This window comes from Phaseolus vulgaris, chromosome 3, assembly GCF_051622355.1.
Source record: "Phaseolus vulgaris cultivar YP4 chromosome 3, ASM5162235v1, whole genome shotgun sequence".
In the NCBI taxonomy this organism is placed as follows: domain Eukaryota; kingdom Viridiplantae; phylum Streptophyta; class Magnoliopsida; order Fabales; family Fabaceae; genus Phaseolus; species Phaseolus vulgaris.
Window position 1 is genome coordinate 17,391,740 of NC_143500.1, and position 60,948 is coordinate 17,452,687.

Here is a 60,948-nt window from a genome sequence, read left to right on the forward strand (position 1 = left end):
TCCTATAAATTTATTTCTATACAAATTGTTACTCAAACTTTACAATTTAATGTTGTTTTGTAATTCGTGTTTATGATTTTTAATAATCAATATTTAAAAGTTAACAATGTCTCATTTATAGTCTTCTAACAATTTTTAATAGAAATTTTAATAACTAGTGGTCATTAAGTGAATAAAATCAATAATATAATTTTAAATTCATAGATACAACGAAGTTAAAATTTCATTATCAAAAACTATAAACCATTACAGTGCTATAAACATTCATAAAATTAACAACCTGCATAAAAAAAAATCATTGATGTACTTAAAATGACAAAGTAAATACTGCATACTTTATATATAAAATTAACAACCTGCATAAAAAAATCTTTATTGATGTACTTAAAATGACAAACATAATAAATGCTATTCTTTTCTGACAAAAGAACACAATCCACGAGCATAAATAATTATTTTTTTCTTTGTGCTGTTTATCTTTCTTTTAAAAAATTAAGTTTATTGAAGTTTATGTAAAAATATGAAAGTTTATTTAAAAGTACAATTTAATATAACCTTTTTTTTTGTAAGTACAAGATTTTGAAATGGTGTTGGTTCAAGATTTCAATGATCAAAATATCAAATGAATTTAATTATTCAAAACAAAACATATGCTACACGGTTTTGTCTAACATTAATAGCATTTGAATTAATTGCTCATTTACTCACACAAAACTTCTAAACAGGTCACTATTGGAAAGCAATAAATTGAAACAGTTCACCCTTCGAAAATGCATTGAATTTTCGTTGCAACAAACAAATTAATTGTTTAAATTCCTAATATCACATTTATCACCACAAATTAATTCTCAATTAAGAATTAGCCTTTTATAGTCAGATAATAACATTTTACATTCCCATCTGAATCCTCTCCTGATCTAACTCCTTACTATCCTTTCCTCAAAATTTGTTTTGCTGATATTTAAAAATTTCTTTATATATGTGTACTATCTATATTTATGAATTGTTTATGCTAATTTTACAGTGTTTAGTTTTTTTAATTTAACCGTATATGCAAATTTTATATTCATTTTCTATTTACATTTATTTTTATTTATATATTCTTTTTATATTTAATTATATAAATTATTTGTTTATTTCTTTATAATTCATATTCTACATGCTAATTAAATTCTTAAACATCTTCGTAGTTCAATTAATTAATTTAAGTATTTATGCCTTTTTTATACAAATTATTAATTAATAATTCATATATAAATATTTTATTTTAAATCAAAAATTAAAACTTAATAAATAATTAATATTCTGTATTCATTTTTAGTGCATTACACAGGTTAAAAACTAGTTTGTTACATAAGAGCGAATAGATATACATTGTTTATACGTATTACTGTACAATGTAAAAAAATAAATAAAAGTATTCTATACACAAACCACCTGATAAATTTAAGAAAGGAGTTGTAATAATATTTTAAAAAGAATAATTACCCAAAATGTTTGTGATTTTTTATATTATTTTATATTTATGGAAAATCCTAACACGATAATAACCATAGAAGAGCACATGTAAGTATTTTAATGTGGCTATTTTATAGTATTTTAACTTGGATTAAATATATTTTTGATAGTTTTATTAAATAAACAAATTTTACTTTTGGTTTCCACAGAAAAAAATTGTTTTATTCCTTCAAAATATTAATGAATACTTTTGATCTTAGAGCATCACAACGCATGACATTTATTGATTAGTGTGTAATAAGATGTCATTATATGACTCTCAATACGCGTAATTAACTGTCAACTGTTATCAATTTTAAAATTAATATTTTTCCTTGAAATTAATTATTTTAATTTGTGGAGAGATAAACATATATACAACTATACTAAACTAGCAAAAAAAAAAAAATAGTGTAATTCAATGTAAATATAATTACAATTTTAATTTTTCTTGTTTTCCAATGCTTAGCGGTGATACTTGTAACATTCTCAATTTTTATCCATATATAATAAAATAAAAGTAAAACAAAAAATATCTAATTTACATATAAATATATAAATTACACAATTACATTATACCAAAGCGTAAAATTTCAAACCATTCAAAATTTCATCCGATAATCACATAAATATCTAATTAAGGGATTTTTTAATTAAATATACATAAAATAAAATTTTACATAATTTATAAGTAGAAACTATACGGAAAGAAATAAACAACCTTTTAAAAGCAAATATGAAAAAAAAATCAGTATTTTTTTTTTACAGAGAGTCGTCTAGCTTGAGTGAGAATTTGCTCGCTTGCGAGACCCATTCTCGCTCAAGTAAAAATTCTCCTGCTTGAATAAGAATCAATCCAAGAGCACCCAAAATTTCATCCTAGGCTTCGCTTAAGCGAGATTTCTTCTCGCTTTAGTGAACACTCTTTTTCAGTCAATCAACTACTATCCAGATTGCATCATGACCCCTTACTGATCTTGGTAAATGAGTAACAAAATTCATAGCAATGCTATCCCATTTCCACTCAGGAATATCCAACTTCTACAAAAAACCACCAGGTTTTTTATGCTCTACCTTTGCTTTCTGACATGTTAAGCATGTAACAACATACTGAGTTATTTCTTTCTTCATGCCTGACCACCAAAAGAACTCCTTCAAATCTTGGTACATCTTATTTATACTGAGATGTAGACTAAGATGACTCTTATGACCCTCTTCTAGGATCATTCTCTTCAACTCTTCATTTGCATGTATGAAAATTCTGCCATTAAATCTCATGATCCCATCTTCTACCATCATAAGGTCTTTAGCTTGATTTGTACCTAGTAACTCCACAATGTGCTTCAGACTAGGATCCTCTAACTGATTTTCTTTTACCATTCCAAGAAAATCATTAGTTATAGTTAACTTACTAAAACTAATATGATTAATATGGAATTTCACTCCCAAATGTAGATCCCTGAACTGCTCAATCAACTTTTGTTCTTCAATCATCATGGCTGACATCTGTACTGACTTTCTACTCAAAGCATCTGCAACTACATTAGCCTTCCCTGGATGACACATCAATTAGAAATCATAATCCTTCAAAAACTCCATCCATCTTCTTTGTCTCATATTCAATTCTTTGTGATCAAACAAGTATTTCAGACTTTTATGGTCACTGAATACCTGAAATTGAGCTCCATACAAATAATGCCTCCAAATCTTCAAAGCAAACACCATAACTGCTAACTCTAAGTCATGAGTAGGATAATTTCTCTCATGAACTTAGAGTTGCCTTGAAGCATATGCAACTGCTCTTTTTCCGGCATCAAGACACAACTCAATCCCTGATGTGAAGCATCACAGTAAAGCTCCAAAGGTTTTTCTATATAAGGAATCACTAACACCAGAGCACTAGTTAACCTTTTCTTCAGCTTTATGATATATTTGTCAGTCCAAGCAAAAGGTTGATCTTTGCGAGTTAACTATGTCAAAGGAGCTACTATCCTGGAAAAATCTTCAATGAACCTCCAATAGTAGCCAGCTAGACCCACAAAATTGCTTATCTTCGTGATTGTCTTAGGGCGTTCCCACTGAAACACTGCCTCCACCTTGGCTGGAACCGCTAAGATCCTCTGAGTTGATATTACATGCCTTAAGAAGTTGACTTCCTTCAGCCAAAACTCACACTTAGAGAACTTAGCATATAATTGTTTCTCCCTAAGAATCTCCAACACTGTCTTCTGATGTTCTTCATGTTCTTCCTCGGCCCTTGAATAAATAAGTATGTCGTCTATAAAGACTACAACAAACTTATCCAAGAAATGACAGAAAATTCTATTCATGCAATCCATGAACAAAGCTGGAGCATTTGTTACTCCAAACGGCATCACCACATACTCATAGTATCCCTAACGAGACCTAAATGTTGTCTTCTAAACATCTTCAGCCTTTACCAAAATTTGGTGGTATCCAGATCTCAGATCAATCTTTAAGAACACTAAGGCTTCATGTAACTGATCCATCAAATCATCAATTCTGGGCAGAGGATACTTGTTCTTGATGGCCAACTTATTCAACTGCCTGTAATCTACACGCAACCGAGACCCTCCATCTTTCTTTTTAACTAGAAGCACTGAAGCGCCCCATGGAGATACACTGAGCCTGATGAACTGTTTCTCCAATAAATCTTCAACTTGCTTCTTTAGTTCAATCAACTTAGCTGGAGCCATTCTGTAAGGTCCCATTGACATTGGTCCAGCTCCAGGTACCAAATCAATAGAGAATTCCACTTCTCTCTTAGGAGGTAATCTAGGTATTTCTTCTGGAAATACATCCATGAAATCCTTCACCACATGTATACTGCTCATTTCTTTTTCATTCTTAACTTCCATTTGAGTTAAGATTACAAAGCATCTTGATCCTTCTTTCAATTCCGACCACACATGGTGAGCAGACATCACATTTAACTCCCTGGAATGTGAAAACACTATTTTCTGTTGACCACAATCTATGAAAATATGATTGGAAGGTAGTCAATCCATTCCTAGGATAACATCCAGGTCCTGAATAGGTAGATAAATCAAATTTATTTTGAACCTGTGTCCCTCTACTATTACTGGACATTTAGAGCGAACTATAGAGGTCAATACTTTTCTTGATGTAGGTGTAGAGACCAGCAGTTCAAACAACAATTCCTTAATTGGAAGACCCAACTCAGCTACACACATACTTGACACAAAGGAGTGTGTCGCTCCAGAATCAAAATCATTTAAAATCAAACAATCAATTATTATCAAACATTTCATTTAACTTGATTCAACAAACTATTCTAATACATTTATTAACTCATTCAATTCCAAACTCATATACTTTCTACAACATCTACTATATCTAAAATTTCACATTTCAAGTTTAATCAATTTCCAATATACTCAAAACAAGAAATCCTGCAAACAAAAATTTGGAACTCGTGACCACGTCACCCCCACATCCAGATCTTCTAGCCTAGCGTTCTATTGAAAATTTTAAACTAGGTTCCCTTACCTTTACTTGAGCAGATGCTCACTCAGAACTCCAAATGTACCAAAAGCTTCAAGAGTAGCTTAACCTGCATCATAGAGTCCTGATAAAAAATCTAACTATGTCACTAGGACTCTGAGCTAACAAAGACTAATCCTAAAGCTAAAAGGGTCACTTACGTAAACTTAGATCGAGACAAACCTACAAGTTCAAAATTTAACTAAAAGAAAATAGTAAAATTGAACTTACTCTATTAAAGATTTTGATCAGGCAATCTTGTAGTTTTCGTTGCTAGGAGTCTAATGGGGGATTCTGATTGTCAAAGTGATGAGCAAGAATGTTAGAATCTTAGAGAGAAGGGAAATGAAAATAAAATGTTTAAAGAGATGGTAGTTCTTTTAAAATGAAACATGAATTAACTGAATTTTCTATTTATATGTTCTTTTCATTTTAATAATAAAATATTACATTTAAAATGTATCACTTCTCCTCTAAAGTAATTTTTTTAATCCTTACAACCCTCGTTCTAAAGTAATTTTTTTAATCCTTACAACCCTCGTTAAAAATGATGTCACTAATTGAGTTATTAACTCACTTTCTCAATTTAATTATAATTTATATACTAAGTGAAGTAAAAATTGAATCTTTGAAAAGTAAAGATGATGCAATCATCAACCATAATCTCACTGTCAAAGTGCAATAATCAATAAGTAATCACTTTAGTTAGATTTGCTTGCTTGCGCGAATCACAGGCCTTTTAACCCACGTCGCAATGACGTGTTTAATATGATGCCACGTCCCGTTTAAAGCCCAGGTGGAGCCATAAATGGCGAAACGCCGTTAGGGCTCCGTTGGTTTGATCCTACGTGTAGCACTATACTACCCTAGGTTTCCTCCGTAACGTGTCACAAGCATTCAAGCGTGTGAAACACACGCTTCATGGTCGTTCAAATTACCTTTTTCATCAATTTTAAATTAAAAACGTACTTAAAATTCAACAAAAAGAAACTTCATATGAATGTTTTCAAATCATCTTCGTGTTTTGTTAATTAATTTACTGATAATATTATTTTATATTCAGATAAAATCAATTTATATTACATATATTTTTTATTTCTTGGCTCTTATATATTTTCCCGAAATTAAAACACTAAGAGGTATTATATATATAAATTCTTCTCCATCGATCACTCTCATTGGAAATCACTGTTGCCATAATTAACATCAACTTGTTCTCTCCCGATCAATTACACACCAATCTATTCTGCCACAACCTATAATATCATTTTGAAAGTTATCCAAGAAAGTGATACAATTTTTAATTATTTAAAATAATGTTTCAATAGTTCTTATGTTAATAATATAATGAATATTTTTCATTAATTTAAATAATATGAATAAAACAAGTTTGTAGGTAACTATAACTCTTACAATCCACCACTCTTGAAATATTAATACAGCCTTTCTAAGTGTGAATGATATAATGCACACTTCATTTCTTATCTATTTAAGTGGAATGTGAATGATATAATCTACACATCATTTCTTATCTCATCGGAGTGGAAATAAAATATTGAAAAATATTTATTTTCAATATAACTCTAAATATTTTTAACATAAAAATAAATATTTATAATATACTGATAACTAAAAAAAATAGAAATTATAAATACTTTATTAATAAAATTTTACCAATTGAATTGATGAAATGCATTGATAATTAATGGTAGACATGTATTATTTGATAATTGTGATGTATGGGTATGTGTATATATAACTTAAATAAGAAATTATTTTAGAAGGAATAGCATGCGCAAATCAAATTAAAAATTATACAAATCCATACAAAATGAATTCCACTGGACTAAGACAAGTTCTATTATCCTTATGCTGGCTCAATTGAGTTAGAAGGGATGCTTCATAAATCATATTGCAAAGTTCTTAATATAAGAATAATATAATACATCGATAGGCATGTCTTTGCAAACTAGCATAAAGTCATAATATATGTAGACATCAATTAAAAAAAAAGCATATTAAATGAAATTTTGCATCAATATCTTTCACCAAAAATGTGATTTTTGAATTCTTTGTCTTGCTAATAAATGGCTAAAGGTACATTTCATCACAGATCAAAAATCGATAAATTAGAAAAGTAAAACAAAAATAGCATAGATAACATAAAATTATTATTATCAAGTGAACTTTAAGCCTAACTCAACCCCATAAAACCAACTCATGAGGTTGAGGTTTGCACCCATATATACAATGAATTGTCCTCATCTCTAGTCGATGTGGGATCTCCAACACATAAAATATTAAGTTATAAGTTATAATGCAGGAGTAAGGAGATTGATGTACACCATGGATTAATAAATATAAAGTTTGAAGCTTTAAATATTTTAGCCTATCACATGAAATTAATAATTTTATGTAATTTATACACTAAAAAAATCATTAAATAAAAATTAGTTTAAAGATAAAAAATAATTAAGAATTATATTAATTAATTTAAATATTATTTTATAAACTAAAAATTAATAATATTTAAAATAATTTTTATTATTAATAAAAATAAATAAATTAATTTTTAAATTAATATATAATATTAGTTAATTTTAAATTAATATTTAATTAAATTAGTGACTAATTTATAATTTAAAATAGTTATTAATAGATAAAATATTAGTAATTAATGTTAAATATTAATTTATAAATTACTTTATAAAATTTTATTATTAATAAAAAATATTTTAGATATTCATATTTTTTATTTTATAAAATAATATTTAACTTAATTAATATAATAATTAATTATATTTTTATCTTTGAATTAGTTGGTATTTAATAATTTTGATAGAAATTTTAATTTAGGTTTTGTAGTTTCATTTATTCAATCTATTTTTATATAATAAAAACAAAATCATCGTTATGTTCTCTTTAAAACACGGGTTTTCGTAATTATTCATGCTAGTTCATATTTTTAAGTCGTACCTAAATTTAAATAATATTCACATAATATAAATAATTTTTCGTCTTTTCGTAAATATTTGTCTATTAAAATTTAATTATTCTTTTACTTCCGTGTATGACATCATAAGTTAATAAATGGAGAAAAAGATGAAGATTATATGGCCACTTGCGGTGAAAAGAAAAACATTATAGTAGTGGAATTAATGCATCATTCAACCGAAAGTTATGATAATATTATTTACTTATATAATAATTACTTCTTTAAAAGGCTATCATTGAAACAATAATTCTTTTATCAAATTTTAATCTTATTCATATAATTTTTGTCCATAATTTTGTTCTCCTTTTTGGATGATTTTTAATTAGATTTCATAAAATTAGTCTTCAATTTATACTATGTGTATATTTAATATATAATAGTTTTAGTCTTTAAGTTATGTATATATAATATTTTTTTTACTAATTGAACACTATATTTATCGTGTTCATTTAAGATTTCATTAAGATATTAGTTAAGTATAAAAAATAACACACACAAACATATATATATATATATATATATATATATATATATATATATAAAGATGCATACAAAGATTAATCAAAATTATAAATATTTAAAATATAAAAACTAAAACCGCAAGAAAAACAGAACCTTATATAAAAATTAAAAGAAGATCAAAATTATAGTTTAATATTTTTTTATTTAGCTTCAAATAAATCATAATGCTGTTCTTTTATATTGCATATATTCACTTTTCCAAAATTAGCATTATTCATTTCAATAAATGGTTTAAGTTTTTTAAAATGTTAAAAGTCATTCGCTTTATGGATTTGTAAATGAGATTAATTTTTATAAATAACTTTTCTTTTGCATCTTTGTTTCTATATTTATTAATGAAAACAAAAGTATCTACACTATGTGTATTACATTTTTTAATAATAATGAAAATTAAAAAATATAATTAAACATTTAATTATTAATAATTATTAAAATACGAAATATTGTTTCATTAAAACCTTAATTTCAGTCACACAATACAAAAAAATGGTAAAACGCAAAAATGTTACAAAAAGACTCCCTTGTTAGTGGACATTATAGGCATATTAGATTTTTAAAAAAAATTCTACTACTCCAAATGTTATATCTTCCACTTTTCCTTTTTTAATTATAATTTTGTTTCCGCAGTACTAAATGCAAGAGGACATTTACTCATAAAATTGAAAAGAGTGGGACACTAAAGACCAATGACATATGCAGACACTAAATAATTGGCTATTCATAGAGATAAAAAAAAACTTTTTTTTCTTTATATATTTAAATAAATGAATTATTTATCAAAAATATTATATTAAAACTAAGAATGAAGAATTTTTGAAAATTAATATTAGAAGTCTTTTACTATAGAAAATTTTAGTTAGAAAAAAGAGGAATATAAGTGTTTTTGTCTTTGATTTATTTTTTTAAAAAAAATCCAATAAACCATGTTTCTTGAAATATTTTTTAACCGTTCGTCTCCTGAAATTAGTTTAATGGAACATGAAAATTTATCTTTCCTGAGTTAAATTATTTTATTTGAGTAGAAACAAAATTATAAATAGTTTCTTTACTAACTAATAATTTTTTTACTGTGCAAGTTCAAAGAATAAAATTAAGAAAAACAAAAAATGATCAGGGCATCGAATCTAAACAAATGAGAATTATTTTAACCATTTTATTTTTAACCTAGATATATGAATAGAATAAATACAAGTTAAATGGTATGATTTACTAAAATTGATTTATTAAATGTTAAAGTCTGATTCTCCTAATAAACAACAATTGTAGCAATCTCACAAAAAATTATAATTTTAAGTAAATTTAAATTAAGATATATAAAAAATTAAAATAAAAAAAGTTGAACAACCGTATAAAAATTTATTTATCATTATTTTTGTGTTGATATATCCTAAAATTAGTATTACATATTTTTTTTTCCAAAATTGAATTTATGATCATATCTAGAACCTTTTTGACTAAACGAAGACGTTGGAGAGTAGCGCATATATAGAGCATATCATTGGAACATGATAAACTTTATGTTTCATCACCATACACTTGTAACTGTTACAATCAAATTCAAGCAAAAAAAAAACAAACATTTTGAAAACTTTCCTCACAAATAATTTTAAATACTAAAAAGGAAGAACTAAGCAATAGTTATCACTTTAATTCCCAAATAAAGCTAAAAGTAATTTGATAAATGTGATATAAACTTTGAAAAAATAGTAGTGTGTTAAGAGAAACGTGGATTCCACTAAAGTTTAACGTAGTCTTTCATGTGTAGAACATGAGTCCAGCACGAGGTTTCCTCCGTTTTGCTGATGTGGCATTCCAACTGTCATCTGATTTGGTGCTTGGAATGCCACGTGGACCTTCTCGCCCCACCTTGTAGTTTTCCTTGGGCCGGAGATTAGAAGGTAAGCGTGTGACACTCTTCTCAGCACGTGTCTTTCACACGCAGGAGCAGGCAAGAAAGATAGAAGTTCAAATACGTTACTGCATTAATTTCATTTCTAACCATGCAATTAATAAAGTCATTGTGTTGGTGAAGAAATATATATATATATATATTAAAGTGAGATAAATATATTTTTAATTTAATATTAAATTTAAGTAAAATGTATCTTTTGAAAAGTTTAAACATATTTTTGAAGTGTAATAAATATAAAATCTATTTTTTTTAAGTTGATATCAAACTAAATTAAGTGTATCTTTTGAATTAAAACATATTTATGCAGTGTCACATGCATTAAAAATACTTATTTTTTTATAATATCTTAACATTATCTCAGAAATTTTTTTAATTAATTGATAATGTAATTTTTTAATTGATAATGCAACTCACAAATGAAATTTACGTTAGTGTTTTTTTTTTTTTACAGGTTTGACTAAAATAAATAAGAATAGAAGTGATCGTTAGTCTGCGGAGGTCAAACAGTGTTCTCGGGAAATGCATAGATATATAGAAACGGTGGAAATTCAGGAGCTGATGAAGTCATAAATGAAAGAGACCAGTTTTGTAAGATACTTTATTAAATTTTTCTGACATGTCTACTAAAATTTAAAAAAAAATATGAGTTAAATTATATAATCTTATTATAAAATTCTTTTATTGAAATAAAAAGGGTAATAAAATCTTAAGGGTAAGTAAAGGCTCGAAATTTTGTAATCAAGTCTTCAAAATATTCACTTATTTGCTTTATTTAAAATCTATTTTTTTATTATTTTTTTATCTGTCATTTTTAAATTTTATATAATAAAATATACTTCGCAATGATATGTTTATATCCAACAAATCATTTACAATTAAAAAATACCTTTTTAATTATCATATTACTTTTCAAACGAGATTGTGACGTTGAAAGATGATTTTGCTGTATGATAAAAATTAATTATGATGGTTTAAGAAAACATAATTACCAATACAGAAAACAGTAGTTACCAGTGATTTAAAAGATATAGATTTCCTTAATTATAAAATATTTTGTTCTGAATGAAAAATAACATAAATGACTGTCATAGGGACACTCTGGGAATATCACATAAAATCTCACATTCCTTTATAAGGAGGAGCAGCGAGGGACATTTTGTCCATGTGTTAAGGACAAACAAAAAGAAAAACAGAGCTACTCTCACTCTCAGAGAAACAGAGCACTCTGTTTTTCCTCACAGCTTATCTATCCATCTACCATTTCCTTCCCACCCTTCACTCAATGGCGGCGGCCAAGACCACCACGAAGGATTCTGAGAAGGCGGAGAACGGAGAGTCTCCTCCGGACCGGTGTCCGGTGGAGGAGGTGGCTCTGGTGGTGCCGGAGACCGACGACCCATCACTTCCGGTGATGACTTTCCGGGCATGGTTTCTGGGATTGGCATCATGCGTGGTCCTAATCTTCCTGAACACGTTCTTCACGTTCAGGACTCAGCCACTCACCATCTCGGCCATTCTCATGCAAATCGCGGTTCTTCCCATAGGAAGGTTCATGGCCGCGACGCTTCCCACCAAAGAGTACAGCTTTCTCGGGTGGCGCTTCACCTTGAACCCTGGACCCTTCAACATGAAGGAGCATGTCATCATCACAATCTTCGCAAACTGTGGTGTGTCCTTTGGAGGGGGTGATGCTTACTCCATTGGTGCCATTACTGTCATGAAGGCTTATTATAAACAGAGTTTGAGCTTTCTCTGTGCCCTGTTCATCGTCTTAACTACTCAGGTTTGCTTACCCTCCTTCAAATTTTGCGTCTTTTCCTTCTACTCATTTCTTTTAAACAGGTGGAACTTTTAGAAAGTGTTTGGTTTGGTAATATTTATTTATTTATTTCCTAATGGAACTTTTAAAGATAATAATTATTTTTTCTTGTGTTGGAAAGAGATTTGCGGGTGATGGGGTTGATAGGAAATAAATAATTCCTTCTCTGCATGCATATCTATTAAAGATTAAAATTAAGTCTGGCTTTGAGATCTGTAAAGATTGAAGCTTTCTCGCATGCTATGTTGTCTTTTCAATATTAAAACCTGTTTCTTCTGATATGTTTTGTTTTTGTTTTCTTTGGAGCATATATTCTGTTCAATCTGTTTCTTAAAATTTTCTTTTAAAACTTATTATTGTTGCGAATGTTGAGTTGCAGATGTTGGGGTATGGGTGGGCTGGGATTCTGAGGAGGTATCTGGTTGATCCCGTTGAAATGTGGTGGCCTGCAAACCTTGCTCAAGTCTCGCTCTTTAGGTTCATTCTTCCTCTTTCCTTCAATATTACGTTTTAACAAATTGGAACTGGTTGCTTATATTTCTATTCATTAAGCTCTCACCATTTCCAAAACCACGGAAAACAATTAATAGAAGAAAACCTCTACAATAATTGTACATCAGGAACAGTTAGAAAACAATTATTACTTTAAACTATCAATTAGTTAAATTAAATATCATGGTAAATAGGATAACTTTTACAAAAAAAACTATTAAACTTAATATACATGACAAGTTAAAGTTGATGACTGTTTAATTATGTGGGATATCTCTTCTTGCCTAGTGCTAAGTACTATGCTAACTGCAGAATTGGAACTTTCCAAAGAACTATTTAACCGTGTGCGTTTACACGTAATATGTGAGTAAAAAGTTCAGTCCAACCAATGAAGGCAAAATAGATGAAGATTTTTACTTATATTCTTATTCTATGAACATATGGGAGGTGGTGTGGCTGCAAAAGAATTTATACCAAGTTGAAATCAATAAAGATAAATGGAATCAAGTCCGTCGTTGACTAAATTGACTGAATTGTAATTTGATTGAATAAACGAATGGTAATTCCTAGCCCAGTGCGCACAACCAATATGTCAAAATTGTTGTAATATTCCCTTTGCAAGTGAGCATTGAAAAGGTAAAGTAGAAGATATATGAACACTACGTTGTTGTCAATGTTGCATCGGCTACTGTAGAATTGACCTATAGCCAATTATTTAGTATCTTCTCCAAAAGAGCTTACGCAACAGCAGAACCATTATTTTTATTAAAGGTTCTTCTATTTAGTCGTTTATTTTATCCTCTAATGTTACTTTGATTACATCAGTAACCTTATGCTACAGGGCTCTCCATGAAAAGGAGCAGAAATCAAAAGGTTTTACGAGGATGCAGTTTTTCCTCATTGCCATGGGTGCAAGCTTCTTGTATTATGCACTCCCTGGCTATCTGTTCACGGTCTTAACATTCTTCTCGTGGGTTTGCTGGGCATGGCCACATAACATCACTGCACAACAAGTTGGATCAGGTTATCATGGACTTGGAATTGGTGCCTTCACAATTGATTGGGCAGGGATTTCAGCTTACCATGGGAGCCCCCTTGTTTCACCATGGTCTTCCATTGTTAATGTGGGAGTTGGATTTATCATGTTCATCTACATCATTGTACCTGTGTGTTACTGGAAGTTCAACACTTTTGATGCCCGCAAGTTTCCTATATTTTCTAACCAGTTGTTCACGTCCTCTGGCCATAAATATGACACTACCAAGATCTTAACCACGGAGTATGATCTTAACATTGATGCATACAACAAATACGGCAAGTTATACCTTAGTCCTCTGTTTGCGTTATCAATTGGATCGGGTTTTGCAAGATTTACTGCTACCATCACTCACGTGGCACTGTTTTATGGAAGGTAGGTTACTTTCAAAGCTTTTACCATGACTTTATCTCTTACTTGATTGCATGAAATCACTTTGATATAAGATCACTTTGAAATCACTTCAGAGTGGTTTTTTTTTATATATGAATGAATGATGTGCTATTTGTACATGTTAGTAACAGATGTAGAATAGTTTGACACTGAAATAGTTTCCTTTTCCCAGGGATATTTGGAGACAGAGTAAATCCGCTATGAGTAATGCGAAATTGGATGTCCATGGTAGACTCATGCAGGCTTATAAGCAAGTACCTGAATGGTGGTTCCTCAGTGTATTGTTTGGGAGCATGGTACTATCCGTTGTAATGGCCTTTGTGTGGAAAACGGATGTGCAACTGCCATGGTGGGGTATGTTCCTTGCTTTTGGTTTGGCTTTTATTGTTACCCTCCCAATTGGTGTCATTCAAGCAACTACCAACCAGGTACTATCTCCAATATTCCTGGCCCCTCCACTATTATTTTGATGCTAAGTGGGAAGCAATAGAGATTTAACATTATAACACGAGTTAGTTTTCTGAATCATGTGGCAGCAACCTGGATATGACATTATAGCACAGTTCATGATTGGGTATATACTTCCAGGAAAACCAATTGCAAATTTGCTCTTCAAGATTTATGGGAGAATCAGCACCGTCCATGCTCTCTCTTTCTTGTCTGATCTCAAACTTGGCCACTACATGAAAATTCCTCCACGATGCATGTATACCGCTCAGGTCTGTGCACCTTCAAAATCTCCAAATCCAACTCTTTTCACTCACACTAGAATTTTTTCCTTATTTTCTAGTTACTTAATTCATTTTTGGCTTATAATTTCCAAACAGCTGGTGGGAACTCTTGTTGCTGGTGTAGTGAACCTTGCAGTGGCTTGGTGGATGTTGGATAGCATTAAGGACATATGCATGGATGATAAACTTCACCATGACAGTCCTTGGACATGCCCCAAATACAGAGTTACCTTTGATGCATCTGTTATATGGGGTCTGATTGGACCAAAGCGGCTCTTTGGACCCGGTGGGTTATACAGGAACCTTGTGTGGCTATTCCTGATTGGAGCAGTGTTGCCGGTTCCTATTTGGGTGTTGAGCAAAATCTACCCTGAGAAGAAATGGATACCACTGATAAACATACCAGTTATAAGCTATGGCTTTGCTGGAATGCCACCGGCAACTCCTGCCAATATTGCAAGTTGGCTGTTGACTGGAATGATCTTCAATTACTTCGTCTTCCGCTACAACAAACGTTGGTGGCAGAAGTACAACTATGTACTATCTGCAGCACTGGATGCAGGCACAGCTTTCATGGGTGTTCTAATATTCTTTGCCCTGCAAAATGCTGGCCATAATCTCAAATGGTGGGGAAGTGAAATGGACCATTGCCCATTGGCTACTTGCCCAACTGCACCTGGGATTGAGGTTGATGGGTGTCCAGTATTCACATAGAGAAGAACCACAATGGGTTTAGCCTTTTTCTTTTATGTTTGTTTGGGGTGGGGACAAAGCTAGGCTTTTAGTACAGCTATAACCTATATGGGGTGAAAGCGAAAGGAATAACCAATTGCTTAGCAAAATTCTGTACATGCTTGCCATTCTGGAGGGTTTTCTATTTTCAACTATTGTTGTTATATATGCCTCATAATAGATGATGAGGTCTTTTTGGTAATGGAACGAAGTATGACTTGAAATACTTTTTGAAGGCTTGAAAAAATTCACCAGCACTCATCTTTCCACACTTCAGAAATCATTATGGTATTGCAATTATGTGGCCTTTGATAGAGAGACATGCTTAGTAGTGGCGCGGAATCTAATTCCAAAGACAATAAGATATGCTTGTAATCTCAAATAAGATGTGGTGTTGTAACTCATTTGAAAGTATAAAATTTTAAGCGTTGACTCCTTCGAATTTGTACATGCTACAGTTATTTTGCAGGTTAAATTAAAAGTGAAAAACCTGATTTTTTTTCTCTTTTTTTTTGTGTATATCGGAAGAAAATTCTTTAGATCAGAGACAAACTTAAAAGGGCTAAATTAATTCCACTCCATTTGACCATTAATATCCAACTTTACCAGTCCTTAATAATATATCAGTGGCTTTTTAAATAGAAGAAAATGTGTTCATCCATCCCTCTTACAGAGGAGAGGATCCATATCTGGAATTCACATTTGAAGTTTTCATGGGCTTCATTCAATTTTTACATTTTCCAGTGGCAACCTATTTTCCAAAAATATGAAATTTAAAGCACAAGCAAACAAATTCCAAAACAGCTTTCCAGCAATTCTCAGATTGAAAAGTAAGCAGCGAGCATCCTGTTTTATTCGTATTTAAGCTTCCAATAAACGCTATCCCATAAAAACATGACATTATAGGCAAACATGAATGCACATGTAAAACTGCGTGGCCAACATATTAAGAACAATAATAAAAAAAACTCTATCTCCAGCAAGATAAAGAGAAAAAAGAAGCTCAGTTATATACCACCAGAGGTCAGTTCAAAGTAAACGAATCATCTGACCAAAAAGGAAGGAAATGAATCGCAAATATCCTTAAAACATTCTCACACATGGAATAATAGAGCACCAAATTCAACCATCAGGGTACGCAAAATTAGAAAATAAAAATAGGGAACGGAAAATGCATGTGATAAGAACCTCTTATAAATTATTTTTATCCTCTTAATCACTCAACCAAAATTCCTAGAGAACAGCACCACCAAATAATTAAGAGTTGAAACTAAATTGTTTGATGATTGACCATCAAGCAATTGCATTATATATAATACAATCTTGGCTTGTGGTGATCCTTATGTAGCTTTTCATTTCTCTCTTATAACTATGCCTACGCAAAACTCTCTATAAACTAATAGAAAGGGCTAAAATTGTGTTCCATATGATTTATGTATATGGTTTACCTTACAACGACTTGTACAGCACCACAGTGACATATTTGGCTAGAAACCGATGAGTTGTACCAAGGCCAACAACTGTAGGACTGCTCTTTCCTTTCTGCGTGTAAAGATGATTCAGCACTCCATGTTGAGGTCTTGACAGAGGATGTTGAATTTCTATATTTGTTCCAGGCACATTTAGCAGTGTCATTTGCAAGAGTGGAGGAACCAACGGTGGCTCCTTAGCATAATCTTCAGAACTAAGCTGTAAGTTATCATAACTTGACTCAGGTGATTGAGGAGGCTCAAAACTAGAAATGCTTCCAATATCTTCAGGAACATAATCCTACACATATAGTACATAAATTTGTTATTCTCAATTTAGAAATCAATGGCTTCTAGCAGTAAAAGAATGCAAACTTCAATTTTACTCACAGAGGATACGCTACGAGATAGATTACTGGCTAGTTTTCATGTGTTAATTCAGTCCCATGAGAGCATTTGAAAAATAAGTGGCTATGTAAAAATGAAATATCAAAACACTTGATATGGAAAACTATTCTATAACAATCATCAGAAAAATCAATTCATGCACATCAAAGGCCGCTATGCTATAATCAAAGAAGATTGCCACAGTTACCTAGTTAACAAGTGAAGCAAAAGTACCAAGAGGCTATGATGCATCTTGACCCCTCAGGTGCAGCTTTTTGTATAAGAATAATAATAAAGAAAAGACTCTGAAATACCACCTATCTAACCTAACCTAAATTTTTAGGAGCCCAAAATAGAAATAGAAAAAAAAAAATATTTCGTTGATTGAATTGAACAAAGGTTAAATATTTCTTCTTCCCATTTTAAAGCCTTTCTACACTAAGGAGTGTGCTTTCCAGTGACTCTCGCCTCAAGTCGTTAAAAGAACCCAGCAGCTTTCGCCATTAACTACTTTGGCGAACAGACGTATTCGTTATAATTAACCAATTTGACTTTTATTTAAGCAGGAGATAGCACAAAAATAAGTATTTAATTTTCTTTTACTCCCCTATCCCCTTCTTCCCAGAGCTTTTTTATGCTAATACCCTGAAGACTACGACCCAATCACTCTCTATAGCATTTCACTTGAACCAAGATTGATCAGAAGCCCATTTCAAGTGGATTCCATATCAATAAAGTGATCATTATGTGTTGATAAAAAAAAAAAAAGCAGACATGCTGAATCTAAAGCTTAAAAATATTTGGTTTAGTACTTATCAAAAAGTATTTAAACACTGATGACTCCGGTAGTCGGTGTTTTGCTAGAAAGGGGAATTCAAAGCTTTATGCCCTCTGTGCAAGATCAGACACAGAGTAACAAGAATCCAATCTATTAGTAAGGAGAAGTGTTACCGTCGAAAAGGAATAGAAAAACACCAAGTTAAGCCCTGCCGACTTCCCTTGACTACTCAATGAACGGAAAATATTCACCCGGGACAACAGTTATGACAAGAAATCCAAAAAAATGTCCCTGAAATCAGTTTTGGATCATATTCATCTGAAACAAAATTCTTGCAGGAAGTTAAGGGACGTGCAATCGAAGAGTGTGAAAAGGAAGAAAATAAAAACCTCCAGGAATAACTCAACCGTAGGGTTATATGTAGACCAAAAACGGGGCACTAGCTCCAAGGAAAAGTGAAAAGGAACAAAGGTTTCACATTATCAAAGGAGGTTAAAGTGCATTCAAGTTACTGAAAACTAACAAGGCTTGCCCTTTACAATTTAATCTCACTGGATTTTTACATTTTTGCAGCATTAGCATAATTATTTTCTCAAAACGACATATAATGACCTCAAAATTTCAATTTTGTTTGAATGCAGAATATGTCAATATATATGAAATAATACCTGTAAGTCCAAGATGTTGTAAGCATTCCCGGCATCATCATGGGCCCAAGGTGAGTCTGGAGTATACCTCCTCCGTCCATCCACAATAAATCTGTACTGATAAACCCCAGATGGCAATACCTTCATTACTGCAAAGTCTTTCCCTGATCTCTGTAGGGGCATTCTAACGAACAAGGACTATCAGAATTCAAGAAACAAGGAAAAGAAGACATTGAAGACTAGTAAAGAAGATCTTAAATTTTTTAAACCTGGTTTTCCAATTATCCCACGATCCCTCCACAGCTACTTCCTTTCCACCATAACTCCAAGTAACCATAGTTGGAATTCCCAGATCACTGAACATATCTTCATACCCTGAAGTTGTCTCCATCGAGGAATAACTGGGAACATGCATCTCCTCATGTGTTTGTAGCGGAACCACAGGAAGCTACACAAGGAAAAGGGAATTCTTGAGAATTGATGAAAACAGAGAGTCCACGGAACAACAGTATACAAAACAGGTAGGAAAAGGACCACATCCAATCCAATAAAAAGAGAACGAAATTGAGAATCGAGCTTGGTAAAGAGCAAGCACCACAACACATGTAAATTAGAAGCAGAAGAGAAGCAACAAAAAAGTTGTATAAAAAAAGAGAGAAATTGAATGAAAAGGATACGGCTAAATTCGGATATTATTGAGAGAGTGTAAGAACCTGAGGAGAGAAGACGAAGGGAGAGATGGTGGGAGGGGAGTGAGGCATGGTGTTCCCATCAGCAGAAGCTTCTTCTGCTTCTTCTTCAGAACCACGCACGTTCACATTACCCATTCTCAACTCAAACGAAGAATGACGAATGAAAGGGAAAAAGCTGCAACTTGAAGAAAAAAGAATAATAATAAGAAGAAGAAGATTCTCCGACGAGTTTGGAGGGGGGAGCAACACCCTGCAGCAGCGTCACCACCTCCTCATTTCTTTTCTTTAAGATACTTTGCTACTTAACCACCTTTATAAACAAAAAACTAACTGTCATTCTTAAAAACCAAAATTTCCAGAACATCCTTAAAATACAAACAATTTTAAAATATTAAAAAAATTTAAAGATGCTGTCAAATGGAAACTGAATTTTTAATAAAACTGTATAAATACATTGTTTTATGAATTTTTAAAACCCTTTTATACATTTTTAATAACAAGTTTTTTAATTCTTTAATTAATCTATAACACTGATTAGTGAGACCATAGAAAAAACCAAACCACTCCGATTCTATACGAGTTACTTTAAAGATAGAAGTAAATTATTAATTGCTTGATAATTTTTTACTTACTAAAGAATTATAAATAAAAAACTATATTTAAAAAATAAAAACAATATGAGAAAAATGTCAAGATTCGGTATTAATATTATAATGCTTGTAGACTCAAATTTTTCAAATGTCCGTTCTCAGGCTTATCGTCAATCCTCGTAGTTTTTAAATATTTTATATAATAATTATAATCGTAAAACTTAAAAATTAAAGTATTTAATTACAACTACATTTATAGGTGCTTTTGAGTATGATAAGGTTTCATCAAACCTGTTGCTCAATTGATAGTAGACTGAGTCAGTGGATACCCAGAAAATAAAAAATATTTTTAAGTTTAAAATTTTTATTTTATTTCTATACAAGTCATTTTGATATAGCTTTTTGATATTTATAGTGTATGTGCATTTTGATTAAAAAAATGCATTTGAACAAATTAAATAAAAATTTCAATAAAAAAAAGTAAAAATAAAATTGATGTATCAACTTTACAAAAAAAATCATGATTTGACTGGGTGTTTGACACATGTCCATAAGAATTTATCCTCAAGTAAATTTTTTTTTCTGATATTTTACAAAACCCATAAATTAGAGAGAAGTTTGAGTTTATTATTGAGGTAAAAAGTAGATAGATTTATTATTAAATGGCATGGTAATGACAAAAAGAGTTTAAGAATCCATATATCAGTTTTCCATTAAAAATACTGTAAGGAATGTTTTGGCATGGAGACTAAGACAGGAAAGGAAGAATAATAGCTTTCAATGCATGTAATTTTTCAATCTTTATTTTATAAAACGTTACAAATAATAAATTAAAATTAAAAATGTATTATTTAATAGATGGGTTAGTTAATGAGTTTGGTACCAAAACTCAATACTCAACTTAATGGACAGTGAGTTTAATTGGATTAGGTTAAATTTGACCTAAACACTTAAAATTACAATTAAATTCACTATATATAATAAATTAATTACAAAGCACGATAAAACAAAAATTAATACATCAGCATTTTAATGTCATCATGACACATTTTTGCATTCTAGCTCCTGTGGGACTCTTAGAGGTGAGACACAATTAAATAAAACTTAAATACATGCAACTAAGTTCTTGGATAATTTATCTTTTTGCCTTTCTCTTGGAACTATTCAATTAGAACCTTTTGCATAAAACATACATATACATTTCAAGGGAAAAAAGTTTTCTGTTTTACAAAGTGAAGAGAGAACAATAAAGAATGAGAAAATTATTTTGATTCATTTTAGTTTTCTAGATTACTTTATTTTGTGCTTTTGGGTTTGAGTTTTTAGGAGTGTCGAAAAGTTGTGTATTTTGAAAATATTGAATTGTGGGTGTAGTATGAAGATGGTAATGGTGGATATTTGTTAGCTAGGGTTTGAAGTCATTTAAGTATGTGTTGGTAATAAAGAGCATTAGGGATGATTTTGTGATGATGTATTACATAGAGTTTTGTTTGGACTTGAGACTATTGCTACATAAGTTGATGGAGAAAAAAATTATGGCTATAGGTTTTATTTGACAAGTATTGCTGAATAATCCACTATATCTAACTTTTGCTAACATAGAAAGTTTATATGGAATGAAATTTAAATTTCTTTCAGTTTTTTGTTAGTTATTCCTTCACTTCTACCAACATACAGAAAGTGGTATGAAATAAACTTATAAAATACATTTTTTTATATGAAAAAAACTTAGATGAAAAACAATAAATTATTTAATACCTATTGCATTTAAGTGGTGAAGTGTAATTCTATTAAGAATATTTTCAAACATTTAAATACTAATATTCAAACTACAAGAAAATCATTAAATAGAAACTAATTTTAAAAATAATAAATAATTAGTCACTGTATTAATTAAATTAAATACTATTTTAAAAATTAAAAAAATTATTAGTAATTATAGTAATTTATATTATTAATAAAATTTATAAACTAGTTTTTAAATTGGAATCTAATTAACTTCCAAGTTTTTAGCAACCAACTTTACAATCTAAATTAATTAGTGAGGTAAATAATTAGATATCAATTTAGAAAATTAATTTATAAATTTTATTAATAATAGAAACTACTTTAAATACCAACAATTTTTTAGTGTCTAAAATAATATCTAATTTAGTTAATATAGTGATTAATTATTTTTTGTTTCTAAAACTATTTTCTATTTAATGAATTTCTTGTAGTGAAACTTTGATTAACACTACAAGAAAATTATTAAATAGTAACTAAATTTAGAGAAAATAATAATAATTAGTCATTATATTCATTAAATTAGATACTAATTTAGAGACTAAAAAATTATAGGTATCTAAAGTAATTTCTATTATTAATAAAATATTATAAAATAGTTTCTAAATTGATATCTAAATTAGTTACCAAAGTTTTAACTACTAGATTCTAAATTAGTTTCTAAAAAACTAACAGATACTAATTTAAAATATAAGTAGTTAGTACCTAAAACCTTGGTAGCTAAATGTTATATATCAATTTAGAAACTATTTTATAAATTTTTATTAATAATAGAAACTTTTAGATATTAATAATTTTTTTAATTTATAAAATGGTCTCTAATTTAATTAATATAATGATTAATTATTTTGGTCTTAAGATTAGTTTTTATTTAATACTTTTTTTAGTGTAAGAATCTAACAAACTAAAGAATCCATTTACGTAAAAATAATAGTAAAATTCTATGTTATTTTCTATTACCCTCTTACGCAAAAAAACACGAGCACAAAAAACCAATGAAACCGTAGATAAATTGACGAACAATTTATTAAAAAATAAATGATTATATTATAGTTAATATATATTAAAAGAATAATAAATAAATTTTGTAAAACCAAATTTTATTTAACTTTAAAAGGTTGAGTTTAAATTAATTGAGAAATGAAAATGCATTTACAAGAATATTATAAATAGTAGGTTTTAAAAAAAAATCTTCATATTATAAATTTTATCTTTTTCAAATTTTAATTGCTTTCTAGTTTTTTTTTAAAAACTTTTACTCGTCAATCCTTCTAATGTCTAAATAATATCTTTAAGGAGATAATGGATGAGAGATTGAAATAAGTCAGTCATAAAAATGATCTAGGTAAATTCTTAATTCCCTTATAATTGAAGTTATTTTTTTCTCCTGTTCTTCACATGTGGGAGTTTCATACTCAATTTGTTAGAATCAACTAAGAAATAGGAATTTTCTGGTGGTCCAAATAAGTGATTAATAACTTACCAATAGGTAAAAGAAGATAATAACTTACATATGTAAAATTATTGTTTTATTCAAAACATGTTGGACTTGTGTTAAGCATTATGTAGTTGAATAAGTATTTTTACAAATTTGAAGCATTGGAATAGGGATGTTATTAAGAAGTGAACTTTAAACCTAACTCATATGAAATGTCTTAATCTCTAGTGGATGTGAGATTTCCAATACACTCCCTCACGCCGAGGCTACCAACTCGTGCGTGAGACTATATATTATGAGTGATCCGATAACGGCCCGATAACGGGTGACCTGATAAGTCCAATAAACAATCGATATGATAGGCTTGAAATGACTTTGATACTATATTAAGAAGTGAAACTTTAAGCCTAACTCAACCTCGTAAAACCGGCTTATAAGGTGAGGTTTGCACCCACTTATATACTATGAAATGCCCTAATCTCTATTCGATGTGAGATCTCCAACAAATGTGATTCACTCTATTTATTAGTTAACTTAATTTGAATTTTGACTAGTTATGATGGCATTCCTACGAGCTCTTCTTGAATTTTTGTTGATGATGGTGCGGAAGCTTAATGGATGAGAGTGGAACAAGGTCCTCCTAAGAGGTGTGGTGACCTTGAGGGTGCATGAGAGGTAGTGAAGGCTGGAGTGGTTCGGCCATCTCCATTTGGGGGTGAAGTTTGAAGACTAAAAACCTAATTCTAGAGAGAATTTGGCAAGGGAGTAATTTGAATGGCACTTGGGCAGCATTTCATTACTCAAAATAGTCTTGAAAATACAAGGTGTAGGCTCCTCCTTTTATAGGCTAAGGAGGACCATAATGCAACCCTAATGCTAATCAAAATGAAATGCAAATTACATCACATGGAGCACATGGAGCACATGGCCGGCCATGTGGAGAAAAATTCTAGAACGTGAGCAAATCTAGGGTAAATCACATGGAAACAAGTTTATGCTATTCACACTACACTAATACTAAGCTACACCTAATGGGCCTTCATGTAGCATGTACAAGTTGCTTTCTCTCCCATCCATAGCTTGGCCCAAGTCTCACATCCGTAGCTTGGTCATGGACCTATTAATAGGTCCTAGACGGTCTACCCTTCCTTCTAGACGCTCTCCCTTTAGACGCTCTCCACCTTATGCTAGACGCTCTTCACTTTGGCCTAGACGCTCCTTCCTTTGGCCTAGACGCTCTTGGTTTGGCTTTGGATGCGCATGTCTTGGCTCTTGTCTTTTTATATGAGGTTGTGCTTGGCCCTCTTCCATCATCCCCTCCCTCTTGAAAAGGATTTGTCCTCAAATCCAATGCTTTTTCTTCAACTAGGGGGATGAGTGTGGCTGGATGGTGTCCATCATCTCCTCCTTCTTGAGAAGATCTATCCTCAGATCTACAGACTTGATCTCAAATAGTAGCCTCTTGCTTCGCCAAAGCTTGTCCTCCCGGATCAAACGTCCACCTATAGAATCAATTTTACTATGTTCCCATTTTTGTTTTTCTTTTGGTTTTGGCAACTTTGGACAATGTTTCTCTTTTGATTGTTGTATGTGTTCTCTAATCATCTTATGCATTTTGAAATGTTCATTTGTGGTTACTTTCTCTTTAGGCATAAATCCTATAGGAGATGGTAACAACTTAAAAGGAGAAAGATGATTTAGCCCACATATAACCTCAAAAGTAGAAATATAAGTAGTTTTGTGAACTACTTTATGGTATGTATGCTCATCTCTAGAGTTGTGTTTGTCCTTTATGATTATTCTAGGCATAGTAGAAAGAGCTAGATTTTCAAATGTATTTTGACCATGCCTTTGAGGATGATAAGAATTTAAAGTGTACAACTTAGTTGCAAGTTTTCCAAAGAGAATCCTCAAATCATGGTTTGCGAAATTTGGAGCTCTATCCAACACTATGCTTGAGGATAATCCATGAAGATGTATCACTTCTCTAGATAAGAGTTTATCCATATCCATGAATATTGAATCAAAACCTTTTGTTGTCCTAGGAAGCTCTAATATGAAATTTGTGTCTTCCCAAGGATCATTTGCAAAAGGTGAAGGAGTATAGAGTTCTGGAGACATTGCCTTAGGTGTAGTTTGAAAACAAGAATTGTACCTAAGGTAATGTCTTTGAACCTCTTTTCTCATGGGGGAAAAAAGTTTTCCTTTTAAAAACTCGAGAGTTTTATCAACTCTAATTTGGCCCATGAGTTCTCCTTCATGAAGACTTTTTCTCTTATGTGTAAAGATAGTCTCGTTGTTACAACCATTGTTTATGAGAATTTGTACACTTTGCAATGGTTGTCTCAATAAGACATGACAAGTTGCTCTAGGCACTACTTCACATAAAAATTTGTTTTTGTAGATGCTTATAGATAACTTGACATTCACTTGGTGATATCCTAGAACATATGAGAAATAATCTACTTCATCTTTATCTATGCAAGCTTCTTTTAAAGACTCTTCTTTTTTGCTTAAGCTTGCAAGTGTTCCTTTACAAGAGGTAAGGCTAGGTTGTTCAACAAGAAGCATGTTTTCAAGGGTATGTTCAATGTGCTTGCCTTGTTGAATGACCTTGTGGGAAGGAACACTCTTCTCCCACGCCTTTTGTTTCCCAAAAGTTTTCTCTTTTTCTATTTTCTCTTCATCCCTCTTATGTTTCATTTGTATTTGGTCTTTTACCACTTGGGAATGTGGTAAAGGGCTAAGTACAAACTTTTTGTGCTTGTGGATGAAGGAAATCTCGTTAGTTAGACCATCATACAAGGTTTTCTTATCAAATTGCCATGGTCTATCTAATAAGATGTGGCAAGCTTTCATAGGTACTACATCACATAAAACTTTGTCTTTGTAGTTACCTATAGAAAACTTGATTTCCACTTGTTTGTCTACACGTAGTTCCCCATTCTCATTGATCCATTGTAAATTGTAAGGTTTTGGATGAGGAACTACTTGTAGATTTAGTTTCTCAATCAATCTAGTGCTACAGCAATTGCAGCATGATCCACCATCCACAATGAGAGAGCATATATTTTCTAAAACATTGCATCTAGTATGAAAGATGTTCTCTCGTTGTGCTCGATGGATGCACTAGGTTGATTGTGGAGGATTCTTTGAATCATCAATAAGTCCCCCTCCAAAGGATTTATCCTCTCTCCTTCCCCCTTTTCTTGTGTACTAGGTTCATCCTCACCACTAGTGTACTCATCTTTTCCTTTTAAGAACAAAGCCCTTTGGTTTGGACATTGTGCTTGCACATGTCCTCTTCCAAAACACTTAAAACACTTGGTGTCCCTAGCACGAATGGGTGGGGTGGAGGCATCTTTTACTAAAGGTTTGGTAGTTTCTTTGGGTTCTTCTCTAGATGTGCTACCTTCCCTTTTAAAGTCTTTCTTGGGATAAAAGTTGGAGTAAGAACCCACCCTTTGACTTGAAGTTTTGCGCAAATTTTGTTGTTCAACTTTAATGCAAAGTTGAACCAAGTCATTCAAGTCTTGGTAGGGTAGAAGTTCAACTCTATCCCTTATCTCAAGGTTGAGCCCACTTAGAAACCTAGATATGGTGGTGATCTCTTCCTCTCTAATGGATGCTCTCATCATGTAGAGCTCCATTTTCTGCCTATACTCTTCCACACTCATGTTCTTTTGTTGGAGTCTTTGGAGCTTGTCCATTAACTCCCTATGGTAGTAGGAAGGTATGTGGCGACGTCTTAGGGCTCCCCTAAGGTCATTCCAATATTCTATGGGAGGCTCCCTATGAAGACGTCGGTCTCTCTCTAGAGAGGTCCACCAATACATGGCATTACTTTGGAAACTAAGGGTTGCTAAGGGTACCTTCCTTTCTTCACTCACCCTATGGCAAGCAAAGAGTTGCTCTACTTTCATCTCCCAATCTAGGTATACCTCTACATCTTCCTTACCATAGAAATGGGGTAGGTCTACCCTTACTTCCCTTGGGCTCTCTTCCTCTCTTCTTCTATTTCTCCTAGGGGGTGGTTGGTAGTAATCATGGATTCTAAGGCTTCCCTCCCCTAGAGATTCTTGGATTTGTGAAAGAGATGCATGGTTATTGGATTTTTTTGAACTTTGGGATTTCTCTTCCTTTGCTCTAGCTAACTCATTGATTTTAGACTCATTTTCCAATTGTCTATATGAAATGAGTTGTACGTCCTTTGCAAGTTGTTTTAAAAGAGATTTCATGGACTTTACATCACTTTCAATAGACTTTGCAGAATGAGAATACATGACTAGAGCTTTGTGTATAAAAGTGTTTTACTTTGAGAAAAATTAGGGAAGTTAAAGAAGGTAGTTTTCCAGGGAAGAGAGGTGAGTCACAATGGACTACTTAAATACCAAGTCTTGCCTTTGCCAAAAACTATCCCTCAATGTCTTCACACAAATCTTTCTCTTGGTAAACCACTTAAAACACAATTAAGTTGGAAAAATCAAATTTTAATGCAAGAAACAATGCAAACTATCTAATCAACCAAGCAAAATTAACAAAGCTTAAACAAGACAAAACAATTAATAAGCGTAGCTAATTAAAGGCAAAAAGATGCAATTAAAGCAATTAACAAAAACTAAGCTAGATAGTTTTAAGCTAGTCGGCCCTAGGTGAGGCTTCTTGGACACTTGGAGCCCTTGAAGACACACTCACCGTCTAATTGCATAATTAAACAAGTAATTAACAAGAGTTAAGTTGCAAAGAAATTAGATGGAACTCCCTTTGTTGATTTTCTATTTGCACTTCCTTTGTTGTCTCTTCTTTGTTGGGCCTTCCAATGTATGTGGTGTATTCGGTAGGTGTTTGTTTCTGCCCTTGCCTTTGTTCCTCTTGGAATTAGGTAATTAATTCTTCAATCCAGCACCTTTTAAGAAAACTAGACTCCTCTCAAGTCAATTTCCACTCAAACAAGTACCAATTGATAATTAATCCACCACCAAGCTTAGAGGTCAAAGAATTAAAGCAAGAAACAAATTAATTTGAAAAGCAGTACCACACAAATGGAATTAAATGTGACAACTAGAAAGAGTTTCAATGAAATTAGACAAGCAAATAAAAAGGTACACAAAATGGAACCTATGGAATAGCACTAGATTTGATTTCAAAATAAAAAAAAAACAGCACCACTGAAACAAATTGTTGTGGTCCAGAATGCGTGATTTTCAAACAGATATGTTGTGGCCTTTTAATATTTGCTACTGAAAATTTATATTCAAACAGATCAAGATCTTAAAAAATTTTGGGCGTTGGTTTCACTCCAAACGCATGCACCATTTAATTTTAATAATTTTTCCAAAATCAGTGCTCAGAATCGCCAGTTGTAGCGTCAGATTTGCACACTTTTTTTGTAATATTTATCATTTTTTTTCTATTTCTTTTTTTGAACTGATTCTTTTTTTTTCTCTTGCTAACACCTCAATCTTGAAAAATCCAGAGGCTCAGAATTTTCTTATGTGTAAATTAATTTTCATAAGCAAAATCAGCCAAAACATAATGGTGGAAACAGAGGATTCTGTAAATCTGGAAATAAAAACAGAATGATATACCAAAAGAAACACAATGGAATTAGTGTAAGGAATTTGTGTGGATCTAACACAGCAGATTCAGATCAAGCATTTATACCAAAAACAAGAAACAAATAAGCCAAAAAAAGTACTACTAAGATTTGATGACAAATATGGAAACACAAGACTTGACAAAACTTATAGATTCATAAAATAAAATGACTCAAGCATTAATATGAACCGAATGAAAATTGCAATCAAGACTCAAATGCCTAAAAATAAAAACAGCAACACAAAATATCAAGAATCCTACACAAAATTGAAAGAAGATGTTCAAGCACAATTTGAACAAAAACTACCGATTGAATTGAATAGAAAAGCATTCAAATCATATTAAAAACAGATAAAACAACAAGACAACTTGGAAACAAGATGAACAACTAGGAAATAAAAAGAACTCAAAAGAAAAGACACAAAGAGATACTCATCTTTGAAGAACCATAGCTCTGATACCAAATGATGGCATTCCTATGAGCTCTTCTTGGATTTTTGTTGATGATGGTGCGGAAGCTTAATGGATGAGAGTGGAACAAGGTCCTCCTAAGAGGTGTGGTGACCTTGAGGGTGCATGAGAGGTAGTGAAGGTTGGAGTGGTTCGGCCATCTCCATTTGGGGGTGAGGTTTGAAGACTAAAAACCTAATTCTAGAGAGAATTTGGCAAGGGAGTAATTTGAATGGCACTTGGGCAGCATTTCATTACTCAAAATAGTCTTGAAAATACAAGGTGTAGGCTCCTCCTTTTATAGGCTAAGGAGGACCATAATGCAACCCTAATGCTAATCAAAATGAAATGCAAATTACATCACATGGAGCACATGGAGCACATGGCCGACCATGTGGAGAAACATTCTAGAATGTGAGCAAATCTAGGGTAAATCACATCGAAACAAGTTTATGCTATTCACACTACACTAATACTAAGCTACCCCTAATGGGCCTTCATGTAGCATGTACAAGTTGCTTTCTCTCCCATCCATAGCTTGGCCCAAGTCTCACATCCGTAGCTTGGTCATGGACCTATTAATAGGTCCTAGACGGTCTACCCTTCCTTCTAGACGCTCTCCCTTTAGACGCTCTCCACCTTATGCTAGACGCTTTTCACTTTAGCCTAGATGCTCCTTCCTTTGGCCTAGACGCTATTGGTTTGGCTTTGGATGCGCATGTCTTGGCTCTTGTCTTTTTATATGAGGTTGTGCTTGGCCCTCTTCCATCAAGTTATATTTAATCTAAGTTATTCTATATGCAAGTTTGAGTTATAAAAGATTATTATGATGATTAAACCATGTTAGATAAGTTAGAACTAGGTAGTGTTGTTGATGGAAGAGGCCCAAACTCAGGCCCTAGTTCAAGCCTAACAACTAGGTCCATGGCAAAGAGGATTCAAGAAGATTGGGACTCTGTTATTGATTGCAGAGAAACTTTTCTTTATATGTTCAAAGAGGACCACAAGAAGTAAAGCCCAAGCCATGAGAGCTAGTTTCTTTATTTGTAATTTCAGTAAAATAGGGTTCCTTTAGCATAATGGGGGAGGTGTGCTTATCATTGTAGATTGAGTAAAGCCTTTTAGGGTAAGAAGTTAACCTAGCTTCTAGAACTTTGATCCTAGGCTGCGACATTGACTTTAGTCAAAACCCTAGAAGCTGCTCTTTTGTCTATTCCCCATCCTACCCTTACTCCTTGTTCTCCAAGGCACTTGCACCCATATAATAGTGTGCTTGACTCATGTTTTGTAAGATCAATTTTATGAGTAAAATGCTGCCAAATATTGCAAGCTTCTACTCCCTTGTCTAGTCTCTCTAGGTTAGACACTTTGATCTTCACCTCCACCTTTCTCCAAGTGATATGGCCCAACCAATCACTCTTCATACCTTTCATGCACCTACAAGAAACTCATAGCTCTATATGATTCCTCCTTGATCCATCACATCCATTGCTTCCTGATGGATTTGTGTCTTCTTCTTTGCGGTTTTTGAGTGAATTTGCGGAAGCTCCATGGATTGATGGTGGAACAAGGATCTCACGTAGAGAGCTAGACTCCTTGAAGGTGCATGCTAAGTATGAAGAGTGAGTGGTGAGGCCATCTCACTTGGAAGGTGAAAGTTTCGGAAGATTAAGAGCCTATTCCTAAGAGGTTTTAGGCAAAGAGTGAGAATGACACAAAATTGGCAGCATTTCACTAATGAATTAATCTTGAAAATACAAGAGGTAGGCTCCTCCTTTTATAGCCAAGGAGGACCGAAAATGGCCAAGGCAAATGGTGGGAAATTCAAATCCTAGTGGTTTGAAAGTTGGCGCCTAATTGTAGCTCACATGGCAAGTGTGACAAGGTGTGCTTCATGTGATGCAATTAGGTCTAAATGACCGACCGTAGTTAGATTAGGTGTTTCTAGAAACCCTAATCTAACTTAGGTTGGTTTTTAGATGCCTACATTCAACCTAATTACAATTTAAACAAAATTACAAAAGAAATTTCTATGCAAGAAATGTAAAAACTATTCTACACTAGAGTTTATGACATGTAGAATGTGTCCTCTTGACCCCTCTTTGACCATAACTCTAGTGGTTGCATCAATTTGACATTTTGGTGGCCTTTCAATGGATTGGTGTTGGGGCCTCTTCCATCATCCCCTCCCTCTTGAAAAGTATTTGTCCTCAAATCCAAGGCTTCGTCCTCGTCATTAGTAGGGGGATGTATGTGGCTGGATGGTGTTCATCATCTCCTCCTTCTTGAGAAAATCTATCCTCAGATCCACAGGGTCAATCTCGGATAGCAGCCTCTTGCTTTGACAACTATGCTCGTCCTCCCGGATCAAACGTCCATCTATGGGAATAATCAAACAAAGCAAATGAGTTAGGTGAAGCAGTTGTATAAAAATCAGCTTTATGAAGTTGTCATTCCTCTTGTTTTTCTATTGTTTTTGACAACTTCTCATAATATTTCTCTATTTTTTGTTGTACTTGTTCTTGAATCCTCTCATGCATTTTTTTAACAAATTCTGCTTTTGTAACTCCTTCCTTATGCACAAAGATATGTGGATTAGGAAGGGGTAATAAATCTAAAGAAGTAAGAGGATCAAACCCATATACAACTTCAAATGAAGAAATATTAGTAGTCTTGTGAACTACTTTATTGTTTGCATAATTATCCCTAGAGTTGTGATTGTCTCTCATGATTACTCTAAGCATAGTAGAAAGAATTATATTTTCAACTTCATTTTGGCCATTCGTTTGAGGATGATAAGAAATTGAAAAGTTCAACTTAGTTCCAAGTTTTTCCAAAAGAATCTCAAAAAATGGTTTTCACATTTTGGTTCTTCATTTAACTATGCTTGGAGATAAACCATAAAGTCTTATCACTTCTCTAAAGAAGAGCTTATCCATAACCATAAAATTAGATTCAAACCCTTTTGTTGTCCTAGGAAGTTCTAATATAAAATCTATGCTTATGTCTTGCCATGGAGCACTTGTAAAGGGTGAATGAGCATAGAGTTCATGAGACATTGCCTTAGAGTTAGTTTTAAAATAAGAAATGCATCTAGGGTAATGTCTTTGAACATCTTTTCTCATGGGTGACCAAAAGAATTTTCCTTTAAAAAGCTCTAGAGTTTTATCAACTCTAAATTGGCCCATGAGTTTTCCTTCTTGAAGAATTTCTCTTTCATGTGTGAAGGTAGTCTCGTTGGTACGACCATTGATCATGAAAATTTTAACACTTTGCAATGGTCGTCTCAATAAGACATGACAAGTTTCTTTAGGTACTACCTCACATAAAGTTTATCTTTGTAGATGCCTATAGATAACTTGACCTTCACTTGGTGATATCTTAGTACATATGCAAAATAATCTACTACATTTTTATCTATGCAATCCTCTTTTAAGGATTCTTTTTTCACTATGCTTGCAAGTGTTCCTTTATGTACCGCCCTGGTAGTCGGGAGTGATGACGTGGCATCAAGCTACGGTATAGGCGTGTTGACGAGACGCCAGGTTGGCAGAAGGGGAGGAAGTCGGGGGGCTCGTGAAGTCGCCAGTTATTAAGTTGGCGTGCTCCGATCTCCAGCACACCAGAACCGGCGGTCACCGGGTTAAAGATGAAGTCGCCAGATGTAAACTCAGGCGACCAAGTGATTAGAGATCGCCGGAGCAAGCACATCGCCGAAGATGAAGGTGGTGCAGATTATGAAGGCGGCCGGCGAGACCACAGGGAAGGTGTGTACGAAGACACCCTAGCTCGCCAATCCAGTAGAGATCGCACTCCAGGACAGCTATGCACTGAGTAGTATCATGCATAAGTAACTTAGCCAAAGGAGAGTCAGAAGCAGCGCCCAAGTCAAGGAGGCTCCAGATGATGGCACGTGTACGACTGGATGCGAGCCACGTGTCCAGGTGTGTAACTGCCAGGAGAAAGAAAGTGCCCAGGTATATAAGGGTTTCCCAACGAACTTCTAAGGTACGCACGTTCAGATTGTCTTCTTTACGCTTGCGAGTTCTTGAATATACTGAGAGAGAACTGGTTCACGGTTCCTTGAGAGTTCTTGAGTGTTACTCTTAGTATTTGGTGGTTCGGTCACTGACTTGGGCGTTGGAGTGCGATCGGCCGCAGCGGCGCCGCTATGTTCTTTTGCAGGTTCTTGAGGTGGATCGTGACGAAGGACGGAGGTTGAAGCGGCGCACACGTCGATCCAAGTTTGACGAGGCCAGCTTCAACGTTCTGGTCAACAGGCAGGATCATCAGGCGCCCACCGTGGGGCCGTGTAAAACCTGTTCCCATCCACAGCGTGAGTTCTTGGAGGTTCTTGTAGTTTTCTGTGTGGTTGTGTGCTGGTGCAACCATTGTTCGCTGTTCATCTGAATTTTGTTCGGTATTTTCGTGCTTTCCACCGTTCGTTTGGATTTTTGTTCGGTGAGGTGAAGTTTTCTGCTGATTGCACGAGTTTTGTTCGGTGAGATTTGAGTTCTTTGGCTTGTTTGGTTTTTCGTGGAAGAAGCGGTGGTTTCTGGTGGAGTCGCAGGTTTCTGTGGAGAGTTTTCTATGTTCTTGAGTTTTCTTTCGGAGTTTCGCGCAGTTTTGACCGATTGATCGCCGAATCGATCGTCGCTGAAGGAAGTGTTGTTCGTTGCACTCTGTGATTCGTCAAGTTTCATGAGAAAAATGAGAAGCAACCGTTCAAGTCCAGTTGCGCCCGTTGCTGCTGAAGGCGCCGGCGCCATGACCATGGTGCAGATGGTGGAGATTATGCGTTCGTTGCAGGCAACTGTAGAAGCCTCGCGTATAGAGCAGGCGAGAATGCATGAGGACCTGGTCGCCTCTCGGGCCAGGAATGATGAGCTTAGCAAAGTGACTGAAGAGCTGCGTCAAGCTCTTCAGGAGCAGCGAGGGTGTCCTATTGCTGAAGAGGTCGCGCCGTCAACGCCGCCTCGTGTTTTTCCTATGCCCTTCGCTCAGGCGATTACTGACACGCCTATTCCTGCGAGTGTGGTACCTGTTAAGGCTGTTTTTACAGGCGTGGAGGATCCTGAGGCTCATCTCACCACGTTCCATACGCAGATGATGCTGTCAGGAGGATCAGACGCCGTGTACTGCAAGATGTTCGTGAGCACACTCCAGGGAACGGCGCTGGAATGGTTTGTGAGCCTGCCTACAGGTCACATAACCAACTTCCAACAGTTTTCTAAGATTTTCGTCGAGCAGTACATTGTGAATAAGGCACCGCCCAGGGTGTCTTACGATTTGTTTGATATAAGGCAATATCAGGGAGAGTCCCTCAGGGACTACTTGAATCGCTTTGGGGCGCAGATGGTCAGATCGCCGGCCAAAGATGAGGAAATGCTGGTCTACGCATTTAAGAAGGGCGTGCTGCCGGGACCATTCTGCGAGGCATTGATCAGGGCTCACCCCGCCACGTTTGCTGATGTTAGGCGACTTGCGGTGGCCCACATCGCCGACGAGAGTGAAGTCGCCGAGAAGAGAGGAAGCGTGGCTCCCGCTAGGCCACGCGCCCAGACCAGGATCCAGCCACAGAGGGTGCTGGAGACAGCGGCGGCCAGAAGGGATCAGAGGACTCGCCATCCTTATGATCCAAGGAAGAACAAGGGCAGGAGCCAAGGACGCCCGCAACCAGCACGCCGGGAATACAATCGCCCGCCTAAGCACAAGTTTGTCATGGGATTGGCGGACCTGATCGCCATTCCCAACATTTCAGCTAGGTTGAAAGCGCCCGAGAAGGTAGGCGACAAGGTGCTGGGACCAAAGCCAAACGCCTGGTGTGAGTTTCACCAGGGCTTTGGCCACACTGTGGATTCGTGCTTGGCTTTAGGATACCAGCTCGACGATCTGGTTAAGAGCGGGTTCCTAAATGACTATTTGCTGGATAGAAGGACGGGGGGCGCGTCAAGCTCCCAACCAGCAGGTGGAGAGGCTCAGCAGCACGAGATGCCTACGCACGGGGAAATCCACACCATTGCAGGGGGTTTCTCAGGGGGTGGATGCACCGCATCACAGAGGAAGAGGTATGCGAGGTCTGTGATGACGGTGGATATGTTTGAAGACCACTCGCCGGATGTGGACATTACGTTCACCAAGCAAGATCTTCGGGACGTTGTGCCTCATGACAACGATCCCATAGTCATCTCGTTGATCACGGCAGGAAGAAAGGTCCACAGGGTTCTGGTGGACCAAGGAAGCTCGGCAGACGTGATGTTCTGGCCGACTTTCACGCAGTTGGAGCTGCCCCTTGACCAGTTGAGGCCCTATGGAGGGTGTTTGTATGGTTTCGCTGGTGACCAGGTGGAGGTCAGGGGGTACATTGAGTTGAGGACTACGTTTACAGATGAGGCGGGTTCGAGAACAGAAAAAATCAAATACCTTGTCGTGAACGCTCCTTCAGCATACAACATTCTGTTGGGAAGGCCCACGCTCAACAGAATAGGCGCCATACCATCAACCCGGCACATGAAGGTGAAGTTGCCGTCTATGGAGGGGGTGGTGATCACCATCAAATCTGACCAGAAAGAAGCGAAGAAGTGCTATGAGAATAGCCTGAAAAACAAAAGGTCTGTGAGTTACGTGACAACCACCCCGCCTCCTGGTGTGAAGCCCAGATCGACGGTGATGGAAGAGACCGCCGGAAGAGACGTGGAGATGGTGGATGCTGAGCTGGGAGAGGGGAACGCCGGTCTGGAGGAAGAAGAGGCGAGGAATCGCCCTGAGGAAGCGAGAGAGCTGGGAATCGCCAGGGCGGTGATCGCCAGAGAGACCAGGCCAAAACCTGTCGAGCAGTGGCTCGAGAGAGAGACCGGGGGAAAGATCTTCAAGCTGGGAAGATCCCTGGGGGTCGAGCTCCAGGACCAGATCGCCAAGGTGATAGAACGACATCTGGATGCATTTGCATGGTCCGCTTCGGACATGCCCGGGATCGATCCCGACTTCTTGTGCCATCATTTGGCGATGGACAGCTCGGTGAGACCAGTACGACAGAGGAGAAGGAAGTTCAATGAGGAGAGGAGGTAGGCGATCAGAGACGAAACACAGAAACTCCTTGCCGCAGGCCATATCAGGGAGGTGCAGTACCCTGATTGGCTGGCCAATGTCGTGCTGGTGAAGAAGAGTAATGGGAAATGGCGCATGTGCGTCGATTTCACTGATCTGAATAAGGCTTGTCCAAAGGACTCATATCCTTTACCAAGCATAGATGCCCTGGTGGATAGTGCTGCAGGGTGTAAGTTGTTGAGTTTCCTGGATGCCTTCTCGGGGTATAACCAGATCAAGATGCATCCCATGGATGAAGAGAAGACTGCCTTCATGACCGAGAGATCGTGCTACTGCTACAAGGTGATGCCGTTTGGGCTGAAGAATGCGGGGGCCACGTACTAGAGGTTGATGGATCGAGTACTTGCACCGATGCTGGGAAGGAATGTGCAAGCGTATGTGGATGACATGGTCGTCACCTCGCCAGAGAAAAGCAAGCACGTTGCGGACTTGGAGGAGTTGTTCATGACGATCGCCAAGTTCAGGTTGAAGCTGAATCCAGAGAAATGCATCTTTGGCGTGGAGGCTGGAAAGTTTTTGGGTTTCCTCTTAACTGAAAGAGGAATAGAGGCCAACCCGGATAAGTGTGCCGCCATCTTGGCGATGAGGAGCCCGGTCACTGTGAAGGAAGTACAACAGCTCACAGGTCAGATGGCCGCCCTGTCTCGCTTCGTGTCAGCTAGCGGAGAGAAGGGCCATCCCTATTTCCAGTGTTTGAGGCGCAATAACAAGTTTGCCTGGACGAAGGAGTGTGAGGAAGCCTTCGTCAAGCTTAAGGAGTATCTGGCGAGCACGCCGGTTTTGTGCAAACCGCTGGTGGGAACCCCTCTCAGGTTGTATTTTGCCGTAACTGAGAGGGCGGTGAGTGCGGTGCTCGCCCAGGACCAAGATCAGGCTCAGAGGCCTATTTATTTTGTTAGTAAGGTGCTGCAGGGCCCCGAAACGAGATATCAGGCCCTGGAGAAGGCTGCGTTGGCTGTGGTATTTTCGGCGAGGAGGTTGCGCCACTATTTCCATAGCTTCACGATACTGGTAATGACTGACTTGCCCATCCAGAAGGTCTTGAAGAAGCCTGACGTTGCTGGGAGGATGGTGAAGTGGGCGGTGGAGCTGTCGGAGTTTGATATTAAGTATGAGCCCCGAGGCCCGATTAAGGGGCAGATCTTCGCAGATTTCGTGGTCGAGCTCTCATCTGAGGCGACACGAGTTGAAGGGGATGACTTCCGTTGGGTGCTTTCAGTGGACGGATCGTCGAACCAGCAGGGTAGTGGTGCTGGAGTCATCTTGGAGGGACCCAACGGCGTGCTGATCGAACAATCTTTGAGGTTTGCCTTCAAAGCCAGCAAATATCAAGCAGAATATGAGGCGATGATCGTCGGGATCTTGCTGGCTAAAGAGATGGGAGCCAGGGTGTTGATGGCAAAGAGTGACTCGCTGCTAGTCACGGGGCAAGTAACAGGCGAGTTCCAGGATAAAGATCCACAAATGGCGGCTTACCTGGAGTATGTACAGGAGTTGAAGAGTTCCTTCGCCTCCTTTGAAGTGGTGTATGTGCCCAGAGAGCAGAATGCCCGAGCTGACTTGCTAGCCAAGCTTGCCAGTTCAGGCAAGGGGGGTAGGCAGAGGACGGTGATTCAAGAAACTCTGAAGACGCCGAGAGCATTTGTAGCAGATGACCTGGTCCTTCAGATAAGCAAGTCGACGGAGAAAGCGGCGAGGAGTCACAAATCCTTGACTCAAGAGACCTTGAGATCGCCGAGGATAAGAGCATGTCGGGGAGAGAAGGTGAACATGACGCAGGTCTGCGCTACCCATGAGCCAGACACCTGGATAACACAGTACAAGCGGTGCCTGGCAGATGGCCTTCTCCCGCTGGATCCGACAGAGGCTAGGAAGATAAAGAAGAATTCTAGCAAGTTCACATTGATTGATGGCGAGTTGTACAGGTTTGGGTTCACTCACCCACTCCTGGAGTGCGTGCACGGAGAAAAATGTACGAGAATTATGGCAGAGCTCCATGAAGGGATATGCGGAAGCCACGTCGGGGGTCGAGCTCTGGCCGCAAGGACTCTCCGTGCAGGTTACTACTGGCCAACGATGAGAGAAGATTGCAAGAGGTATGCGCAGTGCTGCAAGCAATGCCAGCAGCACGCCGATTGGCACAAGGCGCCTCCCGAGGAGTTGAAGTCGATCTACAGCCCTTGGCCGTTTCATACATGGGGAATCGACATCCTGGGACCATTCCCGCTGGCGATCAGGCAGATGAAGTACTTGGTGGTGGCGATTGAGTATTTCACCAAGTGGATTGAAGCAGAACCAGTGGCCCAGATCACCGCACACAAGATCGAAGGTTTCGTGTGGAAGAACATTGTGTGCCGGTTTGGTGTGCCCAAGCGCCTGGTGTCGGACAATGGGACTCAGTTTGCAAGTCACTTGTTGAAGAAGCTGTGCGAAGGGGTGGGAATTCAGCAAGTGTTTGCATCCGTCGAGCACCCTCAGACGAATGGCCAAGTAGAGTCAGCCAATCGGGTGTTGCTAAGAGGTTTGAAGAGAAGGCTAGAAAAAGCCAAAGGAAGTTGGGCTGAGGAGGTGCCCCGTATAGTCTGGGCGTACCACACCACAGAGCAGTTAGGAACCCACGAGACCCCGTTCAGTTTGGTCTATGGGTACGACGCAATGATTCCAGTGGAGATCCAGGAGAGCTCGCCGAGATTCCAAAACTTCGTGGAGGAAGACACGAATGAGGAGAGAAGGTTGAACTTGGATCTACTGGATGAGGTCAGGGAAGAGGCGAGATTAAAAGCTGAGGCGGTGAAGAGAAGGATTGAACGAAGATATAACTCGAAGGTGATGTCGAGACAGTTCAGAGAAGGCGACCTGGTGATGAGGAAAGCCCACCAGTACGAGATGGAGAATAAGCTGTCGCCCAAGTGGACGGGGCCGTTCAGAATAACCGAGGCGCTCGGGAACGGCGCCTACCGCTTAGAGACATTGGAAGGAGGGGCGATTCCTCGCACCTGGAACGCCACGCACCTCAAGTTATATTACAGTTGAGAACTTTGTAAGTAAAGACAAACACGAAGTTATATTACGATGTCTCTGTTAAAACAGTTTGAAGGGGGCACTCTTTTTTCCCTAAGGAGGGTTTTTAACGAGGCCACCCAATAAAGAAAAGTTTTCAAAGTTTAAGGTGTTTTAGATTGCATGCTTGCTGTTTTCCAAAGTTTTGAAGAAAGACCTTGTCACTTATATGTGATTTAAGGCAAGTTAAAGATATATTGCATGCTTTCTAAAAAGTTAAAGTCCCCATTGTCTATCGGCGATTGGCGGCATCAGTTAAAGTTAAAGTCCCCATTGTCTTTCGGCGATTGGCGGCATCAGTTAAAGCTAAAGTCCTCATCGTCTTTCGGCGATCGGAGGCACCAGTTAAAAGACCTCAACGCCCTCGCGCGTTCTGAGGCGAGATAAAGACCTCCTCGCCGTCGAGCGAGTGCAGGCGAGGAAGAGCGAAAAGTCCTCAGTGTTTCTGGGGGCGAGAAGATGTAACCCCTGGGGCAATGTAGAGGCACTAGTGAAAAAGTCCTCAGTGTTTCTGGGGGCGAGAAGATGTAACCCCTGGGGCAATGTAGAGGCGCCGACAAAAAGTCCTCAGTGTTTTTGGGGGAGAGGAGATGTAACCCCTGGGGCAATGTAGAGGCACGAGTTAAAGACCTTCTCGCCTATGAGCGAGTTCAGGCGAGTTAAAGACCTTCTCGCCGACGAGCGAGTTCAGGCAAGATAAAATCCTTCTCGTCTCGAACGAGTTCAGGTATGGTGTAAAGGGTGGAAGAAGTTTGGAGGGTGGCTAAGGTAGGTTCGAAGAGAACGCCTAGTCACCCGGTCTTTTGTTCTGAAGTTCAGGAAGGTAGAGAAGGATCCGAAAGGCGCCTCTACCCCCAGATAAAGGAACAATGGCCAAGTTGTGGAGGCAGGAAGAAGCTGATATCGCCAAGAGTCTTTGGCGACCAGGAAAAGTTCAAGCAATGGCGAGAAAGTTAAGACCCGTTTTGATAAGGCAGATCGGGTGAGCGATGTCTTAAGCCATTAGTTGAGTTGAAGTTTGTTATTTGAAGAGCGATCCTACGCTAAGGTTCATTGCCTTGAGATTACAAGTTGTTAGAGTGATTGTTATTCAAAAGTCAGCGATTCGAAGCAGTTAAGTATATAATCGCGCTTACGAAATCGCTAAGTTAATTTCTTGAAGAAAATTGTGCAAGCAAAGATAAAGCAGACAGAGAAGTTATAAGAAGAATACAAAGACCTTATCATGAAGTAAATATCAGTTCAAGGCACATGTACAGAAAAATAGAAAGTTTATTACAACCATATGTAAGGAGAAAGCATAAAGGTAGTGGATGGAGGGAATCAATCAGTCTTCAGCAGGAACAACCTTCCCGTCCACCACCTTGTTGTTAAGAGACACCATGGTAAGATCTAGATCGGGGAACAGGCAGGCGAACTGTTCCCGGGCGGCCTCGAATCCAGCAGCAAGAATCTGGGCAGAGCTCAAGTCAAGTTCTTCGATCTGTTTCTTCAGCCCCTCGTTCTGCTGCTTCAGCTCTTCAGCTTGTTTCTTAAGTTCTTCAACGGTTTCCCGAGCTTGAAGAAGGTCTTCAGCAACCTTCTTGGATTCTGCCTGCACCTGGCCCAGTTCAGCGGCGATCTTCCCGTTTTCTTTGGTGGCTTCAGTGAGCTTGACCATGGTGTCGTCTCTTTCTTTCTCCACCTTCCCCAAGAAGACCTCCCGATCGGCTGACCTTTTCTCGAGGTTCTTCACCTTGGCGGCGTCAGCTTTGATCAAGGCCTCCAGGTCAGCCACTTTGACGCGATAAGGTACTATCTTGCTCTCCAACTCAATCTTCTCTTGAGCCAAGAGCTGCACCTTATGGCGTAGATCGGTGGCCTCCTTGCGCGCCACCCGGAGCTCGGTGCTCATGGCATCTTCTACTCGGGAGTGTTCAATCTCGGCGAGTGTAAGATTGCAGGATAACCTCTCCGCCTCAATCCTTATGGTGCTATTCTCAGTTCAGAGTGCGAAAAGGTCATCCTGGAGCTTCCTGGTAGAGCTCTCCACAGCTTTAGAGATGATGGAGGGGAAATCCTCTGCCATCATCTTCAGTTTTGCTGAAAAGGGCTCCCATACCCTTTTGACCTCAAGAGAGAGGTTTGCTGGTGGAGGCACCGGGGGGGCTTGTTGTTGGTTTTCGCCGCCACCTTCTTGAGTTGGTTGCTCAGTGAGTGCTTCTTGGCGTGGTGGCGACGTCGGGGATTCGGTGATGAGGATGGGAGAGTTGTGAGCACCCTCATCCCCGACTGGAGCAGCCCCTGCGGTTGAAGCATTTGAAGGAGGATCCCCTCCCGCTGATACATAAGGCGTGGAGGCGCTCGGGGGGTTCTCCAAGAAGTTGGCTTCGGCGGCCTCAACCACAGGAGGTGCAGACGCCAATGGAATCACTTGGACTGGCGAGGCGGGAGCTGGTGGGGGAAGCAATGTTGGAGGCGGAGCTGGTGTGGATGGCGGTGTTGATGTTGGAAGTGGAGGTGGAGCTGATGGTGAAGAGGGCGCCACCCTCTTCCTCTTGGTGACGAGGCCATCTTCAGTCGCCTCGTCGTCTTCTTCTTCCTCCTCATGAACCACTTGAGGGGTTTTCCTCTTTGGTTTCCTGAGGATAAGTTTCTTGCGCTGGTTGGCGGGCTGGGCCTCGGAGGAAGTTGGGCCTCTGGGTGGCGATCTGCCCTGTGCAGCGGCGATCTCCACCACAGAGTTTGGCACGGTCTGGGAGCCCGATGCCAACCCGTGGGCTCGGGCGAGCGCCCTCAGCTCAGCAAGTTTGCCCTGGCCCAACATACGATCTGCATAATGCCAAGATACATGGGTTAGTTCAGAGAAGAAGGTAAACGCACAAGTCAGTGTGCAACAAAAGCAGATAAGTGGTGCAGAAAGTAAAACCAAAGTCTTGTGCACAACACACAAGATGCCCATAAACAGTTAGCAGAGGTAATGTCAAAGTAAAGACTTAAACGTTGAGGTGAGTTCTAACCTATGCGAACTTCGAGTTGATCTTCGAAGAACTCGAAGGAGATTAGCGTGGTGGTGAGGAAGGTAATGTTGGTGTCTGCCACACTCTTCCAGAAGAAGCATAGGTCCTTGTCCAAAGCACCCATGCTGTCTGGACTCCTTGGCCTCCTGAAGCTGCCTTTGGACTCTTTGTTCCCCTTGTTTACCCAATACAAGGGGAAACCGTCGAGCAGAGAAGCGTCCTTGTCATTGGGGCGCACCTGGACGAACTTGCCCTTCCAGTCTTTGTAGGATTGCTGGAAGATAGAGAGGATCGACCTCCCAGCAATCCCGTTCAAACTCACCCACAGGCGATCTCCTGGGTGCTTGGCTTCAAAAAGAAAGAGGAAGACGTCCACTGACGCTGGCAGCCCCAAGTGGTCGCACATGATCTGGAAGGCCCGCACGAACGCCCAGCTGTTGGGATGGAGCTGGGCTGCGGCGATGTCGAGCTCGGTAAGTAGCTCTCTTTCAAAGCGAGTGAAGGGAAACCTAAGTTTCACCTTCTTGAACAGGGTGGTATATATGAAGCAGAACAACCCGCCGGTGTTCCCTTTGTCGTCGACGCACACTGGCAAGTCGGGGGGGCAAGGTAGCACCATCATCTTCTCGTCGTGCTCCTTGTGGAACGACAGGTGAGGCTCGTCCCCTTTCTTCAATCGCAGAACTGCCCCAGCAGAGTTTACAGAAGATGTTTCCTTCAACAAAGTCGAGGTGGCCCATGGGTACAATTTTTTGAAGTCTGGGGAGGGAACGGAGGCTCCTCCGGCGACAGGGGGAGTGGCCTGAGCCAGGTTAGAGCGGGAGGGTGCAGGCCTCTCAGCCTGGGAAGAGGAAGCACCAGGTGCTCGCGGTTGGTTGTGTGCTTGAGATGAAGGGTTTCGAGACGAGGGAGGAGGATTTGGGGTGATCTTTGAGCAAGCCATCTGCAAAGGAAGAAGAAAAGAAAAGGTGATCAGGGTTCGCAGAGGCTGACTCGATCGTGAAAGAGGGGTGAAAAACGAACGAACGAAGGTTCGTTGTAACGAAGACGAAGCCCTAAGTTACGAGAAAGGAGAAACAGAGAAAACAGCCCACAACATATGCACCAGACAGTTAAAGGATGATGCAAATCGATTAAAATGCAGGAAAAACCAGCAGAAGAAGTAAAGGAAGTACCTTTTTATGATCGGAAAGGTGATGAAGGAAGTTGGTGATTCAGGAGGTTGAAGAACGTTGAGAGCTTTTGCAGAAGAAAGTTGAAGCGTCTGAGAATACGAAGAAAGTGATGGAACAGTGGAGCGAAATGGGTTTAAGGGTTTTTCGAATAAGTATGGGAAGCGCAAACGGCAATTGAAGGTAACCGTTGATAAAGCCACGTGTCGAGCGATGGGAGGAGTGTTTGGTGGAGCGTCAGGAAAGCAGAAAGTACAACCGCTTGGAATTCTGCGCCAGCGCCACGTAGATCGGTATTGACGTGACTCCTTTAGTCTTTTCGCTAGACAAGTCTTCGCTTAAGACTGAGGGGCTTGTGTACCGCCCTGGTAGTCGGGAGTGATGACGTGGCATCAAGCTACGGTATAGGCGTGTTGACGAGACGCCAGGTTGGCAGAAGGGAAGGAAGTCGGGGGGCTCGTGAAGTCGCCAGTTATTAAGTTGGCGTGCTCCGATCTCCAGCACACCAGAACCGGCGGTCACCGGGTTAAAGATGAAGTCGTCAGATGTAAACTCAGGCGACCAAGTGATTAGAGATCGCCGGAGCAAGCACATCGCCGAAGATGAAGGTGGTGCAGATTATGAAGGCGGCCGGCGAGACCACAGGGAAGGTGTGTACAAAGACACCCTAGCTCGCCAATCCAGTAGAGATCGCACTCCAGGACAGCTATGCACTGAGTAGTATCATGCATAAGTAACTTAGCCAAAGGAGAGTCAGAAGCAGCGCCCAAGTCAAGGAGGCTCCAGATGATGGCACGTGTACGACTGGATGCGAGCCACGTGTCCAGGTGTGTAACTGCCAGGAGAGAGAAAGTGCCCAGGTATATAAGGGTTTCCCAACGAACTTCTGAGGTACGCACGCTCAGATTGTCTTCTTTACGCTTGCGAGTTCTTGAATATACTGAGAGAGAACTGGTTCACGGTTCCTTGAGAGTTCTTGAGTGTTACTCTTAGTATTTGGTGGTTCGGTCACTGACTTGGGCGTTGGAGTGCGATCGGCCGCAGCGGCGCCGCTATGTTCTTTTGCAGGTTCTTGAGGTGGATCGTGACGAAGGACGGAGGTTGAAGCGGCGCACACATCGATCCAAGTTTGACGAGGCCAGCTTCAACGTTCTGGTCAACAGGCAGGATCACTTTACAAAAGATAAGGCTTTGAGGTTGTTCAACAAGAAACATATTTTCAAAGGTATTTTTAGATGGATTGTCTTGTTGAATGACTTTGTGGGAAGGAACACTCTTCTCCCACGCCTTTTGCTCTTTAAAGATTCTCTCTTTTTCTATTTTGATTTTTTTTTTCTCTTCATCCCTCTTTTGTTTCATTTGTACTTTATCTCTCACCACTTGTGAATGTGGTAAAGGATTAAGTATAAACTTCTTTTGATTATGGGTGAAGGTAATCTCATTGGTTAGACCATTGTGCATGGTTTTCTTGTCAAATTGCCAAGGTCTACCCAATAAGATGTGACAAGCTTCCATAGGAACTACATCACATAAAACATTGTCTTGGTAGTTACCTATAGAAAACTCGACTTTCACTTGTCTATCTACAGTTAGTTCCCCATCTTCATTTATCCATTGAAGCTTGTAAGATTTAGGATGAAGGACTACTTCTAGATTTAACTTTTCAACCAACCTAGTGCTACAACAATTGCAACATGAACCACCATCCACAATGAGAGAACATATGTTTTCTAAAACTTTGCATCTTGTGTGAAAGATGTTCTCTCTTTGTGTTTCTATGGTTACACTAGTTTGGTTGTTGAGGGTCCTTCTAATCATTAATAATTCCCCCTCTAAAGGATACACTCTCTCATCTTCTCCCCCTTCTTCTTTCTCACTAGGTTCTTCTTGACAACTAGTATACTCATTTATTCCTTTCAAAAACAAGGTTCTTTGGTTTGGACATTGAGCTTGCACATGTCCTCTTCCAAAGCATTTAAAGCATTTAACATCCCTAGTGCAAATGGGTGGAGTGAGCATATCTTTACCTATGGGTTTGGGAGTCTCTTTTGATTTTTCTTTGGATGTACTCTCCCTCTTAAAATCTCTTTTTGGATAGGAGTTAGAGTATGAACCTTCCTTACGACTTGAAGTTTTCCTTAAATTTTGTTGTTCAACTTTGATACATAAATGAACCAAGTCATTCAAGTCTTGATAAGGTAAGAGTTCAACTCTATCTCTTATCTAAAGATTTAGCCCACTTAAGAATCTAGCTATGGTGGTGGACTCATTCTCCCTAATGGAGGCTCTCATCATATATAGTTCCATCTTTTGCCTATACTCCTCTACACTCATGGTTCTTTGTTGGAGTCTTTGGAGCTTGTCCATCAACTCCCTATTATAATAGGAGGGTATATGGCGGCGTCTTAGGGCTCCCCTAAGATCATTCCAATATTCTATGGGAGGTTCCCTATGAAGACGCCTCTCTCTTTCTGTGGATGTCCACCAATACATAACATTCCCTTGAAAACTAAGAGTGGCTAAGGGTACTTTTCTCTCTTCACTTACTCTATGGCAAGCAAACAATTGTTCTACCTTCATCTCCCAATCTAAATAGACTTCTACGTTTTCTTTTCCATGGAAATGGGGTAGATCTACCCTAACCTCTCTTGGGCTCTCTTGTTCTCTTCTATCTCTTCTAGATCTCCTAGGGGGTGGTTGATAATATTCATTTATCCTAAGGCTTTCTTCCCCAAAAGAATCATGATTTTGAGAACTAGATGCATGTGAACGAATTTTTTTAGATTTTTGAGAGCTTTCATCCTTTTCTTTAGCCATTTTCAACTCCTTGATTTGGGCCTCATGCTCCAATTGTCTATATGAGAGTGATTGAAAGTCCTTGGCTAATTGTTTTATAAGAGATTTAATGGACTTTATATCACTTTCACTAGATTTAGAAGAATGAGTTGACATGACTAAAAATTTATGTTTAAAAGTATTTTACCTCAAAAAAGAAAAGGAAAGTAGTGAAGGTAACTTTCTAGGAAAGAGAAGTGAGTCACTAGGACTTCTTAAGTACCAAGTCTTTCCTTTCCAAAATCTATCCCTAAAAAACTTCACACAATTCTTTTTCTAAGTAAATTACTCAGATCACAATTAGGAATGAAAAGTCAATTTTTATGCAAAGGAAAACAATGCAAAGCAATTAAACAAACAAAGCAAATAAGCAATGCAAATCAAGTAATTAACGTAAAACAATTAACTAAGCAAAATTTAAAGATTGCTAACTACAAAGCTTTAAACTAAACAAATCCTAAGGTGAGGCTTCTAGACACTTGGAGCCATTGAAGACATACTCACCGTCTACACGTGATTAATCCACTAATTAATCAAGGTTAAATGTAATTACAACTCAAAGAAATACAAAGAAATTGAATTACACAAAATAAAATTCAGATTTCTATACTATGCACTCCTTAGCTTGTGGTTGATCTTCCTTGTTGTGTTCTAAAAAGTGTATGTGTTTGTATTTGTATTTGTATTTGCTGCAGCTCCTTACCTTAACCTCTTATGGTTAGCCAATTAAATTATTCAAAACAGTACCTACTAAGTAGATATAGACTCCCCACAAGGTTAATTCCACTTAACAAGCACCAATTGAATTTTATCCACCAACAATTTAGAGGTTAAGAAATGAAAGCAAGAAACAATTCAAATTTTAAAACAGGACAACAACAAATGGATTTGAATTATATGACACAACTTAGAAAGAGTTTTGAATAATATTGGACAATCAATAAAAATAGGCACTCAACAAAGGATGACACACAAAAGGAACCTAAAGAAAGGCACTAGAATTGATTAGAAAAACCAAAACAACACTACTAGAAAAAATTAGGTTCACAAAGCGTGACTTAAAATATTTATGCTGAGCTGGCTATTTTGAATTTGATTCTGAAATTTTAACCACAAACGATTCAAGGTCTTGGCAAACTTTTGGCGCTGGAATCACACCAAAAACATGCACCAAATAATTAGATAAATCTTTCAAAATTATTGTCCAACTACCGTATATTTTAGCGCCAGAATGCACACTTTTTTTTTGTTTTATTTATCATTTTTTCTCTATTTTGTCTTTTGTTTTGATTTTTTTTTCTGATTTTCTAATACATCAAACTGTATATATCCATATTTTCATTATTTTTCTTCAACGTATTTGAATTTCATAACAAAAACAGCCAGTACAGAATTTGAAAAACAGAGTAATCCTAATTCTGGAATTTAAAAACAGAATGAGAAACTTCAAAAAAACACAATGGAGTGGATGTATATGAATTTGTATGGATCTAACATACAAAAATGAACTCAAACTAAAAGAAAAATGCACCAAAGGATCAAAAAACACAGAATTATAAATCTGGACTCAAATCAAATCAAGATACCAAAATTAGCAACAAATTCAACACTACATGGAATTGATGACAAATTAGGAGAAACATGACTTAGACAAAACATAATAGGATTCAGAAATTAAAATGACTCAAGACACATCTAACGAACCGAATAGAATTGCAAACAAGACTCAAACAAAAATAAAATCAAAACAGCAACACAATTCTATATAGATTCCTACACAAATGTGAAAATTAGAAGCTCAAGAACAATTTGAACACAATGCACCGATTGAATTTCTTCAAACAACACCTAAATCAAATTAAAATGCAAAAAACAGCAAGACAACATGAAGAATTGAAGAACAACACGAAAACAAGAAGAACACAAACATAAAAATGAAAGAAGACACTTAGCTCTTGTAGAACCATAGCTCATGATACCAAATGATGGATTTGTGTCTTCTTCTTTGCGGTTTTTGAGTGAATTTGTGGAAGCTCCATGGATTGATGGTAGAACAAGGATCTCACGTAGAGAGCTGGACTCCTTGAAGGTGCATGCTAAGTATGAAGAGTGAGTGGTGAGACCATCTCACTTGGAAGGTGAAAGTTTCGGAAGATTAAGAGCCTATTCCTAAGAGGTTTTAGGCAAAGAGTGAGAATGGCAAAAAATTGGCAGCATTTCACTAATGAATTAATCTTGAAAATACATGAGGTAGGCTCCTCCTTTTATAACCAAGGAGGACCGGAAATGGCCAAGGCAAATGGTGGGAAATTCAAATCCTAATGGTTTGAAAGTTGGCGCCTAATTGTAGCTCACATGGCAAGTGTGACAAGGTGTGCTTCATGTGATGCAATTAGGTCTAAATGACCGACCTTAATTAGATTAGGTGTTTCTAGAAACCCTAATCTAACTTAGGTTGGTTTTTAGATGCCTACATTCAACCTAATTACAATTTAAACAAAATTACAAAAGAAATTTCTATGCAAGAAATGTAAAAACTATTCTACACTAGAGTTTATGACATGTAGAATGTGTCCTCTTGACCCCTCTTTGACCATAACTCTAGTGGTTGCCTCAATTTGACATTTTGGTGGCCTTTCAATGGATTGGTGTTGGGGCCTCTTCCATCACTTCCATCATCCTTTTCAAATCTCCAAGAAGAACAACCCATCATTTGGTATCTAGAGCTTTGGTTCTTAAAGAGAAAAGTGTTCTCTTCATTTTATTTTTGAGTTTTCTTCAAGTCCGTGTTGTTCATCTTGCCTTGATTGTCTTGCTGTTTTTTATGTCATTTTAATTGTGTTGTTGTTTTTAAATTGTTGTATGGTTTTATTTTGGTTCAAATTATTCTTGAGCTTCTAAACTATATTTAGGTTCCATTGAGTATTTTGTGTTGGCCGTTTTGTTTTTAATTTTATTTGAGTCTTATTGATGTTTTAATCGGTGAAAAATGTTTGTGGGTGAGTCTTTTTTATTTTTGAATTCATACAAGTTTTGTCAAAGTCATGTTCATCCTACAATGTCATAAATTCCTAGTGGTGCCTTTTATTGTTGATTTGGTTGCTTGATTTTGATTTTAAGTGCAGTTTATATTTCTGTTTTTGAAGCTTTGGTGCCTTTTATATTTTCATATTTGAGTTCATACTTGTGTGTTAGTTCCATACAAGTTCTTTTCCAATCATTTCCATTGTGTTTTTGAAGTTTCCTTGTTGTTTTCTAATTCCAGTTTAGGATTTTTCTGTTTTCACTGTTACTGTGCTCGCTGGAATCTTTCCCAAAAATTAATTATGTGGGTGAAAATTTCTTAAATTTTGGATTTGAGTAGTTTTATGTGTTGAGAAAAAGTGAAAAAAAATTACATTAAAATTCAAAATACAAAAAAAAAATGATAAATGAAATACGAACAGAGTGCAAAAATTCTGACTCTGAAAAAACGGTGATGCGGCAGTGATCTTGAAAACAATATTACAATTATTATTGTTTTGATGAAATTCCAACGCCTATTTTGAGATAAAACATTGAAGTTTATGTGGTTAAAATTTCAAGCTCAAATTTGAAGTATTTTGTCCAACATAAATTTGGGAAGTTGTGAAAAATTTACACAATTTTTTTGTAGTGTTGTTTTGGTTTTATTCATATATTCTAGTTCCACTCACTAGGATTCCACTTTGTGTGCTACCTTTTCTTGGGTACCTTAATTTTTTGCTTGTCAATTTTATTGAATACTCTTTCAATTCTTGTCAAATATCAACTCCATTTGCGTAGTCCTTGATTTTAAATTTGAGTTTTGTTGCTTTAAAACTTGCTTGACCTCTCTTTGGTGGAATTTACCTAAAAAGTGCTTTGATGAGTAGGGCAGCTAAAATTTCGTTTTGGTGAAAGATATATCACTAAAAGGGAGTTAGATTAAAGATTCAAGGATGAATAACCTAAGGAGACAAAGCAAGGGACAACAACAACCTCACTTGAAAAATACACAAATATACACAAAGGAGCTACAAGTGAAGGAGTGCATAGAATAGAACTTTAATTTTTGTGCATAAAAAAAATTGTTGACCTAATTTCATTGTATTTCTTTGAGTAGTAATTTGCAAGAACTTTGATTAATTATTGGATTAATACGCTTTAGTCTGTGAGTGTGTCTTCAAGGTTCCAAAGTGCCAAGAAGCCTCAGCTTAGGATTCAATTAGTTCACAAGCTTTCTAGATAAAAAATTTCATTTGTGTTTTATTGCTTTGCATAGTTTTCTTGCATAAAATTTTTGTTTTCATCTTTGATTGTGCTCTAAGTAAATTGCTTAGAGAAAGGTTTGTGAGAGTGTTGTGGCATAGTATCTGGCTAAGGAAAGGCTTGGTACTTAAGAGATCCTAGTGATCCACCTCCCTTTCCTGGGTAATTACCTACTTCACTCAACCTATCTTTCTTTTTGAAAATTACTTTTATCACAAACCCTAAACATGCCTACTCATTCTTCAAGTCATAGTGAAAGTGATAGAAAATACACAAAATCTCTTTTGAAATAATTGGCAAGAGATTTTCAATCACTATCACAAAGACAATTGCAACATGAGGCTCAAATTTTGGAATATAAAAAAGAAAGAGATGACCATCTTTCGATTTTGGAAGATGAGTTGAAGATTGTCAGGGAAAAGGATGAATACATTATAAACTTAGAAAAATCACATGCATCTAGTTCTAGGTCAAGTGACTCACATGCTGAGGGGAGTCTGAGAGTTAATGATTATTATCAACCTCCACCTAGAAGAACTAGAAGAGAGAGCCACAAAGAGACTAGGGTAGACCTACCTCATTTTTATGGAAAGGAAAATGTTGAAACATATCTAGATTGCGAAATAAAAGTAGAACAACTTTTTGCTTGCCATCATGTTAGTGAGGAGAGGAAAGTACCCTTAGCCACTTTAAGCTTTCAAGGAAACGCTATGTATTGGTGGACAGCCCTAGAGAGAGATAGACGCCTCCACAGGGACCCTCCCATAGAATATTGGAATGACCTTAGGGGAGCCCTGAGACGCCCCCATATTCCTTCATACTACAATAGGGAGTTAATGGACAAAGTCCAAAGACTCAAACAAAAGAACATGAGTGCAGAGGAGTATAGGCAAAAAATGGAGCTTTACATTATAAGAGCCTTTATTAGGGAGGAAGAAACTACCACCATAGCTAGGTTCCTCAATGGACTCAATCTTGAGATAAGGGATAAAGTGGAACTCTTACCCTATAGGGACTTGAATGACTTGATCCAACTTTGTATAAAAGTTGGGCAACAAAATTTGAGAAAAAGGATCAAGTCGCAAGGAGGGTTCTTACTCTAACTCTTATCCCAAAAAAGAGTATAGAAGAGAAAAGGAGGATAGTCTTTCAAAAGATAAACCCAAAGAAACTCCCAAAACTATAAGAAAATATGTGTCTACCTCACAACCCCGCAGTAGAGATATCCAGTGCTTTAAGTGTCTTGGTAGAGGTCATATAGCATCCCAATGCCCAAATAGGAGAACCATGATCTTAAGAGAGAGGGATGAGTATAGCAGTCAAGATGATGAGTCTAGTGGGGAAAAAGAGAAAGAAGATAGTGAGGGGGCATATCCTTGTGAGGGAGAATTAATTGTGATCAAAAGAACCCTCAACAATCACCCTAGTGTGAACTATGAAACACAAAGAGAGAACATCTTTCATACAAGATGTATAGTTTTAAAAAACATTTGTTCTCTCATTATGGATAGTGGTTTTTGTTGCAATTGTTGTAGCACTAGGATGGTTGAAAAACTTAATCTATAATTAGTATCTCATCCAAAACCTTACAAACTTCAATGGATCAATAAAGATGGGGAGCTAACTGTAGACAAGCGAGTAAAACTCAGTCTTTCTGTGTGGAACTATAAAGATGATATTTTATGTGATGTAGTACCCATGGAAACATGTCATATCTTATTGGGAAGACCATGGAAATTTGATAAGAAAGCTATGCATAATGGTCTTACCAACGAGATTACTTTTACTCATAAGGAAAAGAAATTTTTACTTTTTCCTTTAACTCCCTCACAAGTGGTAAATGACCAAGTACAAATGAAACAAAAAAGAGAAAATGAGAGAAAAAAAAATAGAAAAACCAAAAAAAAGACCTTAGAGAGAAAGCTGAGGCGTGGGAGAAAAGTGTTCCTTCCCACAAGGTCATTCAGAAAGAAGAAAAATTTGAAAATAAAATTGAAAAGATACTTCTATCTGAACAACCTTCAGGCCTCTTTCTTTGTAAAGGAACACTTGCATGCACTGCCACACTTTCTAAAGTTTGTGAGCTACCTCCTCAAGTCCAAAAACTTTTAAAAGAATTTGGTGATATATTCCCTAAGGAAGGACCCATTGGACTTCCACCTGTTAGAGGTATAGAACACCAAATAGATTTAGTTTCGGGAGCTAGTCTACCAAATAGACCGGCTTATAGAACTAATCCTGAGAAGACTAAGGAGATAGAGTCACAAGTTCAAGAATTGTTGGAGAAAGGTTGGGTTCAAAAGAGTCTAAGTGCTAGTGATGTACCTATTTTGTTGGTGCTAAAGAAAGATGACAAGTGAAGAATGTGTTGTGATTGTAGGGTCATCAACAATATCACCATCAAATACAAGCATTTAATTCTTGATAATATACTTGATGAATTGCATGGGTCCACTATATTTTCTAAAATTGATCTCAAAAGCGGATATCACCAAATAAGAATCAAAGAGGGTGATGAGTGGAAAACTGCTTTTAAGACCAAATTAGGATAATATGAGTGGTTAGTGATGCCTTTTGGACTCACTAATGCACCTAACACTTTTATGAGGTTTATGAATCATGTCCTTAAGGATTGCATAGGTAAATATGTATTAGTTTATTTTGATGATAAATTAGTATATAGTTAAAGCCTAGAGTCCCATCTAAGTCACCTTAGGGAGGTTCTTTTAGTGCTTAGGAAAAATAGTTTGTTTGCTAATATAGATAAGTGCACTTTTTGTGTAGATACTGTAGTGTTTTTAGGTTTTACAGTAAAAAAAATGGGGTACATGTTGACCCCGAGAAAATCAAAGCCATCCAAGAATGGCCAACCCCACAAAATGTAGGAGATGTTAGGAGCTTTCATGGTCTAGCAAGTTTCTATAGGAGATTTGTTCCTAACTTCTCAAGTCTAGCTTCACCACTCAATGAGTTAGTGAAGAAAGACACTCCATTTTGTTGGACGGAGAAGCATGAGCAAGCCTTTCAAAGGTTGAAAGCTCAACTCACTAATGCACCCATTCTAGCTTTACCAAACTTTTCAAAAACTTTTGAGCTAGAGTGTGATGCATCGGAATTAGGAATAGGTGATGTGTTGTTGCAAGGTGGGCACCCAATTGCATATTTTAGTGAAAAACTTCATGGTGTCGCCCTCAACTATCCTATCTATGACAAAGAGCTCTATGCACTTGTGAGGGCCCTACAGACTTGGGAACACTATCTAGTCTCAAAAGAATTTGTCATACATAGTGATCATGAGTCTATGAAATATTTGAAGGGTCAACACAAGTTGAACAAAAGACCTGCAAAGTGGATGGAATTTCTTGAGCAATTTTCATATGTTATCAAATACAAGAAGGGCAATACAAATATTGTGGCAAATGCTCTACCAAGGAGACATGCCCTCTTTTCTAAACTTGGAGCCCAAATTCTTGGATTTGAAAACATATATGAAATTTATAAAGAAGATCATGATTTGGCATCCACTTTTGCTGAGTGCCAACATAGAGCACAAGGAGGTTTTTATGTTTCTGAGGGGTACTTGTTTAAAGAAGGAAAACTTTGCATACCTCAAGGAACACATAGAAAACTCCTTGTAAAAGAAGCACATGAAGGAGGACTCATGAGCCATTTTGGAGTTGATAAAACTCTTGAGCTTGTAAAAAGAAAATTCTTTTGGCCACACATGAGGAAAGATGTCCAAAGACATTGTCATAGATGCATTTCATGTTTAAAATCTAAATCTAAGACAATGCCTCACAGACTCTACACTCCTTTACCTTTTGCAAGTGCTCATTGGGAAGATATAAGCATGGATTTCATATTAGGACTTCCTAGGATACAAAGAGGTTTTGATTCCATCTTTGTGGTAGTGGATAGGTTTAGCAAGATGGCTCATTTCATACCTTGCTATAAAGTGGATGATGCTAGCAACATCTCTAAGCACTTCTTTAGAGAAGTCGTAAGACTACATGGTTTACCTAAGACCATAGTTTCGAATAGAGATCCTAAATTTGTAAGCCATTTCTGGAGAACTCTTTAGGAAAGGCTTGGAACTAAGTTGAATTTCTCAACTTTTTGTCATCCTCAAACGGATGGACAAACCGAAGTTGTAAAAAGATCTCTTTCCACTATGCTTAGGTCAATCATGAAAGGAAACCACAAATCTTGGGATGAGTACCTTCCTCATATTGAGTTTGCATATAATAAATAGAGTAGTTCATAAAACTACTAACATTTCTTCATTTGAGGTTGTGTATGGGTTCAGTCATCTTACTCCTTTGGATTTGTTACCTCTACCTAATCCACAAGATTTTTTGCATAAGGAAAGAGTAACAAAGGTTGAATTTGTAAAGAAAATGCATGAGAGGATTAAGAACAAAATACAACAACAAACAGAGAAATACAGGAAACATAACAACAAGGGGATGAGAGAGGTGATTTTTTAGGAGGGAGATTGGGTTTGGCTTCACCTTAGAAAAGATAGATTCCCTAATCAGAGGAAGTCTAAACTTAGTCCTCGGGGTGATGGTCCCTTCCAAGTTCTCAAAAGAATCAATAATAATGCATATCAAATTGACCTTCCTGAAGAATATGGAGTACATACTACCTTCAATGTTATGGATCTAACACCTTTTGCAAGTAGTGAAGATGAAGAGGCAGAAACATGTGATTTGAGGACAAATCCTCTTTAAGAGGGAGGGGATGATGGAAGAGGCCCAAGCTCGGGCCCTAGTTCAAGCCTAACAACTAGGTCCATGGCAAAGAGGATTCTAGAAGATTGGGACTCTGCTACTGATGGCAGAAAAACTTTTCTTTATATGTTCAAAAAGGACCACAAGAAGTAAAGCCCAAGCCATGAGAGCTAGTTCCTTTATTTGCAATTTCAGTAGAATAGGGTTTCTTTAGCATAATGGGGGAGGTGTGCTTATCATTGTAGATTGAGTAAAGGCTTTTGGGTAAGAAGTTAACCTACCTTCTAAAACTTTGCTCCTATGTTGCAACATTGACTTTAGTTAAAACCCTAGCAGCCACTCTTTTGTGTATTCCCCATCCTACCCTTACTCCTTGTTCTCCAAGGCACTTGCTCCTATATAATAGGGTGTTGGACTCATGTTTTGTAAGATCAATTTTATGAGTAAAATGCTGCCAAATATTGCAAGCTTCTACTCCCTTGTCTAGTCTCTCTAGGTTAGACATTTTGATCTTCACCTCCACCTTTCTCCAAGTGATATGGCCCAACCAATCACTCTTCATACGTTTCATGCACCTACAAGGAACCCATAACTTTATGAGTCCTCCTTGATCCATCACATTCGTTGCTTCCACCACCCTTTTCAAATCTCCAAGAAGAACAACCCATCAGTTGTTATTGTATCTATATGTGAACATAATATTTTCTGATTATGCATGTTTCACTTGAACATGGTTGGTCAATCAATGACTGCTTAAGGAATGGCAATAGTTGTTGATAAAACATTATCGTCCAAGTGTTGCTTTGATAGTTAAAGTTATGACTAAAAGTTTGAACGAGAAATATGTTAAAACAATTATTTCTTCCTTAGAACTCTCACTCATCTCCAAAAAGTAATGCAGAGTAAGAGTTTTGAAGTGGATTCTAATGGTTTATGACTTGAACAATGAGGGTTAATGTTGATTCGCTCTCCAATGGGAGTTAGATGCTCAAATGTTTATTTAGACACTCAAGCAAGGAAAAGATTGACGATACCCTCGTTGGTGAAGACAAGATGTTCAAATAAGGTGTTTCACTCAAGCAAGATATCCTCGATTTTTAATTAAATATCTTAATTGTAAGTTGTGTTTTATATGATTGGATTGGATGTGGATTACTGATGACTCTTTACAGAAAGTGCACCGCATTTGTCAGAAGTAATAATTGTTCTTAAGGACGGATATCAATCCCACAAAGAACAATGAATTATCAAGTACAATAATCTTTAAATATGAAACAAAATAATTAAAAAGAGTGTTGAAGTGACAGTGTTGGCAATGATTAATAAGAAAACAAACAAAGAATTAATTGCTTCAAGTTGGAAAAATAAGGATTGGGTTTCATCTCTCTCACTCTCATGTATTTTGATTAGCATGTTAATATTAAGTTCTTTGATTGAAATTGATGCCCGTATAAAATTCATTTATATCGATTCCTCGCATATAAAATCCTTAAGAATGTTCCCTAACTATCGATCCCTCGCATAATTATAAGAACAACTTAAAACGAAGCTCAAACGTTAATAGAAAGTAACATTTCAAGTTTATTCCTAGCATTCAAATATGTTAAGTATTGTTGTTTAGGTCATAACCCTAAAAATACTTTCCAGTCAGATTTAAGATTCTCAATTTGTCATGAAAATTTAGAAATAAAACAACAATACCAATAATCAATCAAGAACTGAATATTATAATATATAAGATATCACCTCAATACATAAGAGTTCAAGAAGATTACTCCCAATCCCAAAAGGTAGAATTAGTCAAGCATACTTCTAACTCCTTCCATTTTGCCAATTGGGTTACAATTCACTCAATAGTGTTTTCCTCTCATTCTGATACACTAGGGTTGAGCCTCTAGTACCCTATTTAACCTAATTTTATAGATTTAGGTCGCTTCTTGTGTCGCGCTAATGGGCTAAGTGATAAAACATAAAAAAAATGCCTAATTTGTCTAACACATACTCATACTCGCTTGAGCGAGAAATTCTCGGTTGAGCGAGAAAGGCGTTGATTTCTGAAATCTGTACTGGAGCATTCTCGCTTAAGTGAGAATCTCCTATTGCAAAATTGGCTTTTTCGACACTTTTCTCCATTCTAGGACCTTTCGGCTTTCTCTTTTTAGCTCAAATTATTCCTCTTTAATCCAAATCTCCAATCTTTCCTAGAAACCTGTAATTAACACCAAACTTTTGGGAATAAAATGCTCTTATTCAAATAAAGATCATAAAAATGTAAAAATATATAAATTCATAAATTAGGGATTATTTTATATATAAATTAGCAATAAATTATCATAAGTGATTATATTTTAATATGAAATATTGCTGAAATTAGGCATTTATCATTTACATACATACATTTATGAAATTATGAATGTATATATTGGATTAAGAAAATGTTAATACTAAGGATGATGTCGTGTTGTGTCTAAGTTATGGTTATAATATCAAGTACAATTACTCATTAAGGAAATAAAATATCCTAACTTCACATATAGTATAAAAAACATTGATTAGAATATTTAATAAGAGATCGAATGAAACTCTTGCAAGGTTAGATTACCAAACTTTATTTTTTTTTTATGTGAGATATTAACCTCTTATTATACACACTAAATAAAGGTATTCCAAAAAATGTGAAATTGTAACAAATTAATCAATTGCTAATAAAAATTAATAGGAATAAATAAATAAATCTAAACAATCTAAATACCCTATATTTATTTTCCCATTTCTATTTTTCTCAACAATAGAAGTTCCTTTATACCTTAACTATAATTTTATTCCTCCCTCCAAACCTCAATTTTCTAATCTTATCACATCTTAGATTAATCGTAGAGCTAAGAATCATTTTTGACATATAGCAGATTCATGTATACTCTTAAGATTCTTTATTTCTTTTCTTTCCTTTTGGATTTTTCATCAATCTTGCTGGAGTTAGTTGAGAAAAATAGTTCTCTCAACTTGGTTAATTTTATACTGAAATTTTGTTATGTTTGAATACTTTGCTCTAGGTTCTAGATTATGAATAGTTTATTGTTTGAGTTGAAAGTTACTTTGGAGTAAGAAATTATAGGTAAAAGAAACTATTTATAATAGAACTTTAGGAAAAATAATAATACGAAGGTGACTTTGTTACAATATCTTGATTTCTATGTAGATATTGTATTTTGTTTGAAAACAATAAGAATGTTATTTGAGTTTGGTTTATAGAAGATTGTTTTATAATGTTGAGTCTCATACTCTTGTTAATAAGTTGATAAAGTGGCTATATTATGCATGTTAAGATATAGTGTTTCTAAAACTGAGTTTTGAATATGATTTTGATGAGTAGAGCTAGCTTCTATTGTTTTCCATACATTAGTTTATGAGTTTGATGTGAATGAATATATATTAAATTTTGAATGATCAAAAGGTTGAATTGAAACGAGTGAAGAATGATGTTTGATCAAATTATGAATTGTACTTAAGATTTTGAATGTGTTTGAAAGTTGTATTTGTTAAACTGATTGAGTATAACTTTGAAAATAAATTTGGTTCTATTGTATGATATTTATTTTCTAATATTTTTACTCAAGTGGATGATTGATGTGATTCCAATAGCCACATAAAACAAGATTCTTGACATTTTTAGGAATCACCTTGAGCTGGAAAATATAGAGGCACTTTTCTTAGAGTTGGATCATTGTTCTAAGACAAGAACTCACCAATTACTAGTACCAAATCCCAAACTCATTTGGATGAACCAAATATTGTCAAATTGAATCAACAAAGAGATTAAAACTTGGAATGACCGAACAGAATTAAGCAAGTAAACATATGAACCGAACAAAATAGAAATTAAAAACAAAAACAGAACATAGGTGCTGGAAAATGGAAAAACCGAACCAAAACAACTCAAGAACACAAGGCAACATGAACAATTGAAAAAGAAGAAAGGAAGGAGAAGAGAGTGCTCATGAAGATGGAAGAATGTTGGATGATCTCGCCACTAGAAGTGTGGAATGCTCCTAGATGAGAGTGATGCCGCCACTTGAGGACTCCAATGATCCATCAAGATAAGACTAGAGAAGAATGCTCCAAAAGCTCTCCAAAGGTCACTCAAAATTTGAGTAGAGTTTTCTTAGATTAATTCCAATCTGAATTTTACAAAGAGAGCACCTCTATTTATAGCCTAAGGTGCTGAAAATGCAAGCTAAAACAATTCAAATTTCCCTCCCAAAGCTAGCTAAAACCGGCGCCTATTTCAAGCCATGAGGAAGGTGTGACTCCTTCCTTCACTTTGGCACCTCCTATTCTACTTCTACACCTATCTACTAACACACCCCCCTAAAGCTCCTAACTAAAGCCTAAAAGATGCTATAACAAAAGAGGTTTCTAAAGTTTCCCTCTAAGCACCTTCAACTAAAGAAACTACAAAAAGAGAAAATAAATGTCCTCTAGCTCCCAAAGCTTTGAACATGCTTCTTGTAATCCTTTGAGGTGGACTTTGACCTCCATGGGCGTCCTCCATTTGTGCCTCCACCTCTTCTTGAGCTTGATGATTGGCCTCCATGTCCTCTTGAGCTTGATCTCCATCAATGATCTTCGCTTAAGCGAAAATAGAATTGAAATCCAACCTTTACTTTTAGTCCTATTTTTGCTAAGCGAAAATAAAGCTGCAACTCAACTTTTGTTCTTGACTAGATATTTTTACTCAAATGAAGAAATTTTCACTCAAGTTAAATTTTTTTTTTATCTCTTTAATGGATCGTATGCGAATGTTTAATATAAATGTAAAATGAATATTAATTTGTATATTTATTTAATTTTTTTTAATTTTGTTTTAAATATTTATATATATTGTATGATCATTGTTGATAATGATACGAGGTGTATGAATTTAGGGTCACAAATCTTGGATGATATGTGAATCATTATTTGAGTAGTGTATTAAGAAAGATGTTTATGTTATAAGAGATATCATCTTGCTTCACTGATGACTTGGTTTACATCAACTAAGATATCAAGTTGTGGGAAGCTAATAGAAATTTTTTTGCACATAGTGACATGTGTTGACGTGCGAATTGATTTATAAAGAACTTATCCTGATTCGTATCTATTATTACTTTTGAATTTACTTGTTAATATAATTTTTTATTTGATCAAATATTATTATCTTGTATGATATTATTAATACGAAACTTCGAGAAGATATTAATTAATATTTCATTTGTTGAATATCCTTTTATGTATAAATCCATCTG

The 60,948-nt window shown here is 36.5% G+C and overlaps 2 protein-coding genes and 2 pseudogenes across 2 annotated transcripts; 2 read left to right on the top strand and 2 right to left on the bottom strand.

Annotated features, from left to right (window-relative positions):
• Positions 1-11,551: 11,551 nt before the first annotated feature.
• OPT3 (oligopeptide transporter) lies at positions 11,552-15,889 on the top strand. The gene is made up of 6 exons (XM_068607078.2): positions 11,552-12,234; positions 12,650-12,747; positions 13,604-14,173; positions 14,364-14,619; positions 14,728-14,910; positions 15,019-15,889. Exons 1-6 carry the CDS (start codon positions 11,734-11,736, stop codon positions 15,634-15,636), a joined length of 2,226 nt encoding a protein of 741 aa, XP_068463179.1. The 5' UTR covers positions 11,552-11,733; the 3' UTR covers positions 15,637-15,889.
• A 943-nt stretch (positions 15,890-16,832) lies between these two features.
• LOC137806795 (SNF1-related protein kinase regulatory subunit beta-2) lies at positions 16,833-19,931 on the bottom strand. Its single transcript, XM_068607079.2, has 4 exons — positions 19,649-19,931; positions 19,205-19,383; positions 18,957-19,119; positions 16,833-17,424 (listed from the first exon to the last, which is right to left on the bottom strand). Exons 1-4 carry the CDS (start codon positions 19,760-19,762, stop codon positions 17,104-17,106), a joined length of 777 nt encoding a protein of 258 aa, XP_068463180.1. The 5' UTR covers positions 19,763-19,931; the 3' UTR covers positions 16,833-17,103.
• Positions 19,932-28,942: 9,011 nt separating this feature from the next.
• Positions 28,943-46,778, bottom strand: LOC150028727 (uncharacterized; annotated as a pseudogene).
• Positions 46,779-51,157: 4,379 nt separating this feature from the next.
• On the top strand, positions 51,158-58,734 carry LOC150028728 (uncharacterized; annotated as a pseudogene).
• Positions 58,735-60,948: the final 2,214 nt, after the last annotated feature.

What these genes read in the sequence shown, in the direction of transcription:
- OPT3 (XM_068607078.2), top strand. Translation starts at nt 11,734, where the DNA reads ATGGCGGCGGCCAAGACCACCACGAAGGATTCTGAGAAGGCGGAGAAC. An exon ending in GCTCAAGTCTCGCTCTTTAG is followed by an intron (nt 12,748 to 13,603) that starts GTTCATTCTTCC and finishes CTTATGCTACAG; the next exon opens with GGCTCTCCATGAAAAGGAGC. An exon ending in GTGGCACTGTTTTATGGAAG is followed by an intron (nt 14,174 to 14,363) that starts GTAGGTTACTTT and finishes TCCTTTTCCCAG; the next exon opens with GGATATTTGGAGACAGAGTA.
- LOC137806795 (XM_068607079.2), bottom strand. Translation starts at nt 19,762, where the DNA reads ATGGGTAATGTGAACGTGCGTGGTTCTGAAGAAGAAGCAGAAGAAGCT. An exon ending in CCTTCGTCTTCTCTCCTCAG is followed by an intron (nt 19,384 to 19,648) that starts GTTCTTACACTC and finishes TTCCTTGTGTAG; the next exon opens with CTTCCTGTGGTTCCGCTACA. An exon ending in TGGGATAATTGGAAAACCAG is followed by an intron (nt 19,120 to 19,204) that starts GTTTAAAAAATT and finishes CTTGTTCGTTAG; the next exon opens with AATGCCCCTACAGAGATCAG.